This window comes from Saccopteryx bilineata, chromosome 1, assembly GCF_036850765.1.
Source record: "Saccopteryx bilineata isolate mSacBil1 chromosome 1, mSacBil1_pri_phased_curated, whole genome shotgun sequence".
NCBI classification, from domain to species: domain Eukaryota; kingdom Metazoa; phylum Chordata; class Mammalia; order Chiroptera; family Emballonuridae; genus Saccopteryx; species Saccopteryx bilineata.
In genome coordinates this window covers 248,656,734-248,728,822 of record NC_089490.1, presented here as the reverse complement: position 1 = coordinate 248,728,822, position 72,089 = coordinate 248,656,734, and the positions used below count along the sequence as shown (strand labels likewise).

Below are 72,089 nucleotides of genomic sequence, written 5' to 3'. Positions count from 1 at the left end.
AGCTATGAACAGAAGATCCAGTTCTGGTTGGGGAATTCTTAAGAGTTTGGAGGATGACAATTTTAAAACTGCCAAGAAGAAGGAAGCACATGCAGGTGAGACAGAAAAACCTTTCACTCCACATAAGCCAATATAGAATAAATAAGCAAATAACCTACAACATTAGAAATAGAAGTTATTTTTTCCAAATAAGCTGGAAAAAAGGCAATCTAAAAATAATTTTAAATAAGTATGTTCATCATCCTTATAAAACACAAGGAAAAGATAACATTTATCAAAACAGGACAAGAAATTATGAAAGAAATTTAAAGAAATGATGCAAGAATAAAAAAAATTATAAAAACAAACTACTGCCTGACCAGTGGTGGTGCAGTGGATAGAGCATGGGCCTGGGATATTAAGGTCTCAGGTTAGAAACCCCATGGTCACTGGCTTGAGCACAGGCTCACCAGCTTGGACATGGGGTTGCTGGCTTGAACATGGGATCATCAGCATGATCTCATGGTCACTAGCTTGAGCCCAAGGTGACTGGCTTGGCTGGAGCCCCTGGTCAAGGCACATATGAGAAGCAATCAATGAACAGCTAAAGTGCTGCAGCTACGAGTTGATGCCTCTCATCTCTCTATCTTCCTGTCTGTCTATCCCTATCTGTCCCTCTCTCTGTCTCCCTCTCTCACTAAAAAAAGAAAAAAGAAAAGAAATTGATCGAGTTCAGAGTATAACTAGAGATTTAAATGTATTTCAATGTACTTCTTTTATACATAGACTAAATCAAACAATTACTAACAGAGAATTTTTTTTCTTTTTTTTTTTATAAATAAATTTTTATTTTAATGGGGTGACATCAATAAATCAGGGTACATACATTCAAAGAAAACATTTCCAGGTTATCTTGTCATTTAGTTCTGTTGCATACCCATCACCCGAAGAGAGATCGTCCTCCGCCACCCTCCATCCAGTTCTCTCTGTACCCCTCCCCCTCTCCCTCTCCCTCCTTCCCTCCCCCCACCCCCCATAGCCACCACACTCCTGTTCATGCCTCTTAGTCTCGCTTTTATGTCCCACCAATGTATGGAATCCTGCAGTTCCTGTTTTTTTCTGATTCGCTTATTTCACCCCGCACAATGCTACCAAGACTCCACCATTCCGCTATAAGTGATCCGATGTCACCCTTTCTCCTAGCTGAATAATATACCATGGTGTATATGTGCCCCATCTTCTTCATCCAGTCCTCTATTTTTTTTACAGTGATTAACAGCCTTTAAGCAAACTCTTGGCCAATACAGCAAGAATCCATGAATGAGTAGTGTCCTTAACATGTTCCCTAAGTCCAAGTTGGCCCCATCACCATGCCAAATCCCCGAAAAATGCAACCCAACCACAGTTCAGTCTGTTAGGAGCTGTCACAGGGAGCAGGAGTCCAGGAAAGTTCCCCACAGGAAAAGTCCGCATGGCACTGGAATTGTTGTCACCATTCTATACTTTGCAGCTCATGTCCAAGTCCCAATGACCGCTGCTTCTAGCTGGTAATGATTCAGGCAGACTGGAAAAAGCCATTTGCAGCATGCGTGGATATGGAGCTTCTGTTCTCCTCTGCCTGGAGAGTTGAGACCAGGTTGCTTTTCCCTGGAGCTCTGTGACTGTGGCCTGGTAAAGAGAACCTTGGGATACACTAAGCTGGGTGGCGAAGGTAAATTCATAATACAAGTTGGCAAAAGGAGGAAAGAGAGCTCTAAATTAAGAGTAGGTCTCAGCCTGAAATATGAGTGGGGCATTGAGGTAGGAGGGATAAAGGAAACACTATATATTAAGCAAAGCAGCAGAAAATAGGACTATCAACACCCACAACAGAGATCTTTGAGGGAAGAATAAAAAACCTGACTATTCAGGCAAAACATAGTTAAGTGGCCCTTGTGCAAATGAGATCAGTTTACCTGCTTCTTGGAAGAAATACCCTAGGCTCGTCCACAGTGTCGTAGATGGGGCCGACGGCCCTGGGCACCTTCAGCCTTCAGTGGCAAACCCCAGCTTTCTGGGCAAGGTTAGGTCATAGGTGGCTGGAGCAGGGCTGGAAGAGACTGAACCCTCCCTTAGAGGAGCGAGGGGGAAGCCCACCTTCCAGTGTCCCTGTTTCCTCACAGCAGAGGCGTGTAAGCCTGGCAGGCTTTAGCTCAATGACCTTCCTTTCCACTATTGAAGCAGGACCCAGATGGCATCCTATGAGACCCTTTGGGGTGTTGGAGCCTTTAAGGGTGTATCCTAAAAGCTGGTAGTTCCCCTGATCTCTATTGGGCTTTTTCTGCCTCTAGGTATCTTAAAAGCCATTCTCAGAGGATCTCGCTGAGGGGTTTGAGGATCCCCTTCCACCTATATAAATCTTTTCCATATATCTGGAGCTATTTGGAAAAAAGACAGAACAGTGTTATTAGCTAGATCTAATAAAGAAGGTAGTAGTTTGCAGGCGAAAAAGATTTGGTGTTTCCTGTTCATGAGCATTCAAAAGAAATGTAAATTTTTTTTTTAAGTAAAAAGCATGATATGGTAGACCCGTTGGAGTCATTGGCCTGGTGTGCAGGATTCCCGGGTTCGATTCCTGGCCAGAGCACACAGGAGAAGCGCCCATCTACCTCTCCACTCCTCCCCCTCTCCTTCCTCTTGATCTCTCTCCTCCCACCCGCAGCCAAGGTTCCACCAGAGCAAATCCACCCTGGACCCTAAGGATGGCCCCATGGCCTCTGCCCCAGTCACTAGAATGGCTCCGGTTGTAACAGAGCAACATCCCAGATGGGCAGAGCATTCCCCCCAGTAGGCATGCCAGGTGGATCCCAGTCAGGCACATGCAGGAGTCTGTCTGACTGCCTCCCCATCCCCATCCTCAGAAATATACAAAAAATAAATAAATAAAAGAAAAAATACTAAAAAAAAAAGAAAAAAAAAGGGGGGGGGGCATTCCCTTGTGCTAAAGCACCAGGGAGCATGGAGTGAGCTTGAGTATGTCCTATGAAACATGGAACTCTATGTTTACATATAAGTCTTTGAAGAAGGAGGAACTGCTGAAATAGTTTATCAGCATTTGTCCCTAAGACAGCAGTCTTTATAGTGGGAACACCATACGTAAATATTTGCTGTCTGTCTATAGGTTAAGGGGGGAATATGGCAAATGCTGAAAAGCCATGATCTTTGTGCCCCTCCCCTCCCCCAACCCCCTCCCTCTCCTCCCCCCACCCTGTAACCCCCACACTGTTGTTCATGTCTCTGAGTCTCATCTTTATGTCCCACCTATGTGTGGAAACATATAGTTCTTAGTTTTTTCTGATTTACTTCTTTCACTCAGTATAATGTTATCAAGGCCCATCCATGTTGTTGTAAAAGATCCGATGTCATCATTTCTTATGGCTGAGTAGTATTCCATAGTATATATATACCAAAGCTTTTTAATCCACTCGTCCTCTGATGGACACTTGGGCTGTTTCCAAATCTTTGCTATTGTGAACAATGCTGCCATAAACATGAGGGTGCATTTCTTCTTTTCAAACAGTGCTATGGTGTTCTTGGGGTATATTCCTAACAGTGGTATAGCTGGGTCAAAAGGCAGTTCGATTTTTAATTTCTTGAGGAATCTCCATACTGTTTTCCACAGTGGCTGCACCAGTCTGCATCCCATCAGCAGTGCAGGAGGGTTCCCTTTTCTCCACATCCTCGCCAGCACTTATTGTGTTGTTTTATTGATGAGCGCCATTCTGACTGGTGTGATGTGATATCTCATTGTGGTTTTAATTTGCATTTCTCTAATCATTAGTGATGTTGAACATTTTTTCATATGCCTATTGGCCATCTGTGTGTCCTCTTTGGAGAAGTGTCTATTCATTTCTTTTGCCCATTTTTGGATTGGATTGTTTGTTTTCCTGGTATTAAGTTTTACAAGTTCTTTATAAATTTTGGTTATTAACCCCTTATCAGACGCTATGTCAAATATATTCTCCCATTGTGTAGTTTGTCTTTTTATTCTGTTCTTATTGTCTTTAGCTGTGCAGAAGCTTTTTAGTTTGATAAAGTCCCATTTGTTTATCCTGTCTTTTATTTCACTTCCCTGTGGAGACAAATCAGCAAATATATTGCTGCGACAGATATCAGAGAGCTTACTGCCTATGTTTTCTTCTAAGATGCTTATGGTTTCACGGCTTATATTCAAGTCTTTTATCCATTTTGAGTTTATTTTTGTGAGTGGTGTAAGTTGGTGGTCTAGTTTCATTTTTTTGCAGGTAGCTGTCCAGTTTTCCCAACACCATTTGTTGAAGAGGCTGTCTTTACTCCATTGTATTGTCTTACCTCCTTTGTCAAATACCAGTTGTCCATAGAGCTGTGGGTTTATTTCTGAGTTCTCTGTTCTGTTCCATTGATCTATGTGCCTGTTCTTATGCCAGTACCATGCTGTTTTGAGTACAATGGCCTTATAATATAACTTGATATCAGGAAGTATGATACCTCCCACTTTATTCTTCTTTTTTAAGATTGCTGAGGCTATTCGTGTTCTTTTTTGGTTCCATATAAATTTTTGGAATATATGTTCTATGTCTTTGAAGTAAGTCATTGGTATTTTCATTGGTATTGCATTGAATTTATACATTGCTTTGGGTAATATAGACATTTTAATGATGTTTATTCTTCATAACCATGAGCAGGGTGTATGCCTCCACTTATTCATATCTTCCCTGATTTCTTTTATCAATGTTTTATAATTTTCCGAGTACAAGTCTTTAATCTCCTTGGTTAGATTTATTCCTAGGTACTTTATTTTTTTGGTTGCAATGGTAAAGGGGATTGATTCCCTGATTTCTCTTTCTAACAGTTCATTATTAGTGTATAAAAATGCCTCTGATTTCTGAGTATTGATTTTATATCCTGCCACCTTGCCAGATTCTTTTATCAGGTCTAGTAGTTTTTTGACTGAGACTTTAGGATTTTCTATATACAATATCATGTCATCTGCAAATAATGATAGTTTTACTTCTTCTTTTCCAATTTGGATGCCTTTTATTTCTTTTTCTTGTCTGATTGCTGTGGCTAGGACTTCCAGAACTATGTTGAATAAGAGTGGTGAAAGGGGGCACCCCTGCCTTGTTCCTGATCTTAAGGGTATTGCTTTTAATTTTTGCCCATTGAGTATGATGTTGGCTGTGGGTTTGTCATAGATAGCCTTTATCATGTTGAGGTATGTTCCCTGTATTCCCACTTTGCTGAGAGTTTTGATCATGAATGGGTGCTGGACTTTATCAAATGCTTTTTCTGCATCTATTGAAATTATCATGTGCTTTTTCTCCTTTCTTTTGTTTATGTGATGAATCACATTGATTGATTTGCGAATATTGTACCAGCCTTGCCTCCCAAGAATAAATCCTACTTGATCATGGTGTATGATTTTTTCCATATATTGCTGGATCCGGTTTGCTAATATTTTGTTGAGGATTTTTGCATCTAAGTTCATCAGGGATATTTTCCTATAATTTTCTTTTTTTGTGTTGTCTTTGCCTGGTTTTGGAATCAGAATTATGCTCGCCTCATAAAAGGAGTTTGGAAGTCTTCCTTCCTCTTGAATTTTTTGAAATAGCTTGAGAAGGATAGGAGTTAGTTCTTCTTTGAATATTTGGTAGAATTCACTTGTGAAGCCATCAGGCCCAGGACTTTTCTTTTTTGGGAGTTTTTTGATAGCTGTTTCAATCTCATTTGTTGTAATTGGTCTGTTTAGGTTTTCTGATTCTTCCAGATTGATTTTTGGAAGATTATATGATTCAAGGAAATTGTCCATTTCATCTAGGTTGTCTAGTTTTTTGGCGTACAGTTCTTCATAGTATTTTCTTACAATATTTTGTATTTCTGTTGTGTCAGTTGTTATTTCTCCACTCTCGTTTCTAATTTTATTTATTTGAGTCCTCTCTCTTTTTTTCTTGGTGAGTCTTGTTAAAGGTTCATCGATCTTGTTTACCTTTTCAAAGAACCAGCTCCTGGTTTCATTGATGCTCTGTATTGTTTCTTTAGCCTCTATGTCATTTATTTCTGCTCTGATCTTTATTATTTCCTTCCTTCTACTAGCTCTGGGCTTTACTTGCTGTTCTTTTTCTAGTTCTTTTAGATGCAGGGTTAAGTTGTTTATTTGAGCTTTTTCTAGCTTCTTGAGGTATGCCTGTAATGCTATAAACTTCCCTCTCAGGACTGCTTTTGCTGTGTCCCATAAATTTTGAGTTGATGTATGCTCATTATCGTTTGTTTCTAGGAATTTTTAAATTTCTTCTTTGATCTCAATGTTAACCCATTCATTGTTTAATAACGTGCTATTTAGTTTCCAAGTGTTTGAATGTTTTTCAATTTTTCTATTGTGGTTGATTTCTAGTTTAATGCCATTGTGATCAGAGAAAGTGCTCGATATGATTTCAATCTTCTTAAATTTGTTGAGCCCGCTTTTGTGCCCTAACATGTGGTCTGTTCTAGAGAATGTACCATGAGCGCTTGAAAAGAATGTATATTCTGCTGCTTTAGGATAAAAGGTTCTGAAGATATCTATTAAATCGAGTTGATCTAATATGTCCTTTAAGTCTACTGTTTCTTTGTTAATTTTCTTTCTTAAGGATCTGTCTAATAATGTTAATGGGGTATTGAAATCTCCTACTATTATAGTATTACTGTTGATCTCGCCCTTTAAGTCTATCAAAGTCTGCTTTATATATTTAGGTGCTCCTATATTAGGTGCGTAGATATTTATAATGGTTATATCTTCCTTTTGTATTGCTCCCTTTATCATTATGTAGTGACCTTCTTTATCTCTAACTATGGTCTTTGTTCTAAAGTCCATTTTGTCTGATATAAGTATTGCTACCCCAGCGTTTTTTTCATTTCCATTTGCGTGAAATATTTTTTTCCATCCTTTTATCTTCAGTCTGTGTGCATCTTTTGATTTAAGGTGTGTCTCTTGTAGACAGCATATGTATGGGTCCTGTTTTCTTATCCACGCAGCTACCCTATGTCTCTTGATCGGATCATTTAATCCATTAACATTTAAGGTTATTACTGATATGTAATTGTTTGTTGCCATTTTTTTTCTTTAAAACTGTTTTTCTCTTTTGCTATATTCTTTTTTTTCCTTTGATCTGATTACAAGAGGTCCCTTAGCATTTCTTGCAGCATTGGTTTGGTTGCAGTGAAATCCTTGAGTTTCTTTTTGTCTGTAAAGCTTTTTATTTCTCCTTCAATTTTAAATGATAGCCTTGCTGGATAAAGTAGTCTTGGTTGTAGGTTCTTGTTCTGCATTACTTTGAATATTTCTTGCCATTCCCTTCTGGCCTCAAGTGTTTCTGTTGAGAAGTCAGATGTCATCCTTATGGGGGCTCCTTTGTAGGTGATAGTCTTTTTTTCTCTAGCAGCTTTTAATATTTTCTCTTTATCATTTAGCTTTGGTAATTTAATTATGATGTGTCTTGGTGTTGGTGTCTTTGGGTTTCTCCTTAATGGAGTTCTCTGTGCTTCCTGAACATGTGAAATGTTTTCCTGCCTTAATTGGGGGAAGTTTTCTGCTATAATATGTTTGAACAAAGTCTCTATCCCTTGTTCTTTCTCTTCTTCTTCAGGAACCCCTATGATGCGGATGTTATTTCTCTTCATGTTGTCACAGAGCTCTCTTAGAGTTTCCTCAGACTTTTTGAGTCTCTTTTCTTTTTTCTGCTCTGCTTCCGTGCCTTTATTTATTGTGTCCTCTAACTCACTGATTCGATTCTCTGCTTCATCCATCCTGCTTTTAATTCCTTCCATTGTATTCTTTATTTCAGATATTGTATTTGTCATTTCTGTCTGATTCTTTTTTATTATTTCAATGTCCTTTTTTATATTTGTTATCTCTTTATTTAGGTTTTCGTAATGGCCATCTATGGTGGTTCTAATATCTTTGAGAATCCTAACAATCGTTATTTTAAACTCTGCATCTGGTAATTTGGTTATATCTGATTCACTTAGGTCCTTTTCTGGGGATTTCTCTTGGTTTATTTGTGTTGTATTTCTCTGCCTCCGCATTTTCTCTTCACGAGAGTGGCTGTGATCACGTGCTCGGGTGCACAAGGGTTGGTGGCCTTGGCCTTTGCCCCGCCCCTGTGTGTGATGTTATGCTCGGTCCTGAGGGCACTGGCAAGCACCTTTGCTCTGCTGCGGGTCTCCACCTGTTTCCGAACTTTCGCCCTGCCTTTGCAGGATAATCCCACTCAAGGAACAGCTGCTAGCCTTGGCTCTACCGTCAGGCAGGGCTGCGTGCCCAAGCTCAGCTTCGTAGTGGAACTCCACCTCTTCTGGGCTTTTGGCTCCACCCTCGCGGGAGGAGCAGGCTACCAAGTCAGACCGCAAGCCTGGGTTGCACGGGCGGGGCAGGGATGTGCTCCTCTGCCCTTGCTCCAGGGCTGGTTTCTACCCTTTCTGGGTTTCCTGCCCTTCTCCCGGAGGCTGGATTACAGGCTGCCGGCAGCTGAGCTTGGCCGCTTTTGCATGCCCCCTTCTCCCTAGCCGGGCAAGATTGAGCTCACACCTGAGCCCACTGGTGGCCAGCCGGCTTCCGCCCCTGCCAGCAGAACCGCGCGTCTGTCTCCCGCTGCCGCCCGCTCTCCGGTGCGCCCTCAGCCGCGTGGGTGGGGGCGTTGCAGCTCGGACCCTAAGACTCACTACTGTAGACCCGAAAGCTCCCTCCTTCTATGCGACTCTGCTCTGAATGCTGCGAGGGAGCTTGTTTGGCTGCTCTCCTGCTTCCCTTTGCTGGTATTGCTGTTTCCGGGGGAAATATTCACTTCAGCTTTGGGGAGTGACTCGTCCCAGGGGTTAGGGTGGCTATCTCCCAAAATGTTTTTCCCTATGCCTCCTAGATTGCACTCTCTTCCTGTTAATGTGGTTCTTTCCCCTCTCCCTCCGTCTCCAGGAGTCCCGGGTGAGTGTTTGTGAGAGCGATGTTCTGCGTGGTCCCTTTAAGAAGGATCCTGGGTCTGAGAAATCAGACTCTCTCACAAACAGTATCCTGACTTGTTTCCAGCTAAATACTGTCCTTACGCTTCTTCTGGGCTCTGGGGCTGCAGGCTGGGGCTTTGTTCCTGGGGCTCAGGACCCTTTCCCCTCTGCTAAACTCACTTCCCGCCACGCGAGTCTCTCCCTGCTGCCGTTCGCTCCGAGAAGCTGGGCAGCCCTCTCCACGTTTCCGCTTTTCCTACCAGTCTCTGTGTGGCTTCTTCAGCATTCCTTGGTTGAAGAGTCCTTTTAGTTTAGTCCAAAGTTGGCTTTTCCAGCTGATAGTTCATAAAATTAGTTTGTAATCCACATTGGTTCTGGGAGGTAGATGCTGGTACGTCTGCCTACTCCAGCGCCATCTTGTCTCTCCCCTATAGTAAGTTCTTTTATAAAGATTTATTCTGCCAAACTTAGCAAAAATCAGACATAAAGTACTTGGTAAGTAGTTATTAGTATATGCTTTAACTTGCTGTAACTTTGCTTTATAAATTTTATAAAGTAAAGTTACTTCCCTACTTTATAAATCACCGTTACTGTGGAACCAGTGGGCGGTTAGAAAATTTTACTACTAACAGAGATCACTAACAGAGAATTTTAAGAACATAATTAATAAACTCAAATACAATGATGTGTAATGGATAATCCTACACTCAACAAGTAATCTTTTCAAGCTTGCATGAAATATTTTCAACATTTAGCTGCACCATCAAAAGATAATTTATATTAACTTAAAACTTATCTAAAGGTCCTAGCTTGATCACTTCTATGTTCAGTCCATAAATAAAACAAAGTATTTAAACAAAATAATCCTGCTCTTCTCTGTAGAAACTGATAATTTTTATTTTCCTCCATTAGAAAATACTGACTTAAGGACATTAACAGGCATTTACTTCTATTTTGAAATATGGAGAGAGAAAATATCTTACAAGGGGAAATTCTCATTACAAACCAGATGCTATTTTAACATTTACTATGAATCCCTAGTCTAATTTATATCTATTCTCATTTCTATTCTAAAAGTAAAGGAAATAGATAAATTCTGATGGTAAGAAATATCCAGTCCCTTCTGGTTCCACTTACCTACCCAGTTTCCCCAAGGATACTTAGATTTTCCCCTAAGTTTGTAACTGATTGAATATAAGAAAATATGGTGCAAAGTAATCAAAGTGTTTCAGTATCACCTGCACTTGTGTGAACAATACCTATACCCATATTCTTTAGGAAATGACTCACTGTGATTGAGAGGTACAACAACACTGACTCTGAGGAGTTGATTGTTTGGTTGGTTGTTGTTTTTTTATCTTTGCACAAAGACAAGTCACATTGGACAACATAATATCTTAAACCATTAGACTGGTACTAAAATAAATTTTTGGTACACCATTCAAGTACTGTACCTTTCACAATTCATTGCTGAGTAACCAAAGGATTTATAACTACATTTAGTTTAATCACTCCCTGATGTCAATTTCCACTCACAGGTATAATCACATTTTGAAATTAATTGACGTCATGATATAAAGAATTTATCTGAAGTCTGCTACCTTCTTAACTTACTTTTTTTCTTATTACTGTGGAACAGAGGGACACCCATATGACCTAAACTAATTGTGACTTGTTTATTACATTTGCAATAAAATATTTTGCCAAGTCAGTGTGCACACATTTATTCCTAATTACATTTTCATTTTTAATCATATTGAGGTCCCCACCCAAAATCTACTGAAAATTCTAAATAGGCAGCAGAAAGTTATACAAGTATAGCACAAATATCATAACAATATTGGGCAACAAATATATTTTTTTTCTAAGAATTTTTTTCTAGACTTGGATGTGCCTTGTCCTCATCCTACTTTTTGTGCGTGTGCAGGAGTCTCATGGCTGCACCTCAGTCTGGTTTGTTGATTACCTCTACCTGCTTTTAAATTCCCTTACTCTGTGCCTTACAAATATGTCAAAACCCACAGCTTATCTTCTGAGAAATACTTAAACCAGGACAAGCACACAGGGACTGTTGCCTGGATCACCTGTTGTACCTAGGAACAGGCTGACCCTCCTCAGTGACCCACAGTGTCCACCCCTCCTCTCTTTGGTTGCTACTATCATCTGTCCTGGACCACTCACCTGCCATTGCCAGGGTACTTCTGTCTCCCTTCCAGGCCCAGCGACCCCCAAACCACCTAAAACACAGCACTGACAGTGTCTACAGATCTATTCAATCTGCATTGTCAGAAAAAAAAACACAGGAGAAAATAAAAATACTTTTGCTTTTTAAGGTGAACTGATAGAAATAGATTTTCTTGGAAAAAAGATGTTAGAAGTCAAGTCTGAACTGAAACTTCACTTTTGCATATTTAGGGACCAGTCCTTCTCTAGCTGAGAAGGCAAACAATGAGATGCCTTAATTGACCTCTAGCGCTCCAAGGAGCTTGCACTGTTTACTTGTGATTTATTGATGAAAGGATCAATAGCACTTTTCTGTTTCCAGCTATTATTTCAACAAACACCACTGTAACCTTGCATGAATTCAGTGCTCCAGACACAAGGGAATGCAATTCATCAGTCTCCCTTTCATGGACATCGTGTCCCAGACTGGTCCTTTTGTGCACAGACTGCAGAGTTGGCGAGGTACAGAATTTTGCCACTCTTCTCTTTGCTGGAATTTATACTTCACATGAAAATATTCACCCTCAGGCATTTAGCAAAAATATAACTACATATGCTTCAAAATAGAAAACCTACTGTTTTTAGATAATGTTTGCCACTTAGTTAAGGGTACATTGTATTATATATAACTTTCCTGGTAATTATTGAAATTGGCTACTGGTAAATATTAACTTTTAAAGTGTTAAATCAAGTATAAGTAAAACTATTCACAGATTCCTATGTGCTATAATAAGAATTATGTCAGCTCTGGCCGGTGACTCAATGGATAGAGTGTCAACCAGGCGTATGGATATCCCGGGTTTGATTCCGGTCAGGGCACACAGGAGAAATGACCATCTGCTTCTCCTCCCCTACCCTCTCCCCCTTATACCCTCTTCCCATCCCAGAGCCAGTGGCTTGACTGCTTTGAGCATGGTCCTTGGCACTGAGGATGGCTCAGTTGGAGCTCATCAGCCTCAGGTGCTAAAAATGTCTCAGTACTCAAGCAATGACCCTAGATGGAGTTGCTGGGTGGATCCACATCAGGGCACATGTGGGACTCTGCCTCACTATTTTCCTTTCTCACCTAACAAAAAAAAAAAAAGAAAGAAAGAAAAGAAAAAAAGAATGGAAAAATTCTTGGGAAAACTCCATTTGGCTTCATTTGAGAAAATTTGTTTTCAAGTTTATTAATATGTGGTAAGCAGTTAAGAGAGAAAAGAGCAGAGTAAGGACAAGGACAATGGGCCAGGTACAGAAGGTCACCAAAGCAAGGTCAATAAGCCAGACCGAGAAAAGCAGGAAAACTAGACAGCAGCTCTAGGGATGACCACATGACCAGCGGCATTGATTAAGGGCCCCTGCCCTGGCGCAGACCAATCAGTGGAGACCAGGACCCTGAATGGACACAGTTGGAGAGCTGATGAACATTCTGTTTGGGATCCTCCCCCGGGACCTTCCCTAAAGTTTCCAGCATTAAAAGCCCTTAGGGTGGGTCCTAGCATGTTCTCCCTTCCCTCCAGGGATCAGGACTCCTCCTCCTCCACCACCGCCATCTCCTCTGCCTCCTCCTTCACTTCTTCCTCCCCTACACACAACTCATTTTCCTTACCTCTCTGTTTCTCCTAAGCTCTAAGGGACCCCACGAGACTTGTCACCAGGAGAGTAGTGGGCAGCAGCAGCTTGTCCCTGGCTAACCACCTGAACCTGTCTCCAAGGTCCTGTTTTCTCTTTCTTCCTGCACAGCCAATAAATTCTTCCTTTACTTGGTAAACTTTGTCTCTTGATTGAATGGCTTCCTTCAAGAAGACAAGAATCAAGGTCTTGTCATTTCACCGGTAACAAATCCACTGTCATGACTGGCTATGTAAGAAAATTGAGTTTCTCAAACTGAGAATTGTACTCAGTTGTCTCAGGGGTTTTTGAGTTCTCTGAGAATGTTTAAATTTTACTTTTTCATTTTAAAGGGAATTCCTAAAACTAATTTTTGACAGGATTAAAGGTAAAACTACTCTTTTGCAGTGTTAATCATCCTGTGCTAGTATAATCCTTTGTTTCCTAAATCAATGCTTTTCACATAGATGAACCTTGGAATTATCAGAGATTGACAAGAAAATGTCCAAATATTTATATAAGGCCTATTGGTCCCAAATTTTCCCAATAGTAGTGTGGATGAAAAAGGGGCCCCATGCTGAACCTGACAAACTCAGGGGGGACCTGCATGATGGCCTTGCAAACTCGGAGACCTAAAGTCACCACACAGGATGGTCCGACATTAAAACTGTCTAACTGAAAGCAGTTCATGGTGGGCAGTCATGTCCTAGGGAGATACTTTTCTCCAACAAAGGTCAAGGCTTACCTTAATGAGCCTGTCTGCTGTCTTTTACATCAACAATAAAGTACCTGGTAACGTGCCTTTGAAATTGTAAGGGTCATCTCCTCTTCCTGTCCCTCCTCAGGGCAGGCAACCCACCAGAGCAGGAACCAACAGACCCCGTCATTATTGTTATTATCATGTTCCTTAACTATGAACTATCTTATTCCTGCCCATGTAAAAGAGTTTCATTACATACATGTTACCCTTTGATCCAGTCCCAGAGACTTCCCCCCTTTGCTTCCTCCCGGCTCCCTAATCTATCACCAATTTCATGTAAGCCCCTGCCATCTTCCCTTCTGATTCTGACGGATAAAATAAGTGGTGCAACAGCATTTTCCAGAGCATTTTCTCAATCTGTTGAGACTTTGCTTCCTGGCAAATGTCGATAGTTTGGCTCAGATAAACTCATAAAAAGTTCTTACAGGTTCGGAAGTTTCTTATGATGACAGTAGGAATCATGAGAGGTTCGTTTAATAGTATATAACTCCCCAGGCCTCTCTCCTAAAGAATCAGCAGTCTCAGGAGGGACTACAGAATGCAAAACTTAAGGATTACTCCAGGTAATTTTTATCATCAGGCAACTTTGGCAAATTCTGCATTACAGAAAATAGGCTCCCAAGTGTAAAGTTCAGAGGAGTTGAAGTTCTCCTGAAAGGTCAGAGGCAAGAAATGTTTTTCCCAATGTCCCTGATATTTTATTTCACCAAATAGAACCTCATTCCACCCACCTCCAAAGTCCATCCAGTGCCATAACTATCAACCAAATTCAATTCCAGCATTATAACTATCAACCAAGTTCAGTTAGGTCCGTCCCACAGCATGGCACTGGTTACTCACATTGCTGCGAAATCAATGCTCTTGTTTGTATAATGACAATTTGCAATTCTCTCTCCATTAAAGTGAGTTTTCTTCATCTAAATGCAAATGTCCTGCCTCTGCATATAAGGAGTTGAAAATGTAGTTAATAAACTATTTGGGTTTTAGGACACTTTTAAAAATGTACGTAGACGCCTGACCAGGCGGTTGCTCAGCGGATGCAGAGGACCCAGGCTGAAACCCCGAGGTCAATGTCTTGAGCATGGCCTCATCCAGCTTGATTGTGGGATCATCAATATGACCCCATGGTTGCTGGCTTGAGCCCAAGGTCTATGGGGTCACTGGTTTGGCTGGAAACCCATCTCCCCACCCCTCACTCCCATCAAGGCACAGATGAGAAAGCAATCAATGAGCAACTAAGGTGCCTCAAAAAAGAATTGATGCTTCTTATCTGTCTCCCTTTCTGTCTGTCCATCCCTCCCTTTCTCTAAAAATGTATGCAGACAATAGAAAGCATATTTTGTATTTGATACTGCTTTAAAAAAAATTCAGACTTTTTACCCTAATATGAAACTCTGACCTCTGGCATGAATCAAAACAAAGGAATAATTTTCTCTTTTTCTTGATGCTAATTCACTCTGAAGCCAGACTGCTTAAGGCTTTTTATAGACCAGGGGAAATATATCGTGAATCTATTTTAAAAATCAGACTTGATGGCTTATTTACTATTGGCCCTCAAAGGTTCACAATCAGCAGTCTAAAGGCTAAGAGAGGCCACTGTCCCCAGTGATTATTTTTAAACAGATTGCAGATTTCAGTAGCTAAAGGAAAGGTAAAGGCCGTGGATTGAAAAGATCAGAAAACAATTCACTAAGTGTCTGTTCTCTTGGCCAAGTCAAAGAAGAAAGAAGCCCTGCCCTCCACCCCCACCTCCTTTAACTTACTTAGGCAGGAAAGAAAAGTGGTTTACCAGTTCCCTCTTCTGGCTCTTTCCCAGCTGAAGAATTCTATCTGGCTGGAATTGCCCTTTAGCCTTCCATACGCCAGATACACAGGTTTTCTTTCTCGGGGCTGAAGCCTTCTCCCCCTTAAGATGCTAACCCCAATGGTATGTCCCAAGGGCCTTCTCTGACAGCCCCACATGAAATAGCCACTTCCGTTTCCTTTCCATCATATCCAGTGATGGTAGTCAGCCGGGTTGTACCAGTTCAGCAGAACCGAAACCTAATTAATGTTTTATTGAGTTGGGCCAACCGGCTGTTAAAATGGCACCTGTGATCAGGGTTCTCTCTAAGGTGGGCACCTGGGCAGCCACCCAATGTGGAAATTACAAATGGACGTCCCTTACTCTTTTTTCATGTTCATCTGCCCAACAGCATATTCTAAGCACCCGTGGTAATGTTCATTCCGCCCATAAGTGAAAAAAATTGCAAGTGAGGACGCCAATCAAGAAACAATATGAAAATATCTTAACAGTTTTGTTGTTTTTTGTAACGTATTACTCAATATTTTTTATTAATACTGTTAAACTCTTTCTTATAACATAATCTAGTTTTGTGTACCTCTTTTATTGTTCTTATTTAAGTATTAAATGCATGAAATAATAAACTACCTTTTGGTTTATCTTTTTTTATATTTAAAATGGTCATTAGGGCAGGGAACTTGTTGTTAAATTATTTGAATTCCACCACTGTCTAGAAACTATAGGAAGACAGGAAATAAGACAAAGAGCATCAGTAGAATGAGAAGCTAGGAAGGTCAATGACAAAATCTGAGTGTGTACACGCCTACTGGCACAGGTAGAAACATACAAGCTCACACACGAGGGGTGGCAGGGTTAGCAGTCACTAAAAGATTAAGAAATTTCTGCTCCACCCAGCTAAAGCCATTCTCTATGCTCATAACAGCAAAATTATAAAGTAGAGCAGTCCCCTTGGCAAAGCCGTGTGCTGAATGGAGCAGCTGGAATAAAGCCAGAAAATTAGAACCTTCTGAACACAGTTGGTACCAATATATCCTAGCCTTTCATAGCCATGACCCTTTAAGAAAACAAAACCAGTATTTACCAAAAATGTGAAATTCTTTCCTTAGAAAAGTCAGTATGGTCAATATAATTTGGTGGACTAGAAAAATAAAAAAGATAATAAAAGTTTTAATTCAGTCTGCTAAAGTCTATCTGCTATCCTCCTCCCAAAGGAGTCTTCTGTTTCCATAACTACCTACACTTGAGCTATGAAGTTATAAAGGTAACAGCTTTACCAAGTACGTGCAAATGAGTAAAGTTTCATAATGTAAAGGTTATATGTCCCACCCTTACCACCCTCATCCATTCCAGATCATTGCATAAAGAAGGATGGATCTAGGTTTTAGAAATAAAACCTAGAATTGTTTCTTATATGGGGAAAGCAGATAAGGGGCAAACATTAAAATATTATTTACAAATTTAAAAGTAGTGGGCTGTTGTGATTTACATAGAACTACACATTTAAAGATGTTTTAGTGAATGCAGTTGAACATAAGACTTTTTAACTTTCATACAACTTAGCTTCAGATATTTTCCATTCTCCCATCTCTTGGTTCTAATCACATGATCAAGTCCGTTAATGGACCACTAACTAGCCCTGTGTTACAGGGTGGGATTCGAGCCATGCACTAGATGGCGTGCCTGCCCATACACAAAGCACCGTCAAGTTCATGCTCAGGGCCACCTAGCTGAGCTCCAGCTGGATTTTTGTGCTACTTCGCTCCATTATGGTTTATTTCAGCAGATCCCTGGTTAGGACTCTCACCTAGTGCACCTTCTAACGAAAGAGCCTTCTCCCTATCCAGGGTGTTACCCCACCTGTCTCATCTACCTTTGAAAGCAGACAAGTCCCCAATCTCTTGGCTTGCTCTGGTTCTACAACTAGCCCCTCGTAGCATTGAGGCAGCTTCTTCAACATTTGAGTTTTGCATTATTCCTTCCGGCTCCAAAGAAAAAAAACATATTGGAGAGGAAGTAGCATTGGAACCAGGACGTGAAGGGAAGAAATGTATTTGGGTCCATTTCCAGTGAAGAAAAGGACATGAGGAAAGGCACGCTGATCTGCTCTGACGAGGCAGAGAGTTACAAGAATAATCTTTAAACCCTATCAGTGCCTGGGGGGCCACAGGGAATGGTGTGCATTAAAGCTACACTAACTATAGTGAGAATGTGGATTTTAGCAGACCCTAATGCTGTGAGATACGACAATGGCTCCTTTTTATTGTGCGGTATCTGCTTGGAAGCACGCCCTGTACTTAATAATATGTGATGACCTCATTTCAGCCCCATGACTCGGTGAAGTTTGCGCTACACCTAGCCCCGCTCTACGGAAGGCCAAGCCAGCACTTAGTGATCTGAAGCTTGAGTCCAGCTCTTTCTTCCCCCAGAGCACTTGCCTGTACATTAAATTGCTTGGACAAGCCATGACACCTTCTGGCACCTTGGGAATCTAAGTCCTATTTCTCACATTGCTTCCATAGCAAAATAGGTTATAACTTCCAAAAAAATTAACTTTCAGATGAACTTCTAGATCACGGCCTATTTATAGCTACATAGAATTGTCTATGTAGTTTAAAATACCCTCTTCCCTCATGCAAGATGATGTTTCTTACAGAAAGAGCAAAATCACAAGGCATGTGAAGTCTCAAGGGAGAACATGTGTCCTTGTCGAAAGTATTTTCTACAATAATTCTAACCTGTTTGAAAAATGTAATTGATGACTATTTAGTTATTTTTTAAAATTAATTCTTATTTCTCTAATCTTTTCTTGATTGGTAACAATGTTTATGAATAAACTATCCCCCCAAAAATAGTTACCTGTATAAACTTAACTGTTTCCATTAATTACCATTCACACCCAAGTGTAGGGTCTAAATTTCTTTTTTTTTTTAATTAAATTTATTAGGTGACATTGGTTAATAAGATCACATAGGTTTCAAGTGTACATTTCTGATACATGATCTGTGTATTGCATGTGTGCCCACCACCCAAAGTCAACTCTTCTTCCATCTCCATACACTTGACCCCCTTTTGAATTTCTGATAACCTTTGACTTTCAAAGCCTTTGCCTTTTAAACCTGTGTTTTACAAACTTTTCTGGATAAGGCATGAACAGGTCTCTCGCATCCAAAAACCACACAGATAACCATGCACATAACCACAGGAACTCACTCATATGCACACATCCAACACACATAGTCTTTTCATTAAACAGAGTTTACCCATCCAACACGTTTATCAAGCTCCTTCTATGTGCTAGACACGATGCTAACTACTGGGTCGAGTGCTGGATGTGAGAGGCTAGGAGGTACACCATCCACATGGGTTTCAGGAGAATCACTTGTTCTCCTTAAATTAAGATGCTCTTCTCGATGAGACAGTGGTCCTCTTAGGCACAAACCTTTCTTGGACACAGATACACTACTTAAAACAGGAAGGACTTCATGTTCCTCCTATTGTCCGATGGGTGTTTTCCAGCCACTGATTTAAATACACAACCCCAAACAATAAATGTTTGGGAACATAGAATTAAAAACCGTGAACAACAGCTATACAAGAACAGTATTGCCAAGGATGTTGTCAAAATAGTCACGCATAAACCTACAGCATCCAAAGGAAAAGATACACAAATTCAATACTGCCCCTTAAATTATCAGCACAACATTTTGTTTTTAATTATATATCATTTGTATGAGAGCTTTAGTGAAAATTAATTGTAGTTTTTTTTTATGATGGCTATTTCTCTAGCACTGAAAATAAGTACTAAATTTTGAGACCTGCATATTAATTAAATGGATTCTGACTCTTACATTCAAAATACTGGTAAGTTTGTGAAACTTTCCACCAGACTGAGTCCTTACCACAGTAGCAAAGAACAAAGAGTAATTGCTTTCTACGGTGTTAATTAATAAATGTAACATTTACTTCCAAGCAGCAGTACTATCTGAGATAGATACACATCTATCCACTAAAAGGAATCAGGACTTCCTGGAGACATGGCAGGGCTCAGGGGACAAACAAGGAAAAAAGAAAATAAGCCGGGGATATATCTTATGCAGTAAAATAAGAAAATGCTCAAAGGAATAAGCTTGAAGTATGCCACATGCCAAAACTTACATAACTTGAGCATTAAGCAGTAAGTGTATAGAATGACAACTTATTGAATAAAATAGAAACCTATTATTCCTTATTGACTGGATAGATAAAAGGAGTAATTTTAGGGACCTATGATTCCATACTGACATAAATAAATAAGTAGTAAGAGCTTTTCTCTCTTGTCTCTAATAAATCAAGAAGGAATGACACAAATGGTAGTCAGTATTTGGCAACTGTTAGCATTGTAGTTGATGAAACTGAAAGGTAGCCTAAGACTGGCAAATGAAATTTGATGAGGACAGGTTTTGGGGGTAAGATCAGAACAACTTATCACAAATGGGATTCAAATTCAGAGAGAAAATAACTTGAAGTTGGAGGAACTTGGCAAACACCAAATTGACCAAGTAGTCAGTGGTGTAATCACCTAAAACTCTAAGTGTCCTGATGTGATACGTTGAGAATAAGAACACAGCATATTTTTATTATTTTCCTGTTTTGGGGTTTTGTTGTTAGTTTTTTTTTGGTATTCCTGTCAAGAATGCAGGAATAAATTATTATATTAAGTCTGATCATGAGGAAACATCAGGCTCTGGTTGAGGGTTGTTCTACATAATGAAAGGCCCGTTCTCTTTAGACTGTCAAGCAGATGGGAGACAAAAAGAGTGAGGAGCAATTTCAGACTGAATGAGGTTTTAAGAATTGTGTGGTAGTGTCACATTAATGTTGAATTGCTAATTTGAAACACTTTATGGTACCATGTAGGAAAGACTTTATGTCTGAGGGCAAGCCATCTTGGGATTTAAATACAAACTGCATGCTAAGGGAAAGCCTCACAATAAAGCATGAAAAGAACTAGGCGGCCACGTTCTCTGTCTGGTGTGCATTCTAAGTAAGCACGGATTTGTCAGGGTCCAGGAGGAAACAGGTGCACACTTGTATTAGGAAAATTAAGGAGAGTTGAAGAATGTGACTCCTTGAAAAGGTGTGGGGGTTACATGGAAAAGCCACAAGCGAAGGTACAATTCCCTCAGACCAGAACTCACGAACTTCTCCATGGGCAGGTCCGTTAGTGGTACAGGAGGCACGCAGGGAGGGGTGACATGCTTTCTTAGAGTCCCTGACCCTGGTGACTTAAGGCACCACCCACATTCCCTGGGGCCTAGACATCTCCAGTCTCCACGCAGCATTCTCTCTGAAGCTGCAGTGACAAAAAGAGGCTCTAGTAAGAACCCAAATCCTTGTTTTATTTTCATTGGCCGCCTGACCAGATATTAAGCTATTTCATTTCTTTTCCTTTCCGTGAGGCTCACATGCTATCCTTCAGTCACGACTCACCCTGCCAAAAACTGAATTACAGTCAATGCCCCTAGTATTGTTTCTGGCACTAAGTAACTCGGCCGACAAAAGATTATTGGAGTGACCATGCAGACTCTTAAGAGAGTACAACTGCTGGCATCACTGACTTGTCATGCAGAAGCCAACATCTGTTCTGATAATCTGCATAAAATTGTTGCCGAACTTTTCTGGAAGTGCTTTGTGATTGTGCAACCATCTCTATCCGGCGGCGTTCCTGCTACAGCCATCAACAGAAACACTATGCCTTTTACCTTTGGATTCATAGATAGCCAATTAAATAATGTCTTTTTTAGAAACATCATTGATTTTGAATAGACTGGCTATTGGTATCCACTCAGTTGTTACACACAGATGTTACAAGGTCTGTGGCTAACACATCAACTTTTTATGTGCATCTGTTATTGCTCTTTGATACTTGTTTAGCATTTACCTCCAATTCTGCCTAGTGTCAAAACTCAAAAATGGAGGACATGGCAAAGATAATGTAAATACAGTCAAGTCACTATCTTGCCATAGTTTCAACACTTTGTTCCCAAACCCCAGTACTTGAATCAGCACGTGTCTCAAGGCAGGATTTTGGAGATCACGATCATATAAATAAATACTTGTCTTGATCTAGACAAATCACCACAGCATTTTGTTTCATTAGACCAATATTGGCTCATTTTATTTAAGCACTCACAATGCCTTTGTGTATGTGTGTGTGTGTGTGTGTGTGTGTGTGATAAAGAAAGGGATGGGGAGGAAAAAAAAGGGGTGGGGAAGGGAGGAAAAGAGAAAAATAAAAATGTTTAGATATATAGTATAAATACATAGAATATCTATGTCAAAACATGCTTGGGAAGAATACAGTAGTCACCAAAAGAATTAAGAACAGCAAGACTACATTCACAGAGTTTCAGGTCATTCCCCACACAATTCTGATAGGGAAGCCCAAAAAGTGAGAAATTTGGCTCAAGTAATAGTAACTGTTATAATGAATAGGTGGCATGTGAGAGTTAGAAAAGAATTGATCTGCTTGGTATTCTTTCTTAATGGCTCCCTGGCCTTTAACTTTGAAATGTAGCAAAAAGTTTATCTTTGTAGGAATATGGAGGAAAGCTTACACTGGGGAGAGACCTGACAATTAGGAGAGTTTAAATCACTATAGTTGTTTGTAAAAGCCTAGCCACAGGATTTACTGTGAAAAGTTTAAGCCTATAAATTAATTAGAAACCTAGTTCACCAGTCTTAAACCTTTACTTTGAATCCTGAGAAAACAGGGAGTCTTTTCACAGACGATTTCCAGAGGCAGATGGTCCTGAGGTGCCAGGTCTCAGCTATTCCCGAGAAGTACCTGTCCCAGGCTGTCTTGGAGACTTACCAAGGACACCTGATGGGACCATGCTAATTAGGCCTGTGCTGCATTAGAAGAAGTTGCAGAGGAGACATTCCTGCCAACTGAACTCCCACACTGCTATGTAACTAACTACACAGACTTTATTTTCTCTTTCACCCCTTACATCATTACTAACAGCAGCCCCTGAACCCTATAAACACTGGCCATAGCTGGAGAGTATTCAGCCAGCTTTGTGGACAGAATTCCCCTGCCTTCTCAAGGTTCCTGGTTTCTCTGATAGAGACACATCTTGTACCTACTCGAGCCTTGTCTCTCTTTACATTCTCAAAATGGGTGACGGGTAACCCCAAGTCCGGTGTTGTTTTCCGGTGACAATTCCTGTGGCTGCTCTAACAAAAATCACAGACTCCCTGGCTTAAAAAACAAAGCAAAACAGTAAACCACTCTCTCAGATCTGGACCCAAGTCCAAAATCAGTTCCACTGGGCCCAAATCTAGGTGTCAGCAGAGACCATTTTTTTGTTTGTTTCAAATAAGATAACACACAGGTTCCAGGGATGAGGACATGGGTGTCTTTTGAGGACGATTTTTTAACCTACCATACTCACCAACACACATGACAACCTCTTCCCTACCATCATCACCAGATGTTAAAACTTGTGCAAGTTTTTTTGGACACAATGAACTAGATCAATCTAGGGGGAAAGGATGAAGCGGGGCTGTATTAATTACCCCCAGGAAGTGCGCCCCATGTGGAAATACAGTGTTTCTGCATGCGGAGCCTTGCTCTTTCCAGATCCCCCACATGCAGAGCAGGGCTCCCACACTGCAACGTGCAGTAAGTGTCTGTGGGAGAAGCACACAAACGTGAGAACTGCTTCCTCGCGGTTGTCAGGAACCGCCTCTCAGAGAACCCATGCATCCTCCACACTCGCAGTCAGTGATGGAGGTCAGGGCCACAGGGAAGGCAGTCCGTGGCTCTTCCATCCTAGGCTTTGCACCTCTAATCCTTAGGGCCTGTCTTGTCCCCCTGCCACCCGGGAACAGTGCTCCTTGGCACTTTCCCTGTCTCTTCCTCAGTCTCCCAAGTGCAGCAGCCAGACGGGCTGTCTTCCCAGTGCACTTGGCTCAGGCAACACAGCTCTGGAGCCGAGATCGAGCACGTGGTGAGTCCTCGGGGCAGACTCCACTGTCAGGCTGTCAGCCAAGACTGTCAGAGCCAAGGTCTGCCTTCATCTGGGCCCTGCTTTCTCTCTGCTGCATCCTCTATTAAAACTGGGAGAAACTTCTTTTTATGTTTTTTCTATAAATCAGCAAGTCACAGTAAGCGTATTTGGTCCGGGAAGTTAGTGCAAAGCTTCTGCTCTGCTTCGAATGCTCTATTAGGAAAATGCCTCTGATTTGTGCCACAATTCCACCCACTCACCATGGCCTCCACACTCAGCACGACCCCTGCATCCACCACCACACTCAGCTGCATCATGCCTGCCATAGCTTATCTTTTATTCCTTAACTCTAAGGATGTCTTCAGACTTTGCTTTCTGATTCCTCAACTCTATCTGCCATCCAAAGAGTAAGAATATATTCATCTCTGGGGGCTTTAGGGAGAGAGACAAAGTTGAATCATGTCATGTTTGCGTCACACATCTGCTCAAAAAGAAAGTTCTTCTCCGGCTCCCTTCCCAGACAGCAGATGCACCTCAGTGCTGCTGGGCCTGTTGCAGGGTCTGGGGCGCTGGATGAGCAGCTGCGGCATTTTATTTAGCCTCCGATTTCAACCCATGACACTGTCCAAATAGCTGGCATGTCTCCTTCCACAATGGCCAAAAAAGAGGAGAGAGGCACTTTCTGGTACACACAGACATCATCTAAGTGCCCACTCTCGGGTATCTCATAGGCAAGAAGAAATTGTCTCTCAAAGGTCTGTTCCATTGAAACCCAAAGGACCCTAAGGTCAGCATGATTTATGAAAAACAGGAAGAATATAGTAGAGGGAGAAACAAGTCAAAGAAGAAAGGGAAGGGAGGCAAAAGGAAGGACTGAACATACAGGCAGATGATTTGCCCACGATCACCGAAGCAGCAGTGGGTAAAACAGGCCTGGAATCCAGGTCGCCACGCCCCCGTCCAGAGTGACTTCCTCTACCTGGTTTCGGAGTCAGCCCACGGAGAGCAGGCTGTAGGTTTGGAAACACGGACTCCTTTTGCACACCCTTCTGTAGGAGGGAGCTGGGGTCGGAGGTCTCCCAGCCAGGGCTGCTGATCTAAAGTAGCCCCCTCCCATTACAACAGTGTGCTGAGTCAGGGTAAACTTTGTGTCCTATGTTACAGAAAAATGTCTGGGGGCACTGTGGAGTCTACCCTCCACCACGAGACCTGGAGGGAGCTCCTAACTGGGGCAGTCGGCTGCTGTCCCCAAATCCCTGGCCTCGGGGATTGGAGAGGACACTGGACCTGTGTCTGGAATCCTGAACCAGGTAACTCTGAGGTTTTATGGAAGGAATATGGGCCTGGGATCTTGAAGCCAGGGCTGGGTGGTGGTACAATGACAGGTATTAAGTACCCCACGAAGACAGTACTATGTTGAGAAGACCTACATGAAGGAAGGAGATTCCTTGACATCCTGCTAAAAAAGTAGTGTTGACACCTGGACAAGCTTTTCACGCCCCTGCCAGTGGGGAAGCCAATGCTGAGCACTTTCAGCCGGCTGCGCGGACACCAGTGCACAAGCTTGCAGGAAGCCCCAATTCTCGCTGTTCTCTTCTAACAGGTGACAGAGACCTTTCCATACAGCTGCTGTGCAGGGCTGGTTGTCCCTGCTAAGGAAATGTCAGAGAGGGCGGCCTCCTGAAACAGGAGCAAGAAACTCAGGGAACCCCCTACAGCAATGCTGGAGAGCCGGCAGGGCAGCGGCCACCTCTTGGCTGGAGCCGCGGACCCAGCAGGGGCCTGCCCGGGACAAACGGGGCAGTTTCTCTCAGCATCGTTCTCCTCTTGTCCTCTTTCCTGATTGTGGTGGCCTTCCACCCATGCAACTGATTGCAGTTTTATCCAAAATCCTTTGGTATTCATGTCTCAAGAAGTGGGGTGCCCGCTACCTTCGCCTGAACCTCAGTGGACGTATTACGGCCTTGACTGAATCCGGTGGATCTGAAGCTATGGGACTTCAGAGGCTCTGTCAGAAAGACCACACAACCTCCACTGGTTCTTTCTAGGCACTCTCTCATGGAGCCACCGTGTAGGAAGCCTGACTACCCCCAGACTGCCCTGCTGTGAGGAGGCCCAGGCAAGGCAGAGCCCAGGTCTGCAGGCTCTGGTCAACCAGGTACAACAGAGGTCTCAGCTGACAGGCAGCACCAACTGCCAGGCCCGGGCATGAAGACGGTGCAGGTGCACCCAGCACTCAGGTATTGTCCCTGCTATTGTTTGAACCGTACCAGATGAGACCCCTGACATGGTGGAGCAGAAACAAACCACTCCTGCAACAGGCTTTTGTAACCTCTAAGCAATCATTCTGCTCCACTACACAAGGTCAACGCTGAACCCAGCACTGGAGACACCAGCTCCAACCTCCACGTCTTGATCCTTTTCCCCCATGTCCAACGTCCCTCTGTTGCAGAGACTTTACTATTGACAGATATCAAACATTAATACTAAAGACTTCTGACTTTTTAATAAGCATTAAATAATCACTCCTCACCTTGTATCTCTGGGTAATTTAGCATCAAAATCCTTCTTCAGAGGGAGAGATGACATATGGCAAATAACTGATAAAGACAGACCAGCTAGAGTCTAGTTCCTGATACCAGCACAGTGTCCCCCCCCCCCCAGAAAATTTAGTGATTATAAATATAGGACAAAGAGGATGGGTACAATGAATGACCTCCATCCCTTGTCACTCGTCCTAACACTTCCATGTTCAGTACTTTTCCCAGAGGAAATAATTTCTTTACTAAAAATACAATCCCATCTCCACAAAAATCTGTGTGGTTCTACAAGTTGACAACGCCAGAAGTGTTCCATTTAGCTAGTCCCAAGTCCATTTTTTCTAGCTTGTCAACGAAAGAAAAGACGATCTGGATTCTAACGTACTCTTTCAACATTGTGTTCCCAACTACGCGTGCGCTGTTTGCCGCTGAGCTGGCTCCAGCTCAGGGCCGAGGGCCATCCCCTCTGCCCATTCTCAGCAGCCCTGGCCTGGCTCCCGCAGACTTGTGCCTATGTACCCGAGAAAGTGCGCTGACATCCCGGTCAGAGAGGGCCACCGCTGTGTCACAGGGCATGTTCATCTTCACAAGACACTGCAAAAGCAACACTCCACAGGGGCTGTCTCTATGGTCAGGCCTGCCTGCAGGGTGTGACAGCTCTCACGCCCCACCTTCTGAGATGATACCTGCTATTCAGATATTCTAATTCTTCTGCAATCCAGTGACATGGAATAGTGACTCCTTCCACTTGCATTCCTCATACTTTATACAACTGAAGTTTAAGAGATTTTTGGGTTTTGTTTTTCACCTATTTCTTGGCACATGACTTCATTTTCTGAGAACCGCCTTTCTTCTGGTCTCTTTTATGGATAGAATTGTACCCTTGGAGGACTTCGATTTTAAGTAAGATCAGGGGCTGAGCTGTTTAGCCATCTCTAGATTCATTGTTAGCCATGTCCTTGCCTCCTCTCCAGAAGAAAGTATTAGAGTGGTCATCCCACAGCCCACAGAATAGAACCTTTAATGGGAAAAATAATAACACAAGCACATAGGAAGATGGTTATAAATGTACTTGAAACTGATGGAAATGGAAAAATACCCAAATAACCTTAAGAGACAATATCTAGGATGAATGAGAGGAAGCCACCAAAACATAGATTAGACCTCAAAGCAACCCCTGCCCAGCAGTCAGCACAGCTCAGATCTGGACGGTGGCCGCCCGGGAGGCGCAGATCCCTCCATCAGGAGCAGAGGGGATGGAGACCTTGGGCCGGTGTCTCAGAGGCTGTCTCAGCAAAGAGCAGTGAGATAAACTTGATGACCATTACATTTCCTTTTATTCTAAGTTTGTGAGTCTAGCCTCAGGGGATATTACCCCGCGAAAAAAAGTGCGACAGCGAAATATAACAACTGAGGAGGTCAGCGAAAGGGAAGCTAAACCCACACAACTCTCTAGTTATTAAATCCTGTGGAACCAGGAGGCTAAAAAAATTTTTTTTAATACTGTTAATGTTAAATTACTTCTGTCGTGACCGACTAAGAAAGAGAATGGTTCATCATTCATTAGAGTGGGGAGAGATTTTGAAGTTCCTCCTGTCCAATTCTTTCAATTCATCAGATGAAGAAACTAAGTTTAAGAAAAACTGACTGGCCCTAAGTCACTTAGCTAGTAATGACAGAGGCAAGACTTCAGTCAATATCTAGGATGAATCAGAGGAAGCCACCAAAACATAGATTAGACCTCAAAGCAACCCCTGCCCAGCAGTCAGCACAGCTCAGATCTGGACGGTGGCCGCCCGGGAGGCGCAGCTCCCTCCATCAGGAGCAGAGGGGATGGAGACCTTGTCAAACTGATTTTAAAACTTGTTTATATTTTTAGGTAACATGAGAATTCGACTGAAAGAATTTTTCGGGCATTGTTCTTTCAACTGACATTGATAACTCTAGGTTTCAAAGTTTGCAACAAATTACACTTTCCTAGAGCATAACTGTAAACTTATTTTTACTACTTTTTGAACTTTTCAAATACACAGGTCGTTTATATTTCCAATTCTGACTCCTACCCGGATGGTTAGATACAGAAATCTTGCAAATATATCAAAAGTAAGGATTTAATCATCTGTGTACTTGTGAACTATTCCAACATTAAATATGTTTGCGCCCACATTAGCTGATCTTATATAATCATCGTGCTTGAGTTTTTCTATACTGAAATATTCTGTGATTTTCCCCTGTAAATAGTGTGAACTTAATATTATGAAAATATCATATTCAGGTATTTCTCTTTTAGTGTGTAATACTGTTTTATTCCACCATCTTCTGAATACCCAAAAGACTATTTAAGGAATATAAGAAATAATGTTCTGGGAAAGTGATTATGAAATAAAAATGTAAAAACATATAACTAAAGTATAATCTCAAAATGTGAAATATCAACAAAAATGAACAGCTTTCAGGCAGTAAACCAAAATGTTAGCATATTACCTTCCCCTCTATGGTGTCTCTCAAATTTTCTATAATTTTCATGCATTTTACAGCAACAACAAAAGTAATAATTTATATTCTACAGAATGAAATGAAACAGAATAGGAACATCTGATTTTCTAAACTAAATCAAAAGCTTATCCGTTTTCCACCTAAGTGGACAAAATTCATTAATACGTAGAAGATGGTTGGATACATACAAGTAAATTCACAAACCTTCCTGGATGCTTCCACAGAGGGTGGTTGTAAGCATTATTTATCCATATGTCCCCTTGGGTCATCCACGATAAGTAACTGAACAATGTCACTGAGTTTCAAATGAATATGAATGCCGAATGTTACTGCTTTGATGCTAACAGAGTACTTGGCATCAAGAACTTGACTCACCATGTGCTTTTCATTTCCTTCCTAGCTTCCTGTATATCTATTCATATTATAAGACAGTTTCTAGATATTACTCCTCATGAGTCCAGCTGGAGATCATTTCCAAACTAAGATGGAGCTGATATAAACGTTAAATATATGAATTTTTAATAAAAGGAGAACCATTGTAATGACAGCTTATGTAGGACTCTGCTTACCCAAGATTACAGGTAACTTGATTTCCCAAATTGCCATCTCTTGGTCAACCTTGCCAGCTGAAATTGGTGTTTCAGACACAGCAATGGTGCATTATAAAGAAATCCTGATCCTATGTCATCATTTCTTTTTTTTTTAATAAATATTTATTAATTTTAATGGGGTGACATCAATAAATCAGGGTACATATATTCAAAGAAAACATGTCCAGGTTATCTTGTCATTCAATTATGTTGCATACCCATCAACCAAAGTCAGATTGTCCTCTGTCACCTTCTATCTAGTTTTCTTTATGCCCCTCCCCCTCCCCCTTGCCCTCCCCCCCATAACCACCACACTCTTGTCCATGTCTCTTAGTCTCGTTTTTATGTCCTACCAATGTATGGAATAATGCAGTTCCTGTTTTTTTCTGATTTACTTATTTCACTCCGTATAATGTTATCAAGATCCCACCATTTTGTTGTAAATGATCCGATGTCATCATTTCTTATGGCTGAGTAGTATACCATAATGTATACGTGGCACACTTTTTTATCCAATCTTCTATTGAAGAGCTTTTTGACAACATGGATGGACCTTGATAACATTATACTGAGTGAAATAAGTAAATCAGAAAAAACTAAACTAAGAACTGTATGATTCCATACATAGGTGGGACACAAAATTGAGACTCTTGGACATGGATAAGAGTGTAGTGGTTGCCAGGGGGAGGGGAAAGGAAGAGAAGGAGAGGGTAGGGGAGAAGCGGGGTATAATAAAAACCAAATAAAAGGTGACGGAAGACAATTTGACTTTGGGTGATGGGTATGCATCATAATCAAATGTCAAAATGATCTGGAGATGTTTTCTCTGAATCTATGTTCTCTGATCAATGTCACCCCATTAAAATTAATTGTCTAAATAAAAAAAAAGAATATTAAAAGAAATCCTAGCAACATGAAAGAGATTTTTTATCATAACTAAACTGAGCCAAGACAGAACACCTGTGAGATAAACTAAAACTGGTTCTTGACCTGCAATTGTCCTGTTGTGTTTAGGACATTTAAATAATTCATTTAGTGAAATGTGTGGTAGTTTGAACTATATTTATAAATATCACCCTCTCATGAAGTAATGGTCAGTTTTAAATGGACACCTATTTGTTTAAGAAACTGTACACTTCTCAGAAGTATAATGTGTGCACGGAAAATGAGCAGGATTCAACGCGCACTAGCTATTAGTTTACAGACATACATTGCCACTGGTTATTATTCATTGGCATATTATTAATCACCAACATTAAAAATATCAACTAAGCAAGAAACTATATAGAGCTTTTAACAAAGACAACTATAGATTGGACAACCACTGGCCTTCAGTAGAACAAATGGAATTCCTTAATACCCAGTTTGAGTCTTTCTTTCCCTAATGGTTTCCTTATTTCCAAACTCTTCCATTCAACATAAATCTTTTTTTTTTTTTTTTTTTGTACTTTTCTGAAGCTGGAAACGGAGAGACAGTCAGACAGACACCCGCACGCACCCTACCGGGATCCACTCGGCACACCCAACAGGGGGCGTCGCTCTGTGGCGACCAGAGCCACTCTAGCGCCTGAGGCAGAGGCCACGGAGCCATCCCCAGCGCCCGGGCCATCTTTGCTCCAATGGAGCCTTGGCTGTGGGAGGGGAAGAGAGAGACAGAGAGGAAGGAGAGGGGGATGGATGGAGAAGCAGATGGGCGCTTCTCCTGTGTGCCCTGGCCGGGAATCGAACCCGGGACTTCTGCATGCCAGGCCGACACTCTACCACTGAATCAACCAGCCAGGGCCCAACATATATCTTTATTTATCCTCTCTCCACACTGCTTCTGTTGCTTCTGGGCATGGGTCCATACCAGCTCCCCTTACTGGTGAGGGCAGAGTAATAACAGTCACTATGGAAATTCTATTGTCTCTTCATTAATTCTTTCTTGGGCTGTGTTTATAATCATTTGGTAGACACACTAATATGGCCCCAGTGATCCATACCTCCTCCAGTCAGGCCCTCGTGTGACCCCCTCTCCTTGGTGTGGACTTGATATGGTGACTTGGCTCTGGACCAGTCATCTTGCCAACAGACTCTATCCATCGCCTCTCCCTGGCAAGCTGCCTAGTTGTGAGCTGCTCTAATGGAGTGGCCCAAAAGCAAGAACTGCAGGACGCCTCCAGCCCAAGCCAGTGAGGAACCAAGGCCCTTGGTCCAACTTGCTGGTGACCATATAAACCTGAAGCAGACCCTTCCTTCCCTGGACCTTCAGATGAGACCTCCCGCCTCCCACCACCACCCCAGCCAATACTCCACACGCATCTTTGGGAGAGACTAGGCCCAGTTAAACCATCCCCGGCTCCTCAACACAGACACCAAAATAATGAATGTGGCTTGTTTTAAAGAAAACTGTGCAGTTATGTCATACAGGAGTAATGTTTTGGTGGTTGTTTTGTTTTTCAATTTGGATTTCTTATTCCCTTTCACCTTTCTCCTGTTCATGCCTAATACAGTGTTTTGAGTTATTAATTTTATTTACTGTTTTTTCTAGTTTTAGAACTTACATTTGTTGTTTTTGAAAATCTGTTGTTATATTTTTTAGTTCCCAATACTGTAATGAAATTTTCAATGTTCTATCTTTTTAAAACTAGTAAACATCTGTCTCTAGTCTAAATACCTGGTGCCCCTTTGGGTCTGTTTCTCTTGTATATTGTTTCTGCTGGTTTTCATCCTTGCACCTCCTATGCTGTTATTATAGAGATACTGTATTAAAAAGCTATTTGTAGAAACAATTTAAGGCCTAGACACATGTTCTTTCTCCAGATTACCATCTTTGAGATTCCTAGGATATTAGATAATTTCAGATTTTTCTGAGCTACCTAGGTGACTCAATTCTAAGCTACATTCTGTGGGGTTTACTTCTGGTTCACTCTTATCCCATGGTTATGGTCCTTTGGGGTCTCAGCCCAAGTTACTCTACCAAGTCCCAGCCCTGGAAGGCCTACATCCTAACTTTGTCCTCCTGTTCTCACAAGGCTGTTAAATGCTACCCATTCTCTCAGCCTCCTCTTAGTTAACAAATCCCCTCTTCAGAGCAACAGCAGGCCCAACACTATGCTCACCTTTCTGGATTTGTCTTTTCTTCCAGATATGTCTGCCAATTATTCACTGTTGTGTTCAATCTCTAATGCCTTCAAATTGATGTTTCCAAATAATCTAATCCACCATTTAGGGAAGTAAAAAGCTTGGGCTTTTTTGTTTGTTTAAACAGGTTACGTTGCAGCTTTCTGGCCAGTCCGTTCGAACCAGTCTGGGCCCCTGCTCTAGTCTGCCAGGGGCTCTCAGCCCTGTAGGAGTACCCTCACCCTTCTCCCCCAGCAGGGAGTGTGGTGCTGTTTAGGGAAGAAAAGGGAACTAAACACCTAGGGTAGTGTCCAAATATTCTCTGGCTACCAATTTTGGTTCTATAAAAATGGACAAAATGTCTCCCAAGCTTGTAAGTAAACTGTCCAAACAAAGCAAAAACCAGGATTCACTTCACACTTTTGCAGTGGAAGAGGAAGGGGCAAGACGTTCATGTATTTTCTCTAACTCAAAAACCAAGTTTCATTGGAGTTAGAAGGTCTCTCAAATGAACTGAATTCTTCTAAATTCATCATTACCATAATGCTAGTTGTTGGAAAACTGAGATTTCTAAAGCCTGAAAAGGTTAAGTTTTAGCACCAGAAAGAGCAGTCTGGATCTCAGGGGTTCATAACTCAACACCTCAGGAACAAGCAAGCGTTGCACAGAAATCACTGAGGCATGCTCAATGGTGCCCACCAAGAGGAATGAGAAGTGGGAAGGCTGTGAACATAGGGGGCATGCTCGCTCTAAAGGGACCCAGCAATTTCCAGTTCCCGCCTGCTGTTAACATGCAAAAATGTAAATCCGGAGTCACCAGATCTTACAATTGTTCAAAGGAATCTGAAATGTGGATGTTTTATTACCCAGCTCTTTCAGTGATGACGAAACAAAAAGCCACACTGTGCGGGGTAGAGATGCAAGTGCTAAACTGCACTGCCTAATGCCCATGCCGGCCTGAAACCGCCACCCCTCCCGAGGAAGAGACACTTGTCGAAAGGCTTTGGAAGATCCTAGCAAAGTGCTTACACATACATATTTTTAGTTTACAAATAAAAGTTTCACCTAGACTGAAGACCCAAAAAAATCTTTTCCAAGTGGCTAAGTATCAAGCAAGCTTTCATTTTCCTACAAGCAGGGCGGTTTTCAGTCATTCAAACCTAAAATTATTAATAAAATGGTAATTAAAAAGTCACTCAGATATAAAGCTATTTGGGATACAGATTGCTGTGTTACATTTCTATAATGTGAATAAGTCCAGACAGCCACAGCAAATAAGGTGATTCCATTTTGTATTTGCATATCAGATTCAAAAGATGCTATATTTGTGAATATCTTTATATCAACCCAATTTTCATAAGAAAATTGAGGATGCATGTTTGAATTAAAATATTAAAGCATCAGGGTTATAATCATTACAAATTGAATTAAAAAAAAGATGATTACTTTCTTCTGTCTTCACTTTTTCTAAACAGGCTGATATATGAGTTTTTGCTGATTAAGTAAAACTTCATTCTTTTGTCCAAAAACTAAAAACTAAAAAGGTAATACACAGAACAAAACTAGAAACCCAAATGAGGTCCTACTTCATTTATCAACTTGAATTTCCCATTAATTCATTTCTAAAGAACATTACACTTGCATTTTAAGTCAAATGGAAGTTCCTTTACATAATTTAAAAAACAAATAATCTTCTAACTATAACATTTTAAAAATGCAAAAGATCAAAATCACAAACTATACATTAAACCTCAGACTTACATATAAACTATTATCAAACACCAATCCATGACTGAATTCCACGATTAACTTGTCTATTGGGTAGATTATTTTCATTACTGTTGAATTTGGTATATTAGCATTTTATCTGGGACTTCTGAATTTATATTGAAATGTGCATTGAACCTCTATGTGATTGTTTTTAACTAAGTAACATCTTAAATTTTAAATTTGTTTCATGGAAATTTTAAAGAATTCATGAATAAACTTTATTGCTCTGCAGGACAAGTATCCTAGAAATATTTTCATTTTCTTTATGATCCATTTAAGTTTTCTATCTTTACTTGATGAGTTAAATGTAATTAGATTAGGGATAGCAATGGTATTTGAACTGAATCTTAAATATTTTAATTACATAGCCCTTTTTTTACCCAGAGATATGAGAAGCATTAACTCATAGTTGCACTTTAGTTGTTTACTGATTGTTTCTCATATGTGCCTTGAGGGGGCGTGTGTGCTCCAGCTGAGCCAGTGACTCCTTGCTCAAGACAGTAACCATGAGGTCACGTCTATGATACCACGTTCCAAGCCGACCACTCACATTCAAGCTAGTGAGCCTGTGACCTTGGAGTTTCAAACCTGCGTCCTCAGCGTCCCAAGCTGATGCTCTATCCAATGTACCACTGCCTGGTCAGGCAATTTCATAGCATTTTAAGAGCACTTTCACATGTACTAGCATTTAATCCTTACAACTTTATAGGATTATTTTATGAACACCAAATCAAGGACAGTAACTTAAATTGCTCAAAGTTTAGTAAGTTTAAAAGTGAGAGGTACAATTAAGAGGTATTTTACTTGAAACTTGGTAAGGTTGCGCCCTATGCATCACTCTTCCATTAAGGATGAATGGAAATGCAATAGATGGGCTGGAACAGAGAGGACCAAGGGTAGAGAACAGTATTCCAAGTTCTGGAAACAGCTTCAGTAAAAGAACGAAGTAAATGTATACAGCATCCTGGATAAACTGAAATTAGGGGCTAAATTGGAACAGGGCACAACACCCTGCACAGTAAACACCTTCAAATGTACTCCTTCAGTTCAGTAACCATTTGTGACAAATCGTCCTGGGCTTCTAGCTGGAGCATCTATCAATGTAACTGTCACTTCTGTCTTGAAAGAAAGAGAGCAAGGGAGGGAGAGAATGAAAACAATGGTTGTCATATGACTACAGTATATAAAGGGGTAGTTTAAATATTCATAATTTGAGGTTATATAAAACGAGAAGTATAAACATGATTATACAAAGGTAATTCTCTGCTCACTAAAAAAACTTTTGAATTAACCTTAGTTTTCAGCAAGATTAACAACTTTGCCAACTGACAACTGATCTGGAAACATAGCAAACCTAGTTTCCTATTCTTTGGGATACAGTAAATAACACTAACTGAAATATGTTAACGTCACTTCTAAGTGCTAAGAACCTCAACTGCATAAAATTCATCTATTGTAAATATTATTAATCGAGGTGACGTCACGGAAATGGCGCCGTGAGCAGCGCGTCCGACAGCTCTCCCCTAAATCACAACAAATTTATCAACTAGAAACAGAAAAATTTATCCTCCGAGCATTCCGGAGTTCCACACAAACTGATAGCGAAAGGACTGTTATCACTTGAATCTGAGAGACGAGGGTGTGGAGGAATCTACCACAGGGACGTTCTTTCAAACCGCAAGGAAGTCCGCCTGTGTTGAGTCAGACCATATACTTGGGAACCGCGAGCCGCCACCGCGAGCCGCCACCGCGAGCTGCCACCGCGAGCCCCCGCGAGCAGCCGCGCGCGCGCGGTCCGGTTGAGCACCGCTGACATTCCCAGCGGCCCGCACACTGCGAGTGGGGGTCGCCAGGCACCGGTGCCCGGAGCGCCCCATTCGTGTGCGTGCCTTGGGCATTCCACGCGCCCAGGGCGCCCTGCTGGCCCGCACACCCAGGGGGCTCCATTATCCTGCGCCTGGTGCGGTCCCGCCGCCAGCGGCGGGGCCAGCGGGAGAGGCTTGGGAGATTCTCTCCGTGGGCGGGGCACCTCACCCAGCCATTCAAGCTAACAATCAAGCGTTGGGGGAGGGGCGCGCGCAGGCAGCCTAAAATACCTTCGGAAGCACAGCTGTGACCCAATCACTGAAATTAGCTTAACCCATAAAATCTGCGCACCCTCGGTTCTAATTGATAAGATCTCTCTCAGTTCAGCGATCCAAGACAAGAGGCGTGATATTTTTTAGTGCCTCTCGCTAAAGGGGTGGGGGCAACTTCTGATTGATAGAGCCTCCATATTCAGGGATAAACGCTAACAAGAAGGACTTGGCAGATAATAAGGTCTATACTACACTAGTCGTAAGCAGAGACTAGTGCCTCTTCTTCCCTGCAAAAACAGGCTACAAAGTGTGGAAAGCCTGGGTTGAGAGGTCCAACTAAATGCTAGGCGCTGAACAGTCACCTTGACAACAATTGACTCCCACCCCCGCCTGATTACACTGGAGGCCCTGACTGTCAGAGCCTTTCCCAAAGCCTTGCACTGAGTGGGGATAGAGTGGGGATTTCCCAGCTCTTTGAGCCTCTTACTCCCCAGGCAGAAGCAGTTGCAGCCTTATAGCTGGATCACCAGGCTGCTAATTCAGAAAGGGGGGACTAGGAGAGAGAATCCAGGAAAGCAAACTCTCTCATCGTTGGACCCTGCAAACGCCAACAAGCCTTTACTTCCAGCAAGACTAAAGCCAATTATATGACATTGCCATAGAATCCCATCAACTGCAAATCCCTACCTAAGAGTGACACAGGGGTAGAGCCTGGGGTACAGAGTCACCGACCAGGAAGAGGGAGAGAAAAGAAAAAGGAAGAAGTTAACCTCTCAAAATCAAGAAAAACCCAGACTTTACAACTTGATCCACTAATTTTTTGTTGTTGTTGTTGTTGTTGTTTGTTTCTTCTATCTTTTTGCCTTTATTTCCTCCACCTCGGTCCTTCTATTCTCTGCCCATCTTATGCTTCCCCTTTCTTGAACTACACTACCCATGAGTGTTGCATTTTATTTTTCTTCTTCATCCTCACCCTCCTTTAAGGTTATACTCCAAAACACTTAACTCTCACTCTCTCCTCTTTTGTTTTTTTTTTTTGTCTTGCTTTGTTTTTTTCTCTTTCTATTTTATTTCTTCCTTCGTTTTTCTCTTTTTCTTATTTTTTCCTTTCTATTCGTTTTTTCTTTTCTCATTTTACTTTCCTCCTATATAATCCTCAATCACGAACAAATTAGTTAATTTGGGACTCAAGGCTTTTTTTTGGCTTTATTTCTCTTTTTTGCTTTTGTTTTTATTTTTTTTTCTTGTTTGTTTATTTTTGTGGCATTTTGGGTCCTCCCAACCCAAGGTCTCCATTGTATTTAGTCTTCGCTCCACTTAATACAACAGATTTTTACTTATTATTTTTATTTTTTCTTCTTTATTATTCTTTTTTGGTCCTTTTTTCTGGTTCCCTCTTATCCCTCTCATTATATCTCTTAGTTGACCATCACTTACAAGCAAATTATCTTATGCTTGTCTAAGATTTTCTTCCTTTTTTTTTTTTTTTTTTTTGCATTTAGTAGGTCCCTACTCCCTTTTTTTGCCCCTTGAACTCTTCACCCCAAATCAGGCCCTCCATTATAGGCACGATATTTCCCAGAGGAGGGGAGAGGAGGGAAAGAGAAGAGAGAAAAAAAGGGGGAAATAATAAATTATTACTGTTTTTTTTTGTGGGGTGTTTTACCCTTTTTTTTTTTTTTTTCTTTTTACTCTTTATTAATTCTAATTAGTGCTATCAATAAGACCACCCTCAGATGCCGATAAGAAAGAGGAAATCGAATATTATGGATACAAAAGAAAGAGAGGTAACACAAATAGATGTGGAAAAATCTATGGAGAAAAGACAACATATTGGAAGCCTTGGAGCTAAATGACAGAGAATTTAAAATAGAAATCTTAAAAATACTCAGAGATATACAAGAAAACACAGAAAGGCAATATAGGGAGATCAGAAAACAACTCAATGAACACAAAGAATATATTACCAAGGAAATTGAAACTATAAAAACAAATCAAACAGAAATGAAAAACTCAATTCACGAGCTGAAAAACGAGGTAACAAGCTTAGCTAACAGAACAGCCCAGATTGAAGATAGGATTAGTGAAATAGAAGACAAACAACTTGAGGCACAACAGAGAGAAGAAGAAAGAGACTCAAAAATAATAAAAAACGAGAAAGCCCTACAGGAATTGTCTGACTCCATCTGAAAGAATAACATAAGAATAATAGGTATATCAGAGGGAGAAGAGAAAGAAAATGGAATGGAGAATATACTCAAACAAATAATAGACGAGAACTTCCCAAGCCTGTGGAAAGAACTAAAGCCTCAAATTCAAGAAGCAAACAGAACACCAAGTTTTCTTAACCCCAACAAACCCACTCCAAGGCACATCATAATAAAGATGACACAAACCAATGACAAAGAAAAAATTCTCAAGGCAGCCAGGGAAAAGAAGAGTACAACATATAAAGGAAGGCCTATTAGATTATCATCAGATTTCTCAGCAGAAACTCTACAAGCTAGAAGAGAGTGGACCCCAATATTTAAAGCCCTGAAAGAGAGGAACTTTCAGCCAAGAATACTATACCCATCAAAGCTATCCTTCAAGTATGAAGGAGATATAAAAACATTCACAAATACAGAAAAGATGAGAGAATTTATCAACAGAAAGCCCCCACTCCAGGAAATACTAAAGGGGGTTTTCCAACCAGATTCAAAGAACAAAAGAAAACAACACCACAAGTAACAGCTCCACCAAGAACACAATAAAACCAAACTTAAACTGTGACAACAAAGGAAAAAAAGGGGGGAGAGGATGGAGATTAACAGTAGCAAAGGATGATGAAGTGCAGAAATACTTATAAGATAGGGTACTACAATGAATATGGTAGGTACCCTTTTCATTACTTAATGGTAACCACCCTTAAAAAACCACCACAAAAACACTTGACTTAAAAAAGGTAGCAACAGAGGAAAGAAGTATGGAACACAAACAAACAAAAACAAATGATAGAAAAACAAAAGAGAAGAATCAAACTAGATACAAAACTAACAGAAAGCAATTTATAAAATGGCAGTAGGGAACCCACAAGTGTCAATAATTACACTAAATGTAAATGGATTAAACTTACCAATAAAAAGACAGAGTAGCAGAATGGATTAAAAAAGAAAATCCAACTATATGCTGCCTACAAGAAACACATCTAAGCAACAAGGATAAAAACAAATTCAAAGTGAAAGGCTGGAAAACAATACTCCAAGCAAACAACACCCAAAAAAAAGCAAGCGTAGCAATACTCATATCTAATAATGCTGACTACAAGACAGAAAAAGTACTCAGAGACAAAAATGGTCATTTCATAATGATTAAGGGGAAGTTGAATCAAGAAGACGTAACAATCCTTAATATATATGCACCAAACCAAGGAGCACCAAAATATATAAGACAGCTACTTATTGACCTTAAAACAAAAACTAACAAAAATACAATCATACTTGGAGACCTCAATACACCGCTGACAGCTCTAGATCGGTCATCCAAACAGAGAATCAATAAAGATATAGTGGCCTTAAACGAAATACTAGAACACCTGGATATGATAGACATCTACAGGACACTTCATCCCAAAGCGACAGAGTATACATTTTTCTCTGGTGTACATGGAACATTCTCAAGAATTGACCATATGTTGGGCCACAAAGACAATATCAGCAAATTTAGAAGAATTGAAATTGTACCAAGCATATTTTCTGATCATAAAGCCTTGAAACTAGAATTCAACTGCAAAAAAGAGGGGGAAAAACCCACAAAAATGTGGAAACTAAACAACATACTTCTAAAAAATGAATGGGTCAAAGAAGAAATAAGCGCAGAAATCAAAAGATATATACAGACAAATGAAAATGAAAATACGACATATCAGAATCTCTGGGATGCAGCAAAAGCAGTAATAAGAGGAAAGTTCATATCACTTCAGGCCTATATGAACAAACAAGAGAGAGCCGAAGTAAACCACTTAACTTCACACCTTAAGGAACTAGAAAAAGAAGAACAAAGACAACCCAAAACCAGCCGAAGAAAGGAGATAATAAAAATCAGAGCAGAAATAAATGAAATAGAGAACAGAAAAACTATAGAAAAAATCAATAAAACAAGGAGCTGGTTCTTTGAAAAGATCAACAAAATTGACAAACCCTTGGCAAGACTCACCAAGGAAAAAAGACACAGGACTCAAATAAATAAAATCCAAAATGAAAGAGGAGAGATCACCACAGACATCATAGATATACAAAGAATTATTGTAGAATACTATGAAAAATTATATGCCACCAAATACAACAATCTAGAAGAAATGGATAAATTCCTAGAACAATACAACCTTCCTAGACTGAGTCATGAAGAAGCAGAAAGCCTAAACAGACCAATCAGCAGGGAGGAAATAGAAAAAACTATTAAAAATCTCCCCAAAAATAAAAGTCCAGGCCCAGACGGTTATACTAGTGAATTCTATCAAACATTCATAGAAGACTTGGTTCCTATTTTACTCAAAGTCTTCCAAAAAATTGAAGAAGAAGCAATACTTCCAAACACATTTTATGAGGCCAACATAACCCTCATACCAAAACCTGGCAAGGATGGCACAAAGAAAGAAAACTACAGACCCATATCTCTAATGAATACAGATGCTAAAATACTAAACAAAATACTGGCAAACCGAATACAACAACATATTAAAAAAATAATACATCATGATCAAGTGGGATTCATCCCAGAATCTCAAGGATGGTTCAACATACGCAAAACGGTTAACGTAATACACCATATCAACAAAACAAAGAACAAAAACCACATGATCTTATCAATAGATGCAGAAAAGGCTTTTGATAAAATACAACACAATTTTATGTTTAAGACTCTCAACAAAATGGGTATAGAAGGAAAATATCTCAACATGATAAAGGCCATATATGATAAACCATCAGCCAACATCCTATTAAACGGCATAAAACTGAGGACTTTCTACCTTAAATCAGGAACAAGACAGGGTTGTCCACTCTCTCCACTCTTATTCAACGTGGTGCTAGAAGTTCTGGCCAGAGCAATCAGACAAGACAAAGAAATAAAAGGCATCCATATCGGAAAAGAAGAAGTAAAGCTATCACTTTTTGCTGATGATATGATCCTATACATCGAAAACCCGAAGGACTCCACAAAAAGATTATTAGAAACAATAAACCAATACAGTAAGGTCGCAGGATACAAAATTAACATACAAAAGTCCATAGCCTTTCTATATGCCAACAATGAAATATTAGAAAACGAACTCAAAAAAATAATCCCCTTCACGATTGCAACAAAAAAAATAAAATACCTAGGAATAAACATAACAAAGAATGTAAAGGACCTATATAATGAAAATTACAAAGCATTGTTAAGGGAAATCGAAAAAGATACAATGAGATGGAAAAATATTCCTTGTTCTTGGATAGGAAGAATAAATATAATCAAAATGGCCATATTACCCAAAGCAATATACAAATTTAATGCAATTCCCATCAAAATCCCTATGAGATTTTTTAAAGAAATGGAACAAAAAATCATCAGATTTATATGGAACTATAAAAAACCCCGAATAGCCAAAACAATCCTAAGGAAAAAGAATGAAGCTGGGGGCATTACAATACCTGACTTTAAACTATATTATAGGGCCACGATAATCAAAACAGCATGGTATTGGCAGAAAAATAGACACTCAGACCAATGGAACAGAATAGAAAGCCCAGAAATAAAACCACATATATATGGTCAAATAATCTTTGATAAAGGGGCCAACAACACACAATGGAGAAAAGAAAGCCTCTTCAACAAATGGTGTTGGGAAAACTGGAAAGCCACATGCAAAAGAATGAAACTCGACTACAGCCTGTCCCCGTGTACTAAAATTAATTCAAAATGAATCAAAGACCTAAATATAAGACCTGAAACAATAAAGTACATAGAAGAAGACATAGGTACTAAAATCATGGACCTGGGTTTTAAAGAACATTTTATGAACTTGACTCCAATGGCAAGAGAAGTGAAGGCAAAGATAAATGAATGGGACTACATCAGAATTAAAAGTTTTTGCTCAGCAAGAGAAACTGATATCAAAATAAACAGACAGCCAACTATATGGGAACTGATATTTTCAAACGACAGCTCAGATAAGGGCCTAATATCCAAAATTTACAAAGAACTCATAAAACTCAACAACAAACAAACAAGCAATCCAATAAAAAAATGGGAAGAGGACATGAACAGACACTTCTCCCAGGAAGAGATACAAATGGCCAACAGATATATGAAAAGATGCTCAGCTTCATTAGTTATTAGAGAAATGCAAATCAAAACTACAATGAGATACCACCTCACTCCTGTTAGATTAGCTATTATCAACAAGACGGGTAATAGCAAATGTTGGAGAGGCTGTGGAGAAAAAGGAACCCTCATTCACTGTTGGTGGGACTGTAAAGTAGTACAACCATTATGGAGGAAAGTATGGTGGTTCCTCAAAAAACTACAAATAGAACTACCTTATGACCCAGCAATCCCTCTACTGGGTATATACCCCAAAACCTCAGAAACATTGATACGTGAAGACACATGTAGCCCCATGTTCATTGCAGCACTGTTCACAGTGGCCAAGACATGGAAACAACCAAAAAGCCCTTCAATAGAAGACTGGATAAAGAAGATGTGGCACATATACACTATGGAATACTACTCAGCCATAAGAAATGATGACATTGGATCATTTACAGCAAAATGGTGGGATCTTGATAACATTATAAGGAGTGAAATAAGTAAATCAGAAAAAAACAAGAACTACATGATTCCATACATTGGTGGAACATAAAAATGAGACTAAGAGACATGGACAAGAGTGTGGTGGTTACCAAGGGTGGGGGGGGAGGGAGGACATGGGAGGGAGGGAGGGAGAGAGTTAGGGGGAGGGGGAGGGGCACAGAGAACTAGATAGAGGGTGAAGGAGGACAATCTGACTTTGGGCGAGGGGTTTGCAACATAATTTGATGACAAAATAACCTAGACATGTTTTCTTTGAATATATGTACCCTGATTTATTAATGTCATCCCATTACCATTAATAAAAATTTATTTAAAAAAAAAAAATTATTAATCATGTTAATTTCAGAAATCACTCAACTCCTCTGGGGCTGAGTTTTCTCTATTTGCAAAACAGTTTACATTTTAAATGTGTTTGAAGAGGACTCTAAAAATTCTATTATAGTGTTAACACATTTAAAAAAGGAAAAGTATCAGCAAAACATCTGTATATCCATAAGCAGTTGAATTCTCATTCTTATATTACCTTTAAAATCATTTGCAATATCAGGTATGGAACACAGCTCAATCAGTCTCATCAGTTAGTTATACAGAAATAAAATTATTTTAAATCAATACATTATAGCTAAATTAAATCTTTCAACATGTATTTTGAGCAGAATGAGAGGTCTAGGTCTAATCACAGGGTAACATAGGAAATATTTGTCTCGAAATCAGTGCTTTAATATGTGGTAGTCACAAGGCTCAATTAATTTATTACTAAAATTCCTTTTATTGTTGCTTCAGTGACATGTATGTGTTCCCAAAGTCCTGAGTTTGCTTCTTAGTTTTCCAACAGGGGCGATGTGTCTTCTTTCGGTCTATTCAGTAGAAAGTGAACTATCTGAAGCAGAACGTCATCGTTAAAACCTTTCACCTCGTTATCTTCAATGGTTTCATAAAGGGGCTTACTCTGTGTCCCCCAACATATATTTTTACGAGTGTTATTTTGATCAGCTTGTGCAGTCAGTGCCAAAGTATTTAACTGGTAGCAGAAAAAGGAAAAGTATTTTCCATCTGTGATCACTCCCTGAGAGACAAAAGGCCGAGAAACATCTGCTTCGCTCCAGAACCCTACAGAAGAAAGTTACACTGAAATTTACACTAGTATATATTTTGCCAAAACAAAACATTCACATGAAAGGGTATCGGATACCTGCTAAAACGTAAACAGTACATCTACCCATTTCCCGAAGATCTCAAAGTTTTCCCTATCCGTTGTAATCCTGTATTCCATTTATGCATCAAAAATTACTTCCTCCCATCTAGTATCCCCCAACTCATGGAACATCTTTTCAAAAATGTCTGCCTTCAATAGCTTTCAACCTGAACTCACTTCATGGCAGAGCAGCAAGCTGTATCGATGCAGATTTCTCCGCATCCGACACTAACATCATTACTCACAGCCTTCAAACATGTTCACAATTTCCCCATACTGGTAACATCTACCACCCAATGACCATAACGACCATTTATTCCTCCAAATCTACAAAAAAATACCATCAGAAAAAACCGACTTTCTAAGGACTTCAGCCATGTCCTTAGACAAATACTCATCTCCCTTTACTTATTTCAAGATGGATTTTGTGAGTTGCTGCCATTTCACTCAGCGAGTCTTATGCGAAAAGGTTCCAGGCTGCCTGAATGCTAACTACTCACACTTTACAAGTACTTCTTACCAGGCTGATGGCTTTCATACTTTACAACCCCACTGCCAGGCCAAGCAGTAACTTTATTCCCACACACTTACTTTCTATCAGCATTAAAGTAGACAGTCAAGAAATAATATTGTTAAAATATGCAATTAATTATACTGCATAAAGCACTTTATCTTTGATGAATAAACAATTTTATTCTAAGATCTTCAAGAAAGATTCCTTAAATGTTTCTTTTCTTTTATTCAATGATTTTTAGAGAGGAGATATAGAGAGAAAGAGAGAAGCGGGAAGCATCTACTCATAATAATTGCTTCCTGTATGTGCCCTGACCCGGCAAGCCCCAGGTCTCAAACCAAAGACCTCAGCGTTCCAGGTCAATACTTTACCTACTGTAACACCACAGATCAGGCCTTACTTGTTTCTATTACAGAAATGTAAGTCAACATTTATGTGTCTATGGTTAAAACACACACGATGGTAAAGTGTGAGGTTGGCAATAATGAAATCTGTATTAAAATTCCTCTTGGGTTCTTATACAGGATTAAGCTGGTAACATATTATAGTAGTTCAGGTTTCATAAAACCCAAATGCCTCCCAACAGGATCTAGAAGTCCTATGTAATGTGGCCATTGCCTTCCTCCCTTTCTTCATTACCTGTATGGTCCTAAACACTTCAAGTCTGCCCAACCTGAGACTCACCTGCCAATCCCTCTGCCTGAAAGCATCTCTCCTCCAAGGCCACAATCAGAAAGCAGCCTAGCACCAGGCAGGTCCCTGTTCATGTGTCATCTTTCTTGAGACCTCTTTACCACATTTACCTGGATTCTGCCCCGCATCCCACTCACACCTGAGCCTATAGATCACTCCACCCCTTACCCAGTCATCTTCCTCCTGGTATTCCCACCATCTAACACGTTACCATTACCCTGCACTCTCCTCCCTATACTAGAAGCTGCAGAAGAGCAGCATCTGCCCATCCTATTCCACACTTTACCACCAAGGCCAGCGTGCTCGGTACATAAAACCATTCACTACACTGAGCAAATGATAATCACCCAATCCACACGCTGGATATGGCCTTCAAAGAAATTATTCACCTAAAAGCGGTCAATGTCAAAGATCAGATAACTACCCCAGTGCCACTAGCCAACTGCAAATATGTAATGTTTAATTATGAATTTAAAACAACTATATTTTGTGGTAATGTGCATTTTCAAATTGTTAAGATTAAGCCTACACTTTAACCAAGGAAATGGACCATTAAAAGTTTAAAATGTCAGATAGCTTCCAAGAACAACCACGCCATAGCTTCACCTTGATACATAGCTTGTGCTCCGGTCCAAGCAAAGAGGCTTGCAATAGCATTGGCTCTAAAGACAACTTCTATCTGATCGGCACAGTTTCGTTTCAGCAGCCTTTCCCTCTTCAATTTGTCAGGTAACAGGTGAAACTGGGTATGACCATAGCAGTAGGGATCTGCGGTCTTCGAGCCTGAAGAACAAAAGAAAAACACTTCATACAAAATGTCATGTAGAACATCTGGAGCGCATGTCCATAGTACTTGCTCCAAACCCATCTCTAGCCTCTACCCACCACGTGATCAGTATACAAAATACACGAACGGGAAGGTTAATTTACTTATTGCATTGACTATAATAAAGTTACATCTCACACTTAAGTACAGTCTGCTAATTATCATCAAGACACTCACTGTGACACGATAAGTCAAAATACATGTAAAATGGATTTTAAATTCCGTATTATTTCACTTATTTCAAACTTGTTATTCACCATAAGGAGCTCTGTTACTCTCTTTGTCATATTTAAAGGATACAAGTAAGTCATAACTTTAAAAACTTCCTTTCTTATTTGGATGTAATAATTATACACCCTGTTCCCAATTTAAAAAATTTTTACACTACATTTCTAAGTGAAAAAATAAGGACCGACAGTTTATAAAATGCTGACATTCTTGACTCTAGTGGTCAAGTCAAAAGTCCCCCACAATTCACTCCCTAAGACGAGTGACGGGGAGGGGCTAATAAAATTGTACTGAAGAACTAGTTTAAGCTGCTTTCTTCAAATGTTCTGCAAGTCAGCAAGGAAATTAATGGATGAAGAAAAAATAGCCAAGGAATAAACAGCAAAGGGCAGACGTCAGGGCTTATTAATTTTTATATTCCTGATGGTCATCACATTGTGTGAGACAAACATAGACTTTGGTAAAAAAGCCAATCGCAAAGGAAAGAAAAAGCCAGAGACTGCCTGAAGTCCAGTTCCATAGTTTTTACTTTGGAAAATAACACAATGCATCAATAAAGCCGAACAAGTACAACTACTTTTTTGAAGTTAAATATTGCTAATTCAGTAGAAACAGGTAAAATTTTAAATGGTGAGCTAAAAGATTTCCTTTCCAAATGTCAAGCATATCGCAACAACCTGGGACTAGGAACTATACTGCTCCCGGACTGTCGCAACCTTTGGTCATCAAGAATTAATTATTCAAGTTTGCGCCAGGGCACCTGGGGCACAGTTATGGCACAATACGTCAAAAGGGCAACTTACCAATAAATATGGAATTTTCATATTGTCGTTTGAATAATGGAAGTTTGTCTGGCTTACACTTCATGACGGGGATGTCTACAGGCACAGAGTAATCCAGAGGCACAAACTTGAAGAAAAAGTAATAAGTGAATTCACAGCAACACTCATGTTTTATGCACATGCTTAATAGATTTAAAAATATCTCTACCTCCCTTCTCTCACTTAAAAAAAATTCTTAAAATGCAATGGTTATGCAAAATGATAACACTACCATCCAAAAATGGGTCAAATCAGCCAGCCCACTTACAATGTGTCCGTAAAGTCATGGTGCACTTTTGACTGGTCACAGGAAAGCAACAAAAGACGATAGAAATGTGAAATCTGCACCAAATAAAAGGAAAACCCTCCCAGTCTCTGTAGAATGATGTGGCAGCATGAGCGCATGCGCAGATGACGACGGAACACCGTGTATACAGCGGAGCAGCCCACGGTCATGCCAGTCGAGATGTGGACGGTACAGAGGAAAGTTCAGTGTGTTCTGTAACTCGCTAAATTTGTGACCAAAGTGCAACGAGAATATCGGAGTATTTATAATGAAGCGCCACCACACAGGAATAACATTACTCAGTGGGGTAAGCAGTTGAAGGAAACCGGCAGTTTGGTGGAGAAATCCCGTTCTGGTAGGCCATCAGTCAGTGACGAGTCTGTAGTACAGGGGTCCCCAAAACTACAGCCCACAGGCCGCATGTGGCCTTCTAAGGCCATTTATCTTCCAGAAGGGGCACCTCTTTCACTGGAGCACTGTATGTGGCCGCACCGCAAAGCCTAGTGTTGCTCACGTGCAGTACTACTTCTGGTGACGTGGGACGTACTCATCACGGCTCCAGAAGCGTGATATCACTTGTTATGGCTAGCAGTGACAAATAGGACCCAGACATTGATCATCTCATTAGCCAAAAGCAGCCCCATAGTTCCCATTGAAATACTGGCCAGTTTGTTGATTTAAATTTACTTGTTCTAATTTTAAATACTGTATTTGTTCCCATTTTGTTTCTTTTACTTTAAAATAAGATATGTGCAGTGTGCATGGGGATTTGTTCATAGTTTTTTTCATAGTCCAGCCCTCCAACAGTCTGAGGGACAGTGAACTGGCCCCCTGTATAAAAAGTTTGGGGACCCCTGCTGTAGAGGCTATACGGGATAGCTACCTAAGGAGCCCTAAAAAATTTGTGTGTGAGCCCACATCGAACTGCACTGAATAGGTATGAAACTGGGAGCGTTTTCCTTTTATTTGGTGCAGATTTCACATTTCTATTGTCTTTTGTTGCTTTCCTGTGATCGGTCAAAAGTGCACCATGACTTTACGGACACACTGTATTTTTACAAATAAAGTTTTAGCAGAACACAACCATGTATGTTCATTTATATATGGTGCATGGCTATAAAACTGAGATAAATAGCTGCAACTAAGACTTAATGGTCCCCAAAGCCTAACATAGTTACTATCTGTATTTGTATAGAAATAAAATGTGCCACCTGACACGGACACACAGACAACACTAGCATATACTTGTTTTCTTCAAAAGAACTGTAAATACAAAAAATGACCAGTTTATAACTGTAATAAATGCCTAATGATTAGGTAGCGTAGGTACTTTAAATCACAATTATAAACTATAATCAGTTTTTGGTATTTTTATATTCAGAAAATAAAGATTTGTATATTTCTGAAAACTGACGACTTAACTTCCCTTAAAATGATTATTTGACCTCTGGGGAATACATATGCCAGAACAGGTTAAAATGCTGAAAATGAATTTCAGAGCAGATGTATTTGAATGAAACTCAAAAGGCAAGGGACCCCCCTCCCAACCTCAGTACCCTGCCAAGCCCTGTACCTAGCCCACCTATGGCACTGCCATGTCAGATATCAACAGGCACACATGCCTTACCTCTGGCAGCTGTTTGGATATGCGAATCTGGTTGTGTGGTTTATCATTTATTTGGTATCTCAAAGCATCAACTCGACCTTTCCGATGACCGTGAGAAATAATTTCTTCGCCACGCCACCAGTAAAAGTTCACTGGGCGTTTACAATCTACCAAAAGATATTCAAAACTTTCTTATCACTTAGATAAATTTGGTGACATTTCCATGCCTCAGCACCCCTCTCCCCCCCACTTACAGAACAATACTACCTAGTGTAAACAGTTCTTGTGCGGGTTAATTAGTTGACAGATATAAAATTTAGAAGAGGGCCAGGCACACAGTCAGTACTGAATAAACCTTAGGTATTTTAATCAATGTCACCTTTAATCTTCACCATTCTATGACAAAATACTCTTATCGTAATTCTCACCTTGAAAAGGATCAAGATTAAGCTAAAAGAGGTTCCTAAAGTGACACAGGATCACCTGACTTTTTGGTGGAAGAGCCAAAGGCAGCCCTGGTCTGTCCCCCTCTCTAGAAGCCCCTTGCCCGAACCAACACTGCTCTCCACTCGGCTGGGCCGTGGTCACGTGGTCACCGGGCAATGCCAAGGACTGGGGTCCTGAAGCTACCAGCTCAAGGCTGGGCAGTTAGGTGGCAGCACCCAATCTTCAGATTCCCAACGCAGTGACCGCCACTTACACCAGGCTGTCCCCAGCTAGGAGTCCGAGGACGGACCAGGACAGAACTGACAAAAGAAATGGGGAGGGGGTACAAACGGGAGGCGGGGCCGTCCCCTGCCACCCGCACGCGGCAGGGCCGCGACTCACCCAGGGCGGCGGCGCCCAGGACCGGGTTGTGCGCGCGGAGCTGGTCCACGAGGGTAGCCACCAGCTGGTCGAGGAAGGGCGAGGCGAGCGACTCCTGCTCCTGGTAGATGGGCGGGCGCCCCTTGCGCCGCAGGTAGTAGTGCTCCTGCAGGAGGCAGTCGCAGGCAGCGGCGCGCAGGGTGGCCAGGTCGGGGGTGGACATGGCGAGCTCGGGGGCGGGCATGGCGGGCTCGGGGGCGGGCATGGCGGGCTCAGGGGCGGGCACGGCGCGCTCCGCGGGCGACCGCGGCAGGCCCGACAGGAACACCGTCTTGGTGAATCCCTGGTACCAGCGGTCGGCGTTCAGGGCGAAGGTCTGCGGGTAAACCACGTACTTCAAGAACTGCATCTTGGTGAGGATGCGCAGCTTCTCGTCCACCGACTGCGCCGCGTGCGCCGCCGCCTGCCACCGCTCGATTCGCCGCTGCCGCGCCGCCTTGCTTTTGGCCGTCAGGGAGGCTACGATCGGCGGGTAGCGCGCGACAGGGGCCACCGCGTCAGCTGCGCCGAGGGCGGCTGGAGACTCGGCGGCGGCCTCGGCCGCGGTGTGCAGGGACCGGCCCGGACCGTGGGCCATCAGCCGCCGCCACCACCTGGCCGCCGCCATCTTTGCCCACGGTTCCTGGCCGGAGGTCAATTTCCGCAATTGACCAGGTCGCCGAATGGACCAATCAGAAAGCAGGATCAGAGCCAGTCTTTGGGAGACCGGCTCACAGTGGGCCAGAGAAACCTGCGTCATCCGTTTCTCAGCCAATCGAATCGCTGATCCTACTTAGTCTCTGGAGCGTCTGTGGGTGAGAGGCAGGACTCCTGCGCCTATAAGCTTTGCGCGTGTCTGGCGCGTGGGAATAAAAGCTTTAAACAAACGATACCGCTTCATTTGCGGTGCTTCTGGGGCCTGGCAAGCTTCTTGTTAGAAATAGTTTCGGAACATTCTGCACAAGAGCCATCTAGCCTTGGCTAATTTGACTAGTTTCGTGAATGGCACATCATTACTTTTCCGTTCTAGTTCTTGGGGTTGGGACTTACCGAAAATTCTGTTCTAGCATGATTTTTGATAATAAGTGCTTATTTTTTAAATGTAAGCATCACGCAGGACCACTGTTACAGGTGGAAGGAGGAGCCCTCCATTCTTGTCTTCTCGAAAGAATGCAATTCAGAGACAGAGTGCAGCTAGTAAAGGAAGAATTTGTTGGCCGTGCAGGAGAAAAGTTAGAGAAAAGGGGACCTTGGAGATAGGTTAAGGAGGTTAGCTCCGAGCGCCCACTGCTCCTCTGGTTGCTAGTCCCTTCGGTTCTCTTAGAGTTTAGGAGAATCAGAGAGGCAAGTACAAGGCGCCTTGGGGGAATAAAAGGGTGGGGGAAGGACGAAGGGAAAAGCCAAGTGTGCTCCAGAGAGGGACAGGCAGGGTGGGGGAGAAAGAGGGAGAGACCAAGCCAGATAGAAAATGACAGACAGGCCCCTTGGTCCTCCTCTATGGTCTTTTAAGGATTGGGATTTTAGGGGAGGTCCCAGGGGAGGATCTCAACAGACTATCCCTCCAGCTTTCATGCTGGGTCCTTTTAGAGTGTGGTCTCTGCTGATTGGTCAGAGCCAAGGCAGGTTATTAGTCAAGGCAGCGGTCCTGAGGTCAGCTGTGGCTTCTGTTGGTCTGCTTTTCTGGGCCTGGAAATGAAACACAGCTGAGTCCTGGTTGTTATCTCTAGGGCTTAATGCTTATGGGAATCGTCAAGGACTTGTATGGGTTTCCTATGAGGATATTCTCCTGCCCCTTGTTCCTCCTCTAAGGGGGTCTAAAACCACATAGCTAACGCTATGATATGCAGGGGAAAGTTTACCATGGAGGTGAGATCCTTGTTTCCTGTTTTGCTCATTGCTGGACACCTGGGGCTTTTCTGCCCTAGTGACCTTCTGTGGCTGCTCTCTGCTCATGTGTTTCTAACTGCCTACCACGACCACTGCTGATCTTTGGGAAAATAACTGCACATAGCTCTCTATGCTAATTGATACACAGAAAATTTGTTAGTGATAGAATTTACAAAAAGAGGAATATACTTTTACCTGAATTTAACTGAAGAAAGGGAAATAACATTACAAAGGAATTACGTTTAAATTTTGCTGTGTTAAAATTCATATTTCAACATGGGTTGATCCCTACTAATTTATCTGTGAGCACCTTGAAGTAAGAGCTGTTTTCTTTTTTTTTAAATCCTCAAAACCAAGTAATACCTGTGCAGTAATTCTTGAGAACATATTTATTTGTGAATATTATGTTTGTATATTTTTAAATAATAATTTGGCCTTTTGATGCATTACTAGATTGTGTTAATTCAGTTAAAAAGACAATTCAGAAGAAAAATAGGGGAAGGAACATCATTTTGATAGAGTAAGCTGTCTACAAAAATCAACTCCCAACCTCTGGTTGCCAGAACCAGCTCTGCTGATCATAACTCTGTGCTCTCTCTTTAAGAAAACAGGAGTTTCCAGGCATTTTGTGAGATAGCAGGGCTGGCCACCTGCCAAGGATGACCACTTTTCTTTCTGTGCTTCAGTGTGACACAAAACTCCAAATCCTAAAGTTGTCTTATTCCTTTTCTCTAGGATTGAAATTCTAGGAGAAATTTCTTGCTTTTCTGTCTCTGGAAATTCTGATTGAAATGCAAATATCTTTAGAATGGATAGGCAGACATCTCTGTACTAGAAGTACCTTTCCCACCAACTATTGGAATTAGTAACGGCTATTTGTTTTAAACACTTATATGTGGAATCTAAGGAACAAATAAAACTGAAACAGACTCATAGATACAGAGGTTACCAGATGGGAGGAGGACTGGGACACTGGGTGAAAAAGGTGGAGGGATTGAGAAGTACGAATTGACAATTGCAGAATAGTCATGAGGATGTAAAATACAACATGGGGAACACAGTCAGTAATATTGTAATGAGCGTGTATGGGGCCAGGTGGGTACTAGACTTTTAGAGGGGTCACTTTGTAAATTGTATAAACATCTAACCACTATTCTGTATTCTGTATACCTGAATGTAATATAAAATAATATTTAATGCCAACTGTATTGGAAAAATTAAAAGAACCTGAAAAAATTTTAAAAAATACAGATTTCTGTAGTAGATAAATGAGAAGACACTTTTCTTTAGGTGAATGCTTTCTAAACACAGATATAAATCCTAATAATAATATGAATAATTAGCCCATGACATTCATGTGCTATACAGGTTATCTATTGTCTTTCACAAGTTAGAGGAGCACCTAGGAATAGAATGTATTTGCTTGTTTTGGTGGTAGCTAGGTAAGAAAGAAGGAAGCTGTTGGCAGCATGAGAAATAGTTCGTGGAGGAAAGGTCTGGGTGGAGAATAGAGTAGAAACGTGTGTGTGCGCGCGCACCACGTGAGTGTGCAGCACTCCTGAGCAGAGAAGGAAAGAAACGAGTAGTTGGGCTGGCACTGGGCCAGCAGTAAGGAGTGTGTTTCACTCATCTCCAGTGCAACCTTAAGGGGTGCCCAACATCTCTGTAATCAACATAAATGATATTTTCATGAAACATCTTGAAAGTCAAAATTAATGCAACAAAAAAAGTCAAAATTAATGCAGCAAGTCCATGGCTAACAAACTATCAAAACTAGATCCACACAGGATCAGCAGAAGCACAGATCCACTCACTACTCACAGTTCAGGAGTGAGCACCTCCTGCTCCCCAGTGAGGCTGTGTGTGCATAGGATTCTTCCTCAGATATGACTGGTGAGTTTCCCCAGCCTGTTCTCTGTCTGCACCTCATTTCCTCCCCAACAAGGACTTCTTAGGAGGATACTAATGAATTTGAGTAGACCTTTGGATATAGGACCATATTTTAATATGGCTTAATATTCTGCCAAACAGATTATACTCCAAACATGGGGCTATATAGTTTCTTATTTTTCTGTCATTGAAATATGAGCATGTCTGTGATATGAATTATCTGAAATTCAAACATGCATTTCAAATGTTCTTTCAACTTAACACAACACAGTGTTCCTTTGCTTGCACACATGGCAGTAATCTGTTATATTCAGAACATATGGCTGCATTTGATGTTTTAAATGTCTTCTGCAAGTGAAGTCATCATCCTCATTTTATGGAAACTCGTCTGCAATATGACATAAGAGAAAAACAACGATTTTTCTCTCATTGATCAGATTTTCTTCAAATTCACATCAATATAAGTTGGCTTGCAAATTATTTTTTCCTAAAATAACTCAAGTAGTTAAAAATGGCCTCAAATGACTTATAGATAGGCATGCACGTATGATATTCACAAGGAGAAAATAAATTGTTACCACCTTTCTGGAGAGTACTTTAGTGCTATAGTTCAGCCTTCTAAAATGCCCATTACTTCTATTTCTGAGGAAATAGCTCATGTTCAGTCAAAGAAAGTGACTCAACATAATTTTAGAAACTAAAAAATATATAGAAAACTTGTAATGTTGACAGTGGGCCCATTGCTCCCCCTCTCCCAGGAGAAGGCTCCCCGTTCATCACCCTGTCCTGCTGCCCAGCAGACCTGAGTCCTACTCTCTAATCCAGGGTTTAACCACCCCACGACTACTGGCTCCTTGGATGCTTGTCTGTGAATTCTTCCACACAGAACTTCCTGGCTCTCTTTCGAGAACAGTTTCCCAAAACAAGAACAGACTAAGAGAGACAGAGACTGAAAGGGATGGCTACAAGAAGGGAATGGGTGGAGGGGAAGACAGTCAATAATAGGGTGACGGGTTTGCATGGTGACAAGTGATTACTAGGGAAGGTTGGGTGATCACCTTGTAAGGCAGAGAAATGTTAAATCATTATATTGTACACCTGAAACTAATAACACCAACCTAAGATTGTATACCAACTATACTTACATACAAATTTTTTTAGAAAATACTTTAAAGTTTTAAAAGTTAGTGTACCCTCTGTCCCTTCTTTCGACCTTATGTTTGAGTTGTCACTCTACCTCATCTTCCCTTTCTGCTGGGCTCAATTTCAATCAGTCATTGTCTGGGGTGGCAGGAAACAGCCCTGAAAATATATTCAAGGCTCTATGAATCACTGTCTACTACTCAGTGTGTGAGGCAGAGAAAGTGGCTTCGAGTAAAAGAGAGAGAGGGGAAGAGGGAAGGACATCGAGAAGAAATGGCTGAACTCCTGGAGGTAAAATTCTGCCCCTTTGTAATACACTGCTCACAAAAATTAGGGGATATTTCAAAATGCATATGAATTGATAAAAAAAGAAGCATTTGATTTTTTTTTATTAAACAAGAACATCAGAAAAGCAAATGACAAGTCAATGAAAGTTGTTCAATTATGCAAATGAGATGCAAAACCAACTTTTATTTCATTGGTGAAAATGCACTAGACAAAAGGCTGAAAGTCCTGGGTGGAGTATCTGCACATTCCCTGATCCCCTAATTTTTGTGAGCAGAAAATAGGAAACATTTGTAATAGCAAAAGCTTGTGCACACACAAAATAGTGGACTATTTAAATTAAAAATTATTTCAAAACCACATGTTTAGGAATGAATATAAAACCATTAAAACAAAATTTATAAAACAGTAAAATGTTTTTGAAAAAAACAGATTTAAAAAACAAGATTAAAAATCACCTGCATAAACTGCATGATTTATTAAGAAACAGATCTCTAGAAACACATAGAAGAACCTAGGAAAAAGCACAATAAATTGTTATCAAAAGTTGGAAGCAGTGATGGAATTATTGGCAATTTTCCTTCCTATAATTTCTTACTTATCTTTACTGAATATAGATTATTTCTTTCTTTTGCAATTCAGAACAAAACATAAAATTATGAAGTTAGAAAGAAAAATATCACCAAAATCTGAATAGATGCTTTATATATTTTATCAGATGGGCAATTACTTGCTGAACATATCTGACATATATACTACTAGAATTCTAATCCAAAGTATATTTGTGTTATATTATATTGATCTTCTATGCCAAAATCTAATAGTCTACTCACACAAGTCCAAATTTGAAAAGGATAAAGTAAAAACTTCAGTGCTCAAAATTGGAAGAAATGTGAAGATCAAAAAAGAATAAACTATATTTTATAAGCTTGACCCCAAAGGACTATATTAAACTAAAAGGCTTCTGCACCACAAAAGAAACTAACAACAAAACAAAAAGGCAGCCAACCAAATGGGAGATGATATTCATAAACAACAGCTCTGCTAAAGGGTTAACGGCCAAAATACATAAAGAACTCACAAAGCTCAGCAACAAACAAGCAAGCAATTCAATTAAAAAATGAGGAGAGGCCCTGGCCAGTTGGCTCAGCGGTGGAGCGTCGGCCTGGCATGTGGGGGACCCGGGGTTCGATTCCCGGCCAGGGCACATAGGAGAAGCGCCCATTTGCTTCTCCACCCCCCCCCTCCTTCCTCTCTGTCTCTTCCCCTCCCACAGCCGAGGCTCCATTGGAGCAAAGATGGCCGGGGCACTGGGGATGGCTCCTTGGCCTCTGCCCCAGGCGCTAGAGTGGCTCTGGTCGCGGCAGAGCGACGCCCAGAGGGGCAGAGCATCGACCCCTGGTGGGCAGAGTGTCGCCCCTGGTGGGCATGCCGGGTGGATCCCCGTTGGGCGCATGCGGGAGTCTGTCTGACTGTCTCTCCCCGTTTCCAGCTTCAGAAAATACAAAAAAAAAAAAAAAAAAATGAGGAGAGGACCTGAACAGACGCTTCTTCCATGAAGACATACAAACAAAAGTAGATAAATGAAAAGATGTTCAACTTTACTAACTATTAAGGAAATGCCAATCAAAACTACAATGAGATGTCACTTCACACCTGTTAGATTGTTATCAACAAAACAGGTAATAACAAGTATTGGAGAGGCTGTGGAGAAAAAGGAACCTTTATTCACTACCCTCATTCACTGCTTGTGGAAATGTAAACTAGTACAACTGTTATGGAACACAGTATGGCAGTACCTCAAAAAACTAAAAGTAGAGCTACCATATGACCCAGCAAACCCTTGACTGGGTATCCATCTGAAAAACTTAAAAACGTTTGTACGCAAAGACACATGCACCTTCATGTTCATTGTAGCATTATTCATAGTGGCCAAGACATAAAAACAACCAAAGTGTCCCTCGAAAGAGGATTGGATAAAGAAGTTGTGGTACATATATACAATGGAATACTACTCACTCAACTATAAGAAATGATGACATAGTGCCATTTATGACAACATGGATGGATCTTGAGAACATTATACTAAGTGAAATAAGTGAATCAGAAAAAAGCTAAGAACTATATGATTTCACACGTAAGTGGGATATAAAACTGAGACTCACGGACATAGATAAAAGTCAAGTGGTTACTAGGGGCAGGGGAGTGGGAAGGAGGGGAGTAAAAAGGAACAAATAGGCCCTGGCCGGTTGGCTCAGTGGTAGAGCATCAGCCTGGCGTGCAGAAGTCTTGGGTTCTATTCCCGGCCAGGCACACAGGAGAAGCGCCCATCTGCTTCTCCACCCCTCCCCCTCTCCTTCCTCTCTGTCTCTCTCTCTTCCCCTCCTGCAGCCGAGGCTCCATTGGAGCAAAGATGGCCCGGGCGCTGCAAAGATGGCCCAAGCGCTGGGGATGGCTCCTTGGCCTCTGCCCCAGGCACTAGAGTGGCTCTGGTCGCAACAGAGTGACACCCAGGAGGGGCAGAGCATTGCCCTCTGGTGGGCAGAGCATCGCCCCCTGGTGGGCGTGCCGGGTGGATCCCGGTTGGGCGCATGCGGGAGTCTGTCTGACTGTCTCTCCCCGTTTCCAGCTTCAGAAAATACAAAAAAAAAAAAAAAAAAAGGAACAAATACATGGTGACAGAAAATGATCTGACTTTGGGTGATGGGCACACAATGCAATCAACAGTTCAAATGCTACAGAGATGTTTTCCTGAAACCTTTGTACTCCTGTTGATCAATGTTACTTCATTAAATTTAATCTCCAAATAAAGAATTAAAAGAAAAAGAATAAACTGAAAGAAGCCATGTAGAATCAGAACAGAGAACTTGGAGGAATCTCACTGCTAGTTTAAGTGGAGTTTCAATGGACTACAACTTGAACTGACAAAAAAAAAATACAACAAAAAATAAACAAAAACCAGTTGCAGAGAATTCCCTGGGAGGACAGGAGGTGGAAAAAAGAACCAGGGTAAAAAGCACAGCATCGTGTCTGGGCCAGTCTGCCCTACTTTGATGGGAAACTAAACATAATCTTAGACTTTTGCCCAAAATAATGTTATTCTGCTCCAGAGAGAAACTGATGTCCTTGACATAGAAGCTTCTCTATTTAGAGCTATACCTCCACGATTTCCTGATCCCAGCAACTAGGAATGGCATGTTTCCATAGTCACCTGACAGTAAAGTCTTTGATGTGGGCTAAAGAGTTTGGACCTGAGCCTGACCTGTGGTGGCGCAGTGGGATAAAGCATCGACCTGGAAGTGCTGAGGTCGCCGGTTCGAAACCCTGGGCTTGCCTGGTCAAGGCACATATGAGAGTTGATGCTACCAGCTCCTCCCCCCTGTCTCTCTCTCCTCTCTAAAATGAATAAATAAAAATGAAAAAAAAAAAAGATTTTGGACCTGAGTTTATCCTTTATTTTGTAGTCACTGTGTCTCTCTGTAAAGCCTTGTACGCCATATAAATGTTGCATGTGATTGATCCTTCAGGGAATAGGTAATTATGGTAAAAGTAGGAGCAGAGAAATTATTGCATATAAAAAAAGATAACTCTGATGGCAGCAAAGAATATATCTGATGGCTCAGAATGGAGGTCTAGAAGGCTGTTGGGATTGTCAAGAGAAAATTATGAGAGTCTGAACTAGGTTGGCCAAGTGGTAATGAAAAGAGTGACCTATAGGAAAGACATTCTGAATTTATAATCAACTGAACTTATATATGGGGAATAAAGCAAATGAGAAATATTCCACAAAAACCCTCAGGGAAACAATATGGATGGTGGAATCATTTCCCAAAAGTACATTTTGGTGGGGGAAGATGATAAGTCCAGTTTTAAATATCCTCTTACTAACTATTAGGTATATGCCAGCAGAACTCAGGACCAAGATATAGGCTGGAAATAATAGATGTGGGACTTAACAAAGGCGTGGTAGGTGGAGACCAGAGGCATATGTGAGATTACCTTGAGTCATTATTGAGAATGCGCAGAAAGCTATTTGGATCTTGAGGGACACCAGTGTTTAGGGGGTTGGTCAATTAGAGGGACTTCGCCAAAGTCAAGGAGGAGAAACATTTTCAGAGGTAGGGAGATTTTGTTTTACAGAAACCAGACTAGAGAATCGCGGAAGTGTTGAACCCTGAAGAGAACTTAAATAAGAACCAGATTAATTCCTACTCCTTTTAGTAAAAAGAAGCTATCGGTGACATTAGTGAGCATATGATCGTTAGGTGAACTGAAGACTAGTTTGCTTTGATTGTACAGGTGAGGGGATGGGGCCCATAGTGCTTTTAAAAATGGTAATTTAATATGAAATACACATGAGATGATTTTGATATTATGTTCTAAAATTTAAAGAATACAACCAAATGATCAGCCATGTATCCATCACTCAGCTCAGGAGGTAGAACATTACTTTGGAGAATTTCCTCTCCACTCTGACTCAGGGCTCATTGCTCCTTCTCCCCACCAGAGGTAGCCACTATCCTGAAATTTTTCATTTTTTGTTCATTTGTGTAGTTTTTATCATGAGTGGATATTCTTTATATCTATCGTCTGAATGGCATCCCTAGATTTGTGCAGTGAACAACTTGTGTGACCATTCAAGGCAGTCCCAACTATATAATGTTTAGTGACTCCATGTGTTTGAACTTTTTATCAGTTCAAGATGACATGGTCATGTGATGTTATGTATTTTCTTCTGTTTGGGGCTTAATCATTCAACGTTAGGTTGCAGAGATTTATCTATGTTGAATTTTATAGTTGTACTTTGTTTATTTTTGTGTTATATAGTATTACTTTTTATGAATAGACATCAATAGGGTAATGCTCCTGCTGTTTAAAGTTTGCATTGTTTCTCATGTTTGGCTATTTCAAATAATTCTCAAATTACCTTCCCCGTGGTATTTGCTAGAAGTGGAATGGTTGAGTTATCTTTAACTTCCGTAGGGTGCCAAATATTTTTTCAAAGAAATTGTTTCCCCTTACTAGAAATTTACCAACAGGAACATTTGATGTTGTAAGACTTAAATTTTTGCTCATTTGGTATGTGTAAAATGATCGTTTTTGTAGTTTTAATTTGCATTTTCCTGACCACTAATGTAAATTTGAGCATGTTTTAATATGTTGATTGGATATTTGTATTTCCTCTGCTCTGAAATGTCTATTCATAGGAGTTGTTAGTGTGTTGTTTTCTTTAGTGATTTACTAATACATTTTCCGGTTTGTGGCTTGACTTTTCACTTTATTGTATCATTCAATCAATATAATGTCTTAACTGCAATGTGGTCATATTTATGTTTTTCCATTTATTAAATCTGGTTTAAGAGGTACTGCTCAACCTTAATGTCATAGCTATTTTACCTAGTATTATATTCCAAAATTAGTGTTATATATGTTTTCAAATTTTTGTTTTTAATTTATCTGGGATGGAGTTTTGTGTAGGGTGTGAGATAGGACCCATTGTATGTTCTTCCCCCTGACTAAGAGATCATTGTCTTCTGTACTACAGGCAGCTGAGACCGGTGGTGGTGACATTCTGGCAATAACTGAATTTCTAGACTTCCTGAAAGCAACCTGCCTACCTCTAATTTCCAGCATTAAAACTCTTTCTACTCGAAATTTCTAAGCTGAACTCTGTTACAGTATTGTTAAGAGAATAGCCAAGTGTAGGAACTTGAGTTTGTTGTTCAGCAATCTAGGTGACTCTAAATTTTTTCCATCAATGAAATAAGTAGACAATGCGGCTTGCACAGAGAGAGTGTAAAAGTCAAGAGGAAATTAAACATTAAGGTAATAGATTGGGTGATTAGAATAATGCCCCATGGAGTCCAGTTTGGTTAGGAGGAAGGTCTATTTGCACACACCCACATGGGCACACCTGTGTCTGTACACACAGCGGGAACCCTCAACACTCTCATGTTTAGATTTTGTATGTTATTAAGCAAGCATTAATATCCCTAAAATTGCCTTTTGTACAATGAATTTGAAATTTAACATATTAAAAAAACAATAAACTTCAATCCCCAGGTCAAAAAATAGATGACAGAATTCAGAATTTATAACAATTAGACATCTACTAGAACCAGGACCTAAATTATGTATATATTGAGTTCATCAGAAAAGATCATGTCTATGGTGTGGTTGTATGAAAAGAGAGGGGGATGGTTAATGACCATGACCTTTAGGTTGTCGGAGAACATTAGGAATAACGCTTCCGGTGATAACTTACCCTTCCATGTGAGTGAGATAGAAGACAGTCATCCCAATGACCCACGAGCCCTGACCCCAGGAGAACCCCTTTTCCAAATTAGTGAATAAGTATATTCGTTGGAGTTGATTGCCTTGGAAAAATGTCATGATTCTAGTACTTTTTAGCTTAGCCATTTTGGGCAAGTCACTTAACCTTTCTGTGACCCCTTTCTTCACCTTTAAAGTAAAATAATAACTTATCGACTAAATACACACGTTGGTATCTTTATATGAGAGGATACTACCTCAAAGTGCTTGGAAGAGTCACAGGCACACCGAGTGTTCCGTAAATGCCAGCTATGGTTATATCAGTCAGACACTATTTTTCTTGATGCTGCCCTCAACCCCTGTTCCTCCAACACTCACACAATGTTTATTTCATGTTTGTGAGAAGTTTTCATTTATAATACCCCCAGCATACACTACTTAGAATTTGGGAGAAAACATACTGTAGGGCAGTGCTAAGCATTGTGTGGTCCTCAGACTGGCCGCATCAGCATCAGCTGGGAACTTGTGAGAAATGCAAGCTTGGGGTCCTCACCCCAGACCCATTTAAACCAGAAACTCGGGAGGGGGGCGGCAACCCATACTTTAACAAGTCCTCTAGGTCAGTGGTCCCCAACCCCTGGGCCGTGGACCAGCACCAGTCCATGGGCCATTTGAAACCGGTCCACAGAGAAAGAATAAATAACTTACATTATTTTCATTTTATTTATATTTAAGTCTGAACGATGTTTTATTTTTAAAAAATGACCAGATTCACTCTGTTACATCTGTCTAAGACTCAATCTTGATGCTTGTCTTGGTCATGTGATACATTTATCCGTCCCACCCTAAAGGCCGGTCCGTGAAAATATTTTCTGACATTGAAAATATTTGAGTCCGTGGCCCAAAAAAGGTTGGGGACCACTGCTCTAGGTCATTCTGATACATGCCACAGTTTCAGGATGAGTGCTCATTCTGGGGCATCAGTCTGGGTTATGGCTGGAAAAGCAATTCATCCTATAGGATCCTATGTGATCCTATATGATACACATTTTAAATAACAAGTGACTTACAAAGAAATGGGCAGGACTAAGAGAGAAACACTCAGAGGCCAACGCGAGCAGGCAAATGTGCCTGCCTCCAGGTCCAGAGGGTGCAAGGGGAAGGTGCATCACCAGAGCCATGCCACCTGCATCCGAAAAAAGGAACTACCTCATGGGAGCTGTCAGCCTCGAAAACTCAGGTACGAAACAAGGAAGACACCCAGAAGAAACACCCCAGCTTCTCTCCTCTCTTGTCCTTTACCTAAACCCAGCTAGATACCAGTCAGCAGGGGGGCCCGGGGAGGCAGGCCTCAGGGTCAGCTTCCCAGGGCACGCACCTGCAGCCAAGAGCACAGAATAGGTTTGGGAGACTCCCTGGGGAATCTGGTGTGCAGCTCGAGCAAACGTCTAGTGTGCAGCCTGAGCAAAGAGGGAGACACGTGAGTGCGGTCACTAACGTGGGCAGGGATGCAGAGGACACTCAGGTTCCTCCTCTTCGCACATCCAGTTAGGAGGACCAGCAGAGTAGGCACAGGCCTAGGACAAGAAGATTTTTAGCTTTATAGAACAAATCTTATCGAGTGCTTCTCATGGGCTTGACATTGTGGCAGGTATTGGGGATCTAACTGTGAACAATACAAACAAAAATGCTTTGTCTCGTAAAGCTGACGTGCTGGCCCAGGGAGAGAGAAAATACACAAATAAGTGACCTTTCATGAGGGGATAAGCACTTAGAAGGACAGTAAAGATGGGCACAGTGCCAAGAAGACAGAAGAGCACATACAATGTTCTCAGATAGGAGGAGGAGGAGAAGGAGAAGACTGGGGCAGGGTGGAGGGTCACAGGTAGGAGGTGACCAAAGGTGGCAGGCGCCGCTCCCATTGAATCTCCCATTCCCAGTGAGTGGCTTTTGTGGTTGGAAAGATCCAAGGGGAGTCAGGAATGTGGTATCTGCTGTTAAGCCCTAAGCTTTCTATAAAGAAGAACTTATTTACTGTGCTTTTTACAGCAATGTAAACCCACCACAAAGGTTGAAAACATTTAGAAACTGCAAAACATTTTTGTTGTTCCGGTTTCTTATTTTTGGAAAGGGTACTAGGTAGGTCCCACCCAATAAATCCAGATATTTCATAATTTGAGAGTATTTTTTAAATTGCAATAACCAGTTTAAAAATTTAGAATACTTTGAGTTTTTCAAAACAGTGGCAGTGGTATAATAGAATTCTTTTTCTATCTAACCATGGACGAGCTCCTATTTTTAACATTTGACATTCACTTGTGCACATATCACAGCTAAGAACAGTGCATTTCTGTGAACTGAGCTGTACACTGAACCTGGACTTCACTGGCTCTTCCCCAGAACTCTTACCTCATCCCAGGTCCCATCTGAGACACCCAGTACATTTACATGTCATATGTCCTTATATGCACCTCTGGGCTGTGATAGCTTCCCAGTTTTTCTTGGTTTTGACAAGATTGACAGTTTTAAAGAATACTAGTCAGGTGGTTTGAAAACTGACTCTGAAGTTGGGTTTGTTTGATATTTTCCTCATGGTTATGATGGGGTTATGGATTTGGAGAGGAAGACTGTACAGGTAGGTCAACTGCCTTCCTCATCACATAGTATCAAGCCTGCATGCTAACAACATGACTGATGTTTTTGTGGTTTTAAGCAACTAATTGAAGAACAATTTTAAAAGATTTGTGTAGTTTATAAGCATCACAAAAAGTTTGGAAGTGTTTGGAAGCATAAGGAGAAACTGGATATTCTTTGCTGTAAAAAAAGGATGTATTTTTATACTTTGTGTATATATACATATAAACGCTTTTTTTAAAAGTAAAACTTGACCACAAGATGTCACTGTTAACTTATGTATGGGCAGGAAAATTACCTCGAAAAGTAGTTAGGTTTTTCTGTGTTTAGAAACCATTATTTTCAAATCTTTGTCAGTGATGAATCCCCCAAATGTTTCATTTTTACAAAACCACTAGAATGTTTTGAGTTTAGGATGTTAATTTTTTTCTTTGAGTTTTGCAAAATATTTTCCCTTACATTCACACTTGAGCATATATATTTAGATATTTAATTTTAAAACAATATGGTTTGCTAATGAAGCTGAATGTTTAGATAAATAGAAAACAAATCCACAAAAATCTTTGAGTTTGTATAATTCTTTTAACCAGTACCAATAACTTAATTTGAACTAATCAACATTTCCTCCAGAAATGACTTAATAGGAGATGAAAAACAGAGCATCCCAGAAGATACTTCACATGTTAGCCTGGGTCTTATCCCCAAACAACAACTTAGAAATGGAAGTATTAAATTTACACCTCTTGCTTTCTTTATTTTTACTAAATAATTTTTTAAATTACTCTGCAGATAAAGTAGAAAGAAATCTATCTTTAACACACATCTATATTTAAACCTTCTTGGCTGTAACAGTTCGGATTTCCAGAGCAGATACTATAACTCTGACTCTATTATGGTTTTGTCAATTTATTCACTCTGCTTTTTCTAGAATTTTTCTCTTTCCCTTCATTTTTCTTCTCCTACCCTTGATAGTATCTTTCATTTCTTTTCTCATTCTTTGTGAACTTAGGGAAGCCTCTTCCACTGTTGTATGGTAATAATGACCAGAGTTAGTTCCTCCTGGCTGAACCAGATAGCTACTTCTCTGTAGCTTCTACCCACTGGTTCTCATTCTGCCCCAGAGAGCCACACAAGCTAACTCCTTCCCTGCTTCTCCGTAACTGCTTTTCAAATATTGGTGACAATTGTCATTTAACTCCCTAAGCATCTCTTTTGTTTTTCTAAACTAGTCCAGATTTTCTGGCCATTTTAATATTAGTACTGCTACTAAATCTCTGTCATTTCAATACTCTTATTTGATATCATAGACTTGGAATAGTCTTCTTAAAATGTGATGCCCAGAACTAAAATTCAGTACATTGGACATAGTTGGAGGAGCCAAGAATGCATTGAGACTATTGGTTTCCACAATTATTTTGGTGGCCTAATGCCATTACTCACTTTATGAATTAATCAACCTTTTGTAAATCTTCTGCCCATGATATCTTGCCACCATGGTTCCTGCTGGTCTGATGAGTGCCTGTGTGTGTGTGTGTGTGTGTGTGTGTATCTGACCCCCACCGACCTCTCCAGCCTTATCCTTAACTATAAAGCTTCTGACATCTAGGCTATGGCTGATTAAGCAGAAAAAGAGGTTTGTCCTTTCAACTCCATTTCTCCTTTTAGTAACACAGACTAAGATATGTATGTCTGAGATATAGTTTTATGTATATATTCTATTTATTCAATGGGTTCTTATTTTATTCAGATAGAATCTGTCTGTATAATTCCCAGTAGCACAGAAACAGGGTAGTCGTGCTTAGTGGACATCTTGAAAGCAGTCCAAGCAGGCTAGCTGTAACAGGGCTTGAAATCCCAAATGTTTGAATTCTCATCTCACTTTAAAACTTACAACCTAAATTAACCTAGAAGCCAATACACTCTGTTGGAAGACATCAGCCAGTCTTGAATTGATATATAGAAACAGAAAACAACAGAGGAGCAGTGTCGTGAAGTCGCTTAAAACGTAAGAACAAGAAACAGATAGAATGGTCCAAATTGTGTGTCTCCTAACTGACTTAGTTATGAGACTCTGGGCATTTGATGTCTTTTATTTGATACCTACTGCCCACGTTGGTGAAGATTAGTTGAGGTGAGGGACAGAGGCTCTTAGCCTTATGATGAATAACAAACAGTTCTCAGATACATGTGTGCTTTCTGTGTACAGAGAATTGACGTTTATTTAAAGAAACATGTTGATGGATTTACAGTGATCCCAGATTACCTGGCCCTTTCTGGGAGGCGCAGTTCGAGCTTCCAAAAAAGCTGTGATGGCACGGAACGATCCCATCCAGGGTGAAATTCTAAGGGAGGCTGGAGCAGCCATTCGCCCACTAATTATCCTTCTTTTTTTAGTGTGGCAATGATAATGGTTAGCTCCAGTTTATTTGACCACCAGATTTTAAATTGCATCGGATGATGGGGAAGAGGGTAGCTAAATCTCTTCTGTATTCCTCTTTACTACCTCTTTAAACTGAATTCTGGGTTGTCCACCTGGTCTCTCTAAACACCGGGGCTTGCTGGAGAGAAATAAAAACTGCTGGATGACAGACCTCACTTTACTCCTTCTACATTACATTGTAGAAAACAATTCTGCTGAAAACAGGGTCCCTGCATTTGTTGGTGCAGAGGAGGAAAGTTCGGGGATTTCAGAAGGCTTTCCCCGTGACGTCATTTCCGTCCCGTGGGGACCCTGAAGCAACCAGTGGGCGGACAGTCAGATGACGGGTGTCTCATTACTGTGGGATACACCAGAGATTCTCTGACCTGCCTCCCACGCCTGGTATCCACTGTGGTCCATCCTTCCACAGAAAGTCATCATCTGGCCCAAGTCCTTACAATATTTTTTGCCCCAACACAATTTGGCTATGGCACAGTGACAATTTTTTCTTCATTGATAACCTAATGATTTCTCCCCATCGATCTCTGTCAAAATGATAACTACAATATGTTATGATTATTCTGTAGACAGACTATTATAAATTATGTCTATTACTGAGTTATCAAGAAAGGAGATCGGGCTATGCTCACTCATCAGTCTATGACATTACCAACTTTAAATTCGCCAATTTTAGAAAATGCATTAAAAAATAGAAAATGTTTGGATTCTTCCAGCAATTTGCTAACTCAGTTCTATCTTCACAAGTACATATATGTATTGTAGGAGAATCTCACACTTGGGTTCACAGTCTCCTCCTTTTCCGGTCTGTGAGAACAATTTTGCCTTTAAAAGGAACCTGTACATTATCCTGAGAAGTAATATTTAGAGTGCCTTTGTGAGTAACCAGCACAATCTTATTACATTTTCTGTAATTGAATTTCAGTGATATTGATTTTATCTGAAGACCCATTATTCTTTATTTTTCTGATTCACCAGGCTGGACACAAATGACTGCATACCCCCACGCGCTGGCCTTTTCCCTCAAGGGATGGCTGAGGTCAGCTATGATGCATGTTCCGGGATGTGGTCAGGAGGGAGAGTGAAAGGTCCCCAGAAAGCTGTCCCCTCCGCTTGTCTTTTTGCCTCTTGGAGAGGTGGGGAGACTGTCAGCCAGTGCGGTTGCTGGCTCTGGCCCCACGCGTTTTCTCTTGGGAGCTCTGCACATTCTGGGCATGGGGACAGAACCTAGGGACTGGGGGGACACCCCCCACTCCACAGTGTGCTCATGGACAAGAAACGTTCCAGGAAAGCATCACAGAGCCCTGGGCCCACGGACTAAACAGCCCCAGACTCTCCATCGGGCCTCATTGACATAAATGAAATAATATGCGTTCTAAAACATGATGCCTTTGCAATCCAATAAATCACTGAACAATTTATATTATGATGTTAACTCAGTTTTTAAACTGGGCTAATGAATACCAGGAGTGGTGGGCTGACTTAGAATTGAGAGACAGATCTAGTTTTATTTCACATTTGCCCTGTATAAGATAGTTAACAAAAGAACCACAAACTTTTGACATGTGACTGTGCAATAGGTATTTGTATCACAATTTAATTATAAATGATAAATTTGTGGGAATGTGAAGGGTTAGGATGATTAATTTCCTCTTATGCACATGTCTCATAATATTTTTTTTAAATGGCATAATTTTCCAAAGAAAAATACATTTTTCTTCCTGCTCAGCAGATACCTTAGACTCTGGCCACTTCTGTACCCTGGGCACCGGGGGGACCTGCCTGATGGAATCCAGTTCAGCCTTTCCCTCACTCTGCTGTTAGTGACTTTAGATCAGGATATTTCCTGGAAATTGGTATTGGAACAGAGAATGCAATCTTCAGCTCATGTCTTTGTTTAGTTGACCCATTGGCTCTCTAATGGCTGATAGTTCTAATTTGTGCATCTTGATGATTCCCAAGGGCCGTCATAAAGAGCTGTGTGGTTAAACTGTTACCTAAAGCTACCTGTCACCTGGCATGGATTAGAAGCCCCTGCAGCGAGGTAGAATGGATTGGCTGTGGACTTGGTATTTCTATATCAAAACTTAAGCGCAGAACTGGGACAATGGCAGCAAGCGATCGACTTGTTACTGACCTTCTCATTGTTACCACCCCTGGTGAGCTCACCGATGGAGGGTGGGGGTTAGTACCTCCTCATCTCAGGGTACCGGCCACATGTTCACCTTTCACCAGCACTTAATTCTTTATCAAAATATTTTTCCAAGATGAGAAAAGAACCAACTTCTAGGCAAGCAAGGAAAACGCATTGAGTGATTCCAGTTAATGACTTCCAGATAAGAACTTGCTTATTTTCCTAACAGCCTACTGTGTTCTGCTGAGGCATCACGTAACAAGCAGAAGAGAGAACTCAAATGGGCAACCTAAGGACCCGGGGACAGAGTCACAGCACCTGGGTCCGCATAAACTATTTTGGAAAAATAAGTAACCTAATGGGAGCTGCAAACCAGAAAAATCTAAAAATAATTTACGTCTTTAGGCAAAGTATTTGCACAACCTGTGAAATTGATAAATGTAGAATCTTGAAAAAGTAAATGCATAACTTTTCTTGGATTACCATGGAAAAAAATAAATATATTTCTGTCCTTCAGAGACAGCATGGAGAAAGATGTGAATGTAGGGAGAATGTCTCCATTGACTGGAGGGCAAGGCTGAGGATTCTAGCCAGGACTGCGTCACTCAGACTTCCCCCGACTGTTTTCCTGCCCTAATTATCTGAGCTGCATCTCTCAGAGTAACCACTAATATGAAACCCTCGCTACATGAAATGTAAACAACTATACAAACCGTAATGATGATCTTTAAGTTCACCACAGTGGTCTGACCACATCAAACACGAACGAGGAGGCGGTTTCCAGAATGCTGTCAAATAACAGAAAACAACCTGTTGCTGGAAATAGCAGTGGAGTGGTGGGAAAGAGATCCCCAAATTGTTTTATCCGCATCAGAATAAATGAGCTAAGTAATAATAATAATAAAAAAAAACAATAACAGACCAGGGCTATCATAGAAGGAAACCATTTCGGTATGTTTTATTATAATTCACAGTTATAGAGAGAAAAAAAGCAAAGAATGGGGAGAAAATATAGTTACCATTTTTAGAACTTTTCTGGCATGGAAGGAACCTTACCTTTCTATGATGAGATTTACTTTTCACTCTGTTTTTATCAGTCTGGAGACAATGCCCAGAGGGGGAAAAAAGAAGTCTCACTTTAAAGAGATATTGTGTTTAATGTTTGTAAAGTAGTTTGATTGCTTAGACATAAAAAAAAGTCAAGTCAAGTAAAAAAAGCATTATTATAGCATTTGTGGCATTTAAACCTATAATTAAGGTGACTAAATAGTTTCCATAGCCCTCTTATATTCAGTCTTTTAAATTTTTTTTTGCAAGTTTATAATTTGAAGCTAAAACTTTCCACATTCTACATATCAGTAAATATGTATTGTCTGGAATCACTTAAAATTTATTCAAACAAGTTTGATTTTGGTAATTTGTCTCTTTTTGGATAATTTGAAAGTCATTGAAAGTCACGGATGTTTCAACATAAAGCAAATAGGATGCTTTATTTCATTCTGGATTAGACCTTAAAATCAAATGTAGCCTATAGAGAACCACAAGGAGCTTATGTGAAGTTGGAAAATAATAGTGAAATGATAATAACATCCTTAATATATTAAAACCATGCACTAAGCAGGTTATGTTGCAAATTTTTACATTGAAAATGCATGCTTGCAACACAAGTCCTCTCATTTGACTAATTACCAACTGATTGTATATATGCTAAACTTAAAATATAATATTTTTTATATATTGCAAAAGGTTGTATTTCTAGAAGCAGCGCACATCCCCAAATTTTTCATTATCTATACTTCCCTTTATTATTTGAGGAAACAATATGTAAACTTCTGAGATGAATTACGATCTCATAAATATACCCTATAACAAAATTTAATCATAGATTAATTATATTTTATTATTCGCTCTTCACTTAGCCAGTAGATTTATGGGACAGGGGGTACAGGATAAAGGTGGAGAGGAAGAAGGTGAAGTCTTGATAATCTTCTGTTTTACATATATATATCTTTAAATTTGTTTACAATCCTATAACCAGAAAGCACAATGGGCTAGGCCTTCCATTCCAAGTTATAAATAAATGAAAAGAAACAAGCTGATGAAGATGTGTTGTTTGTTTATATGTTGGTTGGTTTTTTCTTATAACTCTCAGAAGCATGGTAAAGATATCGACATTTTTGGCACAACTCAGTTGAGAGCACAGGTCATTCATCATCCATTTATTAAGAGTATTCTGTGTCTCATGTTACCAGGCAAAAGCACTTCCAAAACAATTAGACACAAATAGAGATGTGTTTCAAGCAACTGAGAGGAACAGAGAGTAATTTCAATAGTGTAGGCCTAGAAGAAAATCAGCAAGGCTTTGGAATCACTGGGGAAGAAAGTCAGACAGTTGGCAGCTTAGAGGATGATGAGCTATCCCCGACTTTGATCTCTACGTTAACTCTACCTTCTACTCAGTTTCCAAATGCTCTAGAATTTAATGAGCTCTTTGCCTCTCATACTGTGCTCTATGGACTTGCCAGATTGCATAACCTGGAAGCTTGCTCATAGATAAAATTTGGGGACTCTCTTCCAACCCAAACCTACTAAATAAGAATCTGCATTTTAAAGAGATTGCCACGTGATTCACGTGTATATTCAAGTTTGAAAAACAGTGCCCCAGGTTCTGTCTTTCCTCCAACCATAAAATGTGTAGTATTTACTCATAGAGAACAAGCATAAGGTAAGTATTGACACAATTCCTCATGGCCTACACGTGAGTGGAGAAAGTTGCAAGTTCCCGGTTGTCAAGGGCATGTAACAGTGATAAGACCTGGGAATCTGAACACGCATCCAAGTAGGTCAGGGAAAGTATTGGGTATATGGGCCTTTTGACTGGGGATGGTGGCATGACTGTGGGCAATGGCAACACATGATGGGTTTAGAAAGAAATGGATATATCAATAGTGGAGAATAAAGGACTGAGAAGGTAGTTGGTAGAAGAGAGGCCCTTCTTGTTCCATTCTCACAAGTTCTCCCTTATGCTTGATAGCTAGCTTCCAAGAGGAGTTGGAAAAGAAGGTAGTGTGGGTGCAAATGGGAGAAATAGGGCCGGGGAGCCTTGCCTTGACCTAGCTAACCGGGAAGGGGCCAAGATTAAAAATGGAAGAAACTGAGTTCCATTGCAGGGCCAAGTCTCTGGTTGTTTCCCTCTATTAGCAGATATGGGGCTGTGAGTACAAGTAAGTCTTAAATTTTATTTATTGATTTCAGCCAGAGAGTAAGGGGGAGAGCAAGAGAGGGAGAGAGAAAGAAAGAGACAGGAACTTCTATCTTTTCCTGAATGTACCCTGCCTGGGGATTGAACTGGCATCCTCTGTGCTTCAGGACAATGCTCTAACCCAGTGGTTCTCAAACTTTTTGAAGTCAGACGCATTTAAAACCCTACAAATAATTGTTGGCACACTATATACAAATTTCTGAGAAAATGTTATAATAATTAAGTCAAATATTAAAGAAAAATATAAGTCCAAGTGTGCTTTTATGTTAATTAAACAAAATAAATACAACAAAAATTTATTCTGATATTAAAAATCATTTTTATGTTATATTTTTTGAGTTATGCTTTTGAGAATTCGTAAAAAAGAGAGGTTAAAAA

General features: G+C 40.7%; 1 protein-coding gene across 1 annotated transcript; it reads right to left on the bottom strand.

Annotated features, from left to right (window-relative positions):
- Positions 1-43,040: 43,040 nt before the first annotated feature.
- Positions 43,041-50,435, bottom strand: MRPS30 (mitochondrial ribosomal protein S30). The gene is made up of 5 exons (XM_066240627.1): positions 49,749-50,435; positions 48,942-49,087; positions 47,011-47,116; positions 45,760-45,936; positions 43,041-43,861 (listed from the first exon to the last, which is right to left on the bottom strand). Exons 1-5 carry the CDS (start codon positions 50,392-50,394, stop codon positions 43,572-43,574), a joined length of 1,365 nt encoding a protein of 454 aa, XP_066096724.1. The 5' UTR covers positions 50,395-50,435; the 3' UTR covers positions 43,041-43,571.
- Positions 50,436-72,089: the final 21,654 nt, after the last annotated feature.

What these genes read in the sequence shown, in the direction of transcription:
- MRPS30 (XM_066240627.1), bottom strand. Translation starts at nt 50,394, where the DNA reads ATGGCGGCGGCCAGGTGGTGGCGGCGGCTGATGGCCCACGGTCCGGGC. An exon ending in CCTGGGCGCCGCCGCCCTGG is followed by an intron (nt 49,088 to 49,748) that starts GTGAGTCGCGGC and finishes ATCTTTTGGTAG; the next exon opens with ATTGTAAACGCCCAGTGAAC. An exon ending in AGCACAAGCTATGTATCAAG is followed by an intron (nt 43,862 to 45,759) that starts GTGAAGCTATGG and finishes TTTCTTCTGTAG; the next exon opens with GGTTCTGGAGCGAAGCAGAT.